At 39.7% G+C, this 72,089-nt stretch overlaps 1 long non-coding RNA gene and 1 other non-coding gene across 2 annotated transcripts; one reads left to right on the top strand and one right to left on the bottom strand.

Moving 5' to 3' along the window:
• Positions 1-30,925: 30,925 nt before the first annotated feature.
• Trnaa-cgc (transfer RNA alanine (anticodon CGC)) lies at positions 30,926-30,999 on the top strand. The gene has a single exon. It is a non-coding gene; the product is annotated as a tRNA-Ala (tRNA).
• A 7,207-nt stretch (positions 31,000-38,206) lies between these two features.
• On the bottom strand, positions 38,207-55,695 carry LOC120890521 (uncharacterized). Its single transcript, XR_005734758.2, has 2 exons — positions 55,636-55,695; positions 38,207-38,973 (listed from the first exon to the last, which is right to left on the bottom strand). It is a non-coding gene; the product is annotated as an uncharacterized LOC120890521 (long non-coding RNA).
• Between the last annotated feature and the right edge of the window lie 16,394 nt (positions 55,696-72,089).

A 72,089-nucleotide genomic window follows, 5' to 3' on the forward strand; every position in this document is an offset into this window, starting at 1 on the left:
GTAAACAAAAATGTCTGGGAATATAAATCATGTCTCAGTAATAAACCTGAATGTTAATGGCCTAAACTTACCAATTAAAAGACTAGCATATTGGATAAAAAAAAAAGACCCCAAAATATGCTGCCTCCAAGAGACTCATCTCATAGGAAAAGATACCCACAGACTGAAGGTGAAAGGTTGGGAAAAAGCATACCACTCATATGGACTGTAGAAGCAAGCAGGGGTTTCCATACTTGTATCAAATAAAGTAGACTTCAAGCGAAAGTTAATTAAAAGAGATAAAGAATGACATTTCATTCTGCTCAAGAGAACCATACACCAACAAGACATTACAATTATAAATATATATGACCCAAACAATGGAGCATCTATGTTCATCAAAGAAACTCTTCTCAAGTTCAAGAGTCAAGTTGACCACAGAACAATATCTAGGTGATTTTGACACACATCTCTCTCACCACTGGATAGATCCTCCAAACAAAAACTGAACAAAGAAACCATAGGACTCAATAATACTATCAATAATATAGACTTAACTGACATATATAGACTATTTTATCCTTCAATGAGGGAATACACTTTCTTCTCAGCAGCACACGGGTCCTTTTCTAAAATAGACCATATAATATGCCACAAAGCAACTCTTAGCAAATACAAAAGAGTAGAGATACCACTCTGCATTCTATCAGATCATAATGAAATGCAATTAGAAATCAATGATAAAATAAAAACTACTCCAACATCTGGAAACTAAATCATATTCTACTGAATGAGCAATGGGTTGCAAAAGCTATCAAAGAGAAGATTTAAAAATTCTTAGAGGTAAATGAGAACATAGACACAACATACCAAAATCTCTGGGACATTATGAAGGCAGTACTAAGAGGAAAGTTCATTGCATGGAGTTCATTTCTTAAAAGAAGAAAAAGTCAACAAATAAATATTCTAACATTACATCTTAAAATCCTAGAAAAAGAAGAACAAATCAACACCAAAGCAGTAGAAGACAGGAAATAATTAAAATCAGAGCTGAAATCAAAGAAATTGAAACAAAAGAAACAATTGACAAAATTGACAGAACAAAAAGTTGTTTCTTTCAAAAATAAATAAAATTGACAAACCGTTAGCTATGCTAACTCAAGAGAAGGAAAGAGAAAACTCAAATCACTAACATACAATGATGAAAAAGGAAATATCACAACAGACACTACAGAAATACAAACGTTAAAAATTATTTGAAAATTAGTACTCCAATAAAATAGAAAATATTGAAGTCATCAACAAATTTCTAGAGTCGTGTGATTTGCCCAAATTGAATCAGGATGATATACACAATTTTAACAGACCAATTTTAAGTAATGAAATAGGAAATGCCATCAGAAGCCTACCAATCAAGAAAAGCCCAGGACCAGATGGATACACAGCTGAGTTCTACAAGACCTTTAAGGAAGAACTATTACCAATACTCTTCAAATTATTTTGTGAAAGAGAAAAAGAGGAAGCACTTCCAAAATCATTCTATAAGGCCAATATCACCATGATTCCAAAACTAGGCAAAGACACATCAGAGAAAGAAAACTTCAGACCAATATCTCTCATGAACATAGATGCAAAAATTCTCAATAAAATTCTGGCAAGTTGAATGCAAAAACATATCAAAAAGATAGTGCACCACAATCAAGTGGGGTTCATCCCAGGGATACAAGGTTAGTTCAACATATGGAAATCAATAAATGTAATTCAGCACATCAATAGACTTAAAGATAAGAATCATATGATCATCTCAATAGATGCAGAAAAAGCACCTGACAAACTATAGCACCCCTTCATGTTCAAAACATTAGAAAAACCAGGGATAACAGGATCATATTGTAATATCATAAAAGTTATTTAGGCTAAGCCCCAAGCCAGCATCATTCTAAATGGAGAAAAATTAAAAGCATTCACTCTGAAAACTTGAACAAGACAGAGATGCCCTCTTTCACCACTTCTATGTAATATAGTTCTTATAATGATGGCCAGAGCAATTAGACAGATGAAAGAAATTAAAGGGATATGGATAGGAAAAGAACTTAAATTAGCACTGTCTGCCAATGATATGATTCTACACCTAGAAGACCCAAAAAATTCCACTAGAGAACTTCTAGAACTAGTAAATGAATTCAGCAAAGAAGCAGAACACAAAATCAAAACCCATAAATCAAAGGCATTTCTGTGTATCTGTGACAAATTCTCTGAAAGAGAAATGAGAAAAACTACCCCATTTACAATAGCCTCAAAAACAAAAAACAAACAAAAAACTTGGGAATCAACCTAATGAAAGAGGTAAAAAACATCTACAATGAAAACTACAGAACACTAAAGAAAGAAATTAAAGAAGACCTTAAAAGATGGAAATATCTTCCTTGTTCTTGAATAGGCAGAATTAATATTGTCAAAATGACCATATTACTAAAAGCACTATCCAGATTGAATGCAATCCCAATTAAAATCCCATTGACTTTCCTCATAGAAATAGAAAAAGCAGTCATGAAATTCATCTGGAAAAATAAGAGACTCAGAATAGCTAAAGCAATCATTAGTAGGAAGAGTGAAGCAGGTGGCATCACTATACCAGACTTTATACTATAGAGCAATAGTAACAAAAACAACATGGTATTGGCACCAAAATAGACATGTAGACCAATGGTACAGAATAGAGGACACAGAGTCTGACACACATAATTACAGTTATCTTATATTAGACAAAGGCACCAAAAACATACATTGGAGAAAAGATAGCCCTTCGCCAAATGGTGCTGGGAAAACCGGAAATCCATAAGCAACAAAAGGAAATCAAACCCCTATCTCTCACCATGCACAAAGCTCAACTCAAAGTGGATCAAGGACTTAGGAATTAAATCAGAGACACTGCATCTAATAGAAGAAAAAATAGGCCTAAATCTCCATCATGTTGAATTACACCATGACTTCCTTAATAAGACTCCTGTAGCACAAGAATTAAAATCAAGAATCAGTAAGTGGGAATGGATTCAAATTAAAAAGCTTCTTCTCAGCAAAAAAGAAACAATCAGTGAGGTGAAGAGACAGCCTACCTTTTGGAACAAATTTTTACCACACGCACATCAGATAGAGCACTAATCTCTAGGATATATAAAGAACTAAAAAAGTCTAAACACCAAAAAAAACACAAATAATCTAATCAATAAATAGGCCAAGGAACTGAACATACACTTCTCAGAAGATGATATAGAATCAATCAACAAATATGAGAAAAAATGTTCAACATCTCCTGTAATTAGAGAAATGCAAATCAAAAGTACTCTGATTTTATCTCACTCCAGTCAGAATGGCAGCTATTAAGAATACAAACAACAATGAGTGTTGGTGAGGATGTGGGGAAAAAGGCACACTCATACACTGCTGGTGGGACTGCAAATTGGTGCAGCCAGTATGGAAAGCAGTATGGAGATTCCTTGGAAAACTGGGAATAGAACCACCATTTGACCCAGCTATCCCTCTACTTGGTCTACACCCAAAGGACTTAAAAACAGCATACTACAGGGACACAGCCACATCAATGTTTATAGCAGCAAAATTCACAATAGCTAAACTGTGGAACCAACCTAGATGTTCTTTAGTTGTTAATGGATAATCAAAATGTGGTGTATATATACACAATGAAAAATATTCAGCATTAAAAGAGAATAAAATCATGGCATTTGCAGGTAAATGGATGGAGTTGGAGAAGATAATGCTAAGTGAAGTTAGACAATACCAATAAATCAAATGTCCAGTGTTTTCTCTGGTATAAGGAGGCTGATTTATAATGGGGTTGTGGGGGGACAACATGGGAGGATTAGACAAACTGTAGATAGGGTAAAGGGGTGGGAGGGGGAGGGAGAAGGCATGGGGGTACGAAAGATGGTGGAATGAGATGGACATCATTACTTTAAGTACATGTATGAAGACACGAATTGGTGTAACTCTACTTTGTGTACAATCAGAGATATGAAAAATGGGGCTCTCTATGTGTAATATAAATTGTAATGCATTCTACTGTCATACATAACAAATTAGAATTTTTTAAAAAAAGAGAGAGTTTGGAATGGGACTATTTATAAGACCTGGGAGGAATAGAGTGTTGGGGAGAAGAATAAGTGAGAGAGGATCCAAAGGGGATCAGTCTAGTTCAGATGATCGCCAAAGGCCAATAGTGGAGACAGAAAGATGACTATCCACCTGCCTGAGAGCCGTTGAGCATCAAGAGGCTAAGGCTGGGATGATTTGGCAGTTAAGCCTAAAAAGGGGCTGGTGAAAGCCATCCTCAGCCACCGGCACCTAGAGCCTTGTCCCCAAGGAGTCTGGTAGACATCAGGCTGTGACAGGCTGTGAACCACTCAGGAGAAGCCCTGTTCCTGGGACTAGCAAGCACATGTTCGTGAGTGGAGGCAGAGGGTGGAGGGAGACAGCATGAAGGCCACAGGCCCAGAGAAAGACAGCTTAAAGGAGGACCTAATGGGAAGGTGAGGGGCTCTGCAAACGAAGGAACTTCACTGACTCCCCCATTTTATCTAAAGTAAGAACTCCACAGGAAAAGCACAGGGCTGTGAGGTGTGGGGGTGAGAGGCATGATCAGAAATTCATCCCCAGTGAAAAGAACAGGCAGGTAGCTTGACAAGAAGAACTCGATGAAAAGTTCACAACATTCTGCTTTCTAGAAGGTAAGACATTCAAGCTCTTTTCTGTCTAGCAAATGAGGAACTTGCAGTTTGTGCTCCTGCTCTTTCTGAAGAAGGCAAAGACACTGGGCAGTGGGGGATCTCATCTGAGGCCATGATCCAGAGAATTCCACACAGATGCTCCATTCCAGGAGCAGCAATGAGCTTTGATTCGTGAAGATAAATGACTGGGCTCAAGCTCGACTTAATGTGATTTCACGGGCTTTGTAAGTAGTCATGGAATACTCCTTATGGACCCACCTTCCAAATGAATTCAATATTCGATTGAGTCTCAGTGTGTGGTCTAGAGTCGGCACGTGGTATTTTCCGAAGGGAAGGAATTGTTTAGGACAACTCTCCTTTCCTGAAGTCAGAGTGCTCCTGAGCCACGGGTACTTCTCTTGCTGGCTGACCTCCTGTCACTCCCCACCTTGGCAATTGCTGTCTGCATGAAGTGACCCTGGGGGTTCTCTGAGAAATTATCCTGACCAGGCACCACGTTAATGCCTTGTTAAACATTTCATCCATCTTCCTCTGGGTAACAGCAATCACCGAGTTCTCCCTGGTTGGAAAGGAGAAGTAGCACATTTCGTGCATTTGCTTTTATGAGTCCTTTGGCTCTTGCAGGCCTCTCCTGCTTTAGCCCAGCCCACAAACCAAAGTGAGTATCTGCTAATATTTCCCCAGGCCACTCTTCCAGAAGGAACCACTTGCTGTTCATCCTGACAGCAGAACTGCATGATTGGCAGTCCTCTGTTCAGAAATCCTGAAGCAAAGATGCCTGAGGCCCACTACTGTTCAAACTCTGCAAAACCAAAAAAACAAAAAAAAAAAACAGTCTGAAGAGTTTGTTGGTAGTTTTTAGCAAGTCAAATCCCTAAAGATTCTGACTCAGTGGGTCTGGAATGGGACCTATCTGCAGTGTGAACCTGCCAGCTGATTCTGGAGACAGTGATCTGGAAAACAAACTTCGAAAACCCTGAAATATAAGTCTTTTGATTCCACAGTACCTGGAGTGGATTCCTTCTTTCCTTTCTTGGAGCACTCAGCCAGGACTTAACTGTATACCTATCTTGATTTTCCACTCCTAGATATTTTTAATTTAAATTCCATTGTCAAGTTTCACTTTTCTTGGGAGAATCGCCAAGGGTGAGGCTCACAGGAGACAAAGGGAAATTGGCTGCAGCAGGAATGGACACTCCAGCTGCAGGCCAGGAGGTGGGAGGGATGACATCCAGGCACTTGGAAACCATCTGGTAGGAAGCACATCTGATGATTCCTTCACCTAAGGAACTTGACTGTTTGTCTAAGTCTCTAGAAGGAGTGATCCCTGGCCCCATAGTGTGCCAGAGCAATTACTAGTGCTATGAGAGAATGGAGACTTCCACATGTGTGCGGGGGAGCTGAAGGAGATCTTTGTCTCCTTGGCCGGCAGGCCTCCTTCTGCTTTCTTGACTGTGATGTGACTGACAATTGTTTGGTTTTGGGTGTGACTTGAAGATTGCCGTGATCCTTGTGAAACGACGTCTTGTAAATATTCCACGTGGATCCAGCTTCCACATACTCGGAACTCTTGAAGTATTTCTGGAGAATTCCAATTCCTCCGTTCAAACCACAATTTCCAATTTAGGGCTGAGCCCAAGGTAAAGAGTTGGATGTAGACTCCTTCAGAGAAGGCTCAGCCACCCCACGGATACAAGTCACACAGCCCTGAACTTTGGATGAGTTGCTTTCATTGTTTAGTTTTCATTTGGGTAGGGGAGGTTGGGAAAAGAAATGTTCCAGAAGGAAGAAGGATTTTAATCCCACATCACCTTCTGATCTTACTGACCCCAATTCCCACCTCCTTGAGCCTCACCCTACCACTTCAGTTACCAGTTAATCCCTATCCGGGGATTAATTCACTGGTTGTGTTAAGACTCTTACAATCCAATCATTTCTCCTCTGAACCTCCTTGCATTGTCTCACGTGTGAGATTTTGGGGGACACCTCACATCCAAACCATAACAAATACTGAGCAGAATCCAGCTCAGGGCTTGTCCTGGGGGTTGCAGAGAGAATTTTAGTTGGGGTATCTGTATGTGCAAAGCTTCTGGTGGATACAACATAACCCATTCAAGGAGGTGGCCAGAAGGATAGGGGAATGGGAATCATAAGCCTGAAGAAGATAGGGTTCATATCCTACAAGGCCTCTGAGGGCTTTGGCCTTTATCCTAGGATCAAGGGAAAACCATTGGTGAGTTTTAAGCAAAGTGAGTGACAGAATCCAGATCGGAGTTTAAGAAGATCATACTGAGTGTCGAGTGGGAAGTAGGCTGAAGAGAGCAAGCCCAGAGAGGGCAGCCTCGCAGTGGGCTACTTAGAGATCCAGAAGAGAAACAGCAGTGTTTGGGGGTGGTGATGGAGACAGAAAAAGTGTACAATTTAGTGGTTAGTATACTCACTAATTTAAGAGAGAATAAAGATGTAAGTTCACAGGAGTTGGATGTGATTGGATGGAAGAAGTGAGAAAATTTCCATGAATTTGAATTCAGGTCTGTTGGTAATCAATTCTGCATGTTTAACATGGCTCCTTAAGCATTTGATTATCCAAGATTATATTCAGCTGGTATAACCAGAAACTCCAAATGTCAGTAGTTTAAAAGGAGGTATAAATTTACTTTCCAATCATAAGGAAGTCTGGAGGGAGTTGTCTGTGATGAGTTTGGGGTTGTGTTAAAGATTCCAGGGATCTTCTTTTTCTTGCTGTGCCTTCCTAGTGCGTGGCTTCTTCTATCTGGTACAAAATGGCAGCTGGAGCTCAACCACTACATCTGCATTCCAGCCAGCAAGAGAGGGGAAGAAAAGAAGGGCCCATTTCCTCTCTTTAAGGGAATGTTTTGGAAAATCACATTCCAAACTTCTACTTGTACCTGATTTAGCATAACTTAGTCAATGACCATAATAACTGCATGGGAGACTGAGATATTCACCTTCATTTTGGGCAGGGAATTGCCCAACTCAAAATTAGGGGATCACTTAATAAGAAGGGAAGAATGGGTATCAGAATACACCTAGTGGGCTCAACTACAACCACTACACCTGAGCTTGCAATGTTAAGCCAAACACTAAATGATGAAAAGTAAAAGGCAGAGACTTAAATATAGTGAAGCAAATTTGGGGGTTCTGAATTCTCTGCATATTTTGAAGTTTCATTTTTGCCAAGTTGTTAGTAGACTGATTACCAAGCTACATTGTTCATCTTGAATGCAAAATGGTAGAGTCACTATGGAAAATAATTTGAAAGCTCCTCAGAACACTAAACCTAGAATGACCATGTAATGCAGCCATTCCACTCCTAGGTATATAGTTAAGAGAAAAGGAATCATAGGTGCATGCAAAAACATGTTCATAGCAGCCTCATTCATGGTAGTCAAAAAATAGAGGGAGCGCAAGTGCTCACCAACTGATGAATGAATGAGAAAGGCAAGGTCTGCCCACAGTGAAAAATGATTCAGCAGTAACAGACATGAAGAGGTGATACACACTAGGTCATGAACAGACCTTGAAAACATGCAGAACGAAAGAAGCCAGACGCAAGAAACCGCATACTGTATGATTCCACTGAGATGAAATGTCCAGCATAAGCAAATCTATACAGACAGAAAGTAAATTAGTGGTTGCCAGGGAATGGAGGGAGGGTGGAACAAGTATGGAGTTTCTTTTGGAGGAATTAAAATAAATGAGTGGTAATGGTTGCATAACATAGTGAGTATACTAACCACTAAACTGTACACTTCAAGATGTGTATTTCCTGTTATGTAAATTATATCTCAATTTTTAAAAAAAAAATCTTTGGGTCCAAGTGTACTTCTTTTTTTAAAAAAAAAGGTCAAAATCCAATAAATAAATAAATATATGTATGTGCACATACACATAAGTGCACGCTTGATGAAACTGATGTTAATAAACAACACATTGATTGTTCCTTTTGTTCCTTTTGATTCATATCCTCAGGATCATATTTCAGACACAAGTAGCCAAACACTTAAGTATGCTTTTGGCCTGAAATATTTTTTTTCCTAAGAATGATTATTATGGACATAATGCTTATATCCCCTCAAAACTCATGTTGAACTCCATTGCCCTAAAGGGATGATATCAGGAGGTGAGGTCTTTTGGAGATTATTAGCATTAGATGATCTTACAGGGGTTGTCTTAGTCTGTTTTCTGTTGCTGTAACAGACTATTTGAGACTGGAACATATATAAAGGAAAAAAAATTATTTTGGCTCACAGTTTTTGAAGTCCAAGAGCATGATGCCAGCTTCTGACAATGGCCACATGCTGCTCCACACATGGCAGAAAGCAGAATGTAAAGGAAGTGGGTGCATGAGGAAGCCAGGGAGGGGACAAAGGAGGCGACCGGCTTTATAGCCACCTACTTTCATGAGAACTAGTCCATCTGGTGAAAATAAATCCAGTCTCGTGAAAAAGACACTAATCCCCACCCCCCAAGGCCACCCCATTGGGAACATTGCATTGAGTTTGGTTTAGGACAAACCTCATCCAAACCATGCAAGGATTGAGTCCTCATAAATGGGATTAGTGTCCTTTAAGTATCCCAAGACAGCTGGCTTCCTCTCCCTGCTATGTGAGGATACAACAGAAAGACGGCCATGTATGAACCTGGGAATAGGCCCTCTTTGGACCCTGAATCTGCTTGCCTTTCTCTTGGACTTCCCAGCAGTCAGACCTATTTATTGAAGCTACCCCCAACGGTGGCATTTGGTGACAACAGATCAAACTGACTACAACGGTGCCCACCCCACCCCCAAACACTACGGCAGTGCCAGGGCTCTGAGCTTTCCCAAGGTGAGGCAGAAGATGGTGGTGGAGGGGCATGGCAGAGAAAGCTGTCCATCTCCTGACATCCAGGAAGCAGAAGGAGAAAGAGCAGGGCACCAGAGACAAAATATGAACCCCAAACATATGACCCCAATGGCCTACTTCCCTTAGCTGCACATACCTGCCAGTTTAGCCTTTTAAAATTATTATTCCATCAAATGGATTAATCCACTGATTAGACAACAGCCCTCATAACCTAATCATTTCACCTCTGAACATTCTTGCATTGTCTCATGAAGGACACCTCAGATCTCAGCCATAACATGCAATCAGACCCCCTGATGCTGTGAGAGCATATTAGTCATCTGTTGTTATGGAACAAATGACCCCAAAACTCAGCAGCTTAAAACAGCAAGCATTTCCTATCTCACCATTTCTGAAAGTCAGGGTTCTGAGAGTGGCTCAGCTGGATGGTACTGGCTCAGGGTCTCCCATGGGGTTTGGGTCCAGCTGTCCACTAGAGTTGCGGTCCTGAACATGTGACGGGGCTCTAGGTTACGCTTCTCAGCGCCCCAGTCTGGCTACTGAGAGTCGATTTCAACTCCTCATTCTGTGAGCGACTCCACGGGGCTGCTCACAACAAAACTTATTCACCAGAGGGAAGGCTCCAAGAGACACAGAGAAACCATGGTGCAAATTCCTCTATCTTTCACCTACTCTCAGAAGGGACATTCCACCCATCTACCATGTTCTGTTGGCCACACAGACCCACCGTGGTACAACCTTAGAGAGAACTGCACAGAGTAGGAGGACCAGGAAGCAGGATCACTGAAGGCTGTCTTGGAGGCTGGCACTCTAGGGACCTTGCAGAACTCAGGCTTGACACACCTGGAAACCCAAACTCACAGTGATGGTCCTCAACAGGATGCTCTCAGCTGGAGGTCTAGCTTGGGTCCTGCAAAGTGAAGGCCACATCTGCCCAGCTGGGTCAAACACCAGAGGTACAGCTGTCAGTGTTGCTCTGGAACAGAGGCCGAGGACGCACCCAGAGAGGGTCGCGAGGCATCCGTGGGCTATGTGTGGACTGCCGCGCATCACAGCCTAATTGAATAGGGAAACCTGGTGTCCAGTGGACATTTCCTCTGGCTGACTGCCCAGAGGCATCATGGGTCCTGTCCAAGCTCTGCCAGGTCCCACACTGCCCAGGAGATGGGTGACCTGCTATAGCCACACAGCCCTTCTGAGATGGGAGTGACCTGCCAAGATGCCAATCAATCTGTTGACTGCAAGACAGCGGGAAGGAAGACTCCACCCTTGAAACCTTACCCCTGCCTTTGATGTTCCCGTGAAATAAAACACCGGAGCCATTTTCTAATTGTCTAGCTCCTGTGTGGACTGGACCTATCAGGTGCTCCAATCCTTTAAAATTAATTCCGACTTTGTCTTTTGTTCTTCACTAATTATTCTAGACTTTAATTTCTCATGTGGCTGGCCGCCTCACCATAAGAGAGTCCAGGGTGGCAGAGCCAGAAGGAAGCCTCTCTGAGACCACTGTGACCCTAATCCTAACCCTTCATGAGCCTGGACTCGTCTCTTTCCCTTTTCACACCTCTGCCCCCTCATTTACAAAATGTGACCAGGCCAGTGTTTTTCAATCTGGGCTCTCTGAGATCCCAGGGATCTAGGGTGTGTGGCCAGGGGAAGCTGGTTTTGCTGGTTCTCCTTTTGAGAAATATATAAAAATAAAAGTGTGCCACTGATTAAAGACTGTAAAGGGGGCTGGAGATGTGGCTCAGTGGTACAGCACTTGCCCAGCATGTGCTAAGGCCCTGGGTTCAACCCCCAGCGCTGAAAATAAAGAGTAAGCTGAAAGGCCATTATACTCTGGTACTTCAGCTCCCTGTCAGTCTTCACTTTCGAATTCCCCGAGCTCAGTAAAGCAGGCGCTAGAGGATCACTCTCAGTCACAGCAAAGGAATGCAAAGAATCCGCAGTTATGTTCCATCCTGTGGTTGCCCAACCAGAGGGAAATTGCCTTGGATGAGATGCCGTGGTAATTGTCATCCAATCACTTTCTTGTTGCCTGGAAGGACAGTAATCATAACGGAAGGCTGGCGTTGGTATTGACACGGGGCCAGCATATCTGGATGGAAAGTGAGTTATCAGGCAGGCACCCCAGGCCCAGAGGCACCAAGGAAGAGCACGGGGTTGGGAGAGAGCGTGGGCTTAAGGAAGGGCTGTTCCAGGAGTCCTCTTGTTTCTACTTTTCTCACCTGTAATCACCTCCCATGGTGACTGACACAATCAAAGGAAATCAGGGCTCACTTGGAATAAGTGTAACAAGAGGCTGTGTGGGGGGCGGGGCACATGGTGCTTGGCACCTGAGAATCCAGGGAGGGAAAGTCCATGCAACCAGGGCTGCCTCTACCAAGCTCCCTCTGCCAAGTGCAGGTCCAGGATAGACACTGTGTTTTTGTTTGTTTGTGTGTGTGTTTTTAGTATAATCCAGAAATGCAGGTTTTAATTTGAAATTTTTCAATTTTCAAAAAGCTGTGCAGGCAGAACAAAACATATTCCTGGGCCAGACCTGATCCATGGACCAACAGTTTGCAGCCCTTGACTTCCCAATGAATGATTCCATTTTCATCCAAACGCTAAGAGAATTAGAAGAAAATTTCCACTCTCCTGAGTATTTTGGCCCCTGGAAGTAATTATTCATTGCACTATCAAGAGCCCACTGGGAGCCAGGTGCAGAGAGGGTTCTAGAGTGTTTTCTTATCTACTCTCTGATCACAGGGCTCCTTTTCTCTCGTTTCAAGCATTAGGGGTTCCACCTATGGGAAAATGGAGAAAGGAGAAATAGAAGTAAAGAAAGATATAGGCCTGGAATAGAAGATGGGCAAGTGCCTCATTTCACAAGTGGAGGAGAAAATTATAGCCCACCTCCCTGGGCAAGGTACCATCTCTGAACTCTCAGGGAGCAGCACAGAGCTCATTGCAATGGAAAAGAGCATGCATCCACTGATGACCCGTGACGTGCCAGCTCCAGCAATGTCGTTATATTACTGGGCTGTGCATTCTATTCCTCAAAACATTTGTATAACCCAGAAACTTCCTTTTATCACAGGAAGAAACGGAGGCCTAAAGAGCCCAAGTAACTTGCCCAAGTTCACAGAGCTCTTGAGTGTTGGGGCTAGGATACAAATCCGGATGCGTCTGACGTTTATATTCTTTGTAGATTTCCCAGAAGAACCTGGGGGCCACTACTCCTTTTGTGGCTCAAGGTGTTGCCATGGGCCCCGGGCGTCCAGGAGCCATCCATGTGCAGACACCTGCTCAGCTCCCGTCCTGTCAGGCTGATGCGCACTGCGTCATTTGCCTTTGACATGTGTTGAAGGAAGGAGGAAGATCCGAGAAAGGAGCCTGTTTTACGGGTTATTTGCCAGTGTGCTAGTTTCTGTTATTTTCCCCTGAACCCTAGTGTATAATCAGAGCTCATAAAAGTGCTACTGTGTGGGAGGTCTACATTTCCTCCCTATTAAGTGTCCCCAGATGTTCACAGAGCCTTGGACTTTGTGCTCCCCGCCTGCTTCCTTCACCGTGTAGCCTCACTGCTCCCCTTAGCCTTGGCTGAGGAGCTCGGCACGTCCCACCCTGTGGTTGGCTAATCAGTCATCATTCCCCCCACGTTACAACTCCACGTCAGCCCGAAAGTCTGTTTCCTCCTTGATGTGGTTGAGCGTCTGCTGTCTGCTGTGATTCAGAAATCCCTCTTTCATGAGAATCAACTCCCAGAGGCAGATGGATTTCCCTGATGCTCCTGGAAGTCACTGATAGCATCCCCTTGATGCAATCAGAGAAGTCCCTGGGTGGCGCATGCTGACCCAATGGCTAGACAGGACTTCATCAAATATTTGTAGGCATTGCAGATCGCAGACCTGCTATGATGAAAGCAGGAAACCCTGTGGTCCTGCAGGGAGATCCAATGATCCAGTTGTGTAAAATATCATTCCCAAAGGATACTCAGGAATGTCCAGGAAAGGCCCTCTTTGCTTTCCTCCCCCAACCTATCCAAGGACCAGCTCTCTCCCTGGGCTTATGGCTCTGGGCTGAAGGCTTTGACCTTTATTACCCAGAAAAGGACACTGCAGGGGTCCTAGAATGACCCGAGATGTAGAGTCTGCAGAACTGATTAGAATTCTCACAAAATTACACATAAGAGGTTGTGAGGGGAATGGGGAAAAAAACAAGGAGAGAAATGAATTACAGTAGATGGGGTAGAGAGAGAAGACGGGAGGGGAGGGGAGGGGGGATAGTAGGGGATAGGAAAGGCAGCAGAATACAACAGACACTAATATGGCATTATGTAAAAATGTGGATGTGTAACCGATGTGATTCTGCAATCTGTAATTGGGGTAAAAATGGGAGTTCATAACCCACTTGAATCTAATGTATGAAATATGATATGTCAAGAGCTTTGTAATGTTGTGAACAACCAATAAAAAAAAAAGAATTCTCACTTTGCCATGCACTAGTTCTGTGATCTAAAGAATCTGGAGGCTTCCTCTTCCCCACTCATAAAATGGGAATAATATGAACAAAAATGATCTCACAAAAATAATTGTCAGAATTAAATAAAATAGCATGGGCGAATGTGTTTGGAACAGAATAAGCTCTTGTCAAAGTTTAAATGAATTTCTGAAACAAAAGAATGAAGATGTTGCTTTTTGTTTCCCTGTACATCATTAAGATGAAAGAAATAGCATCATCTCAGATGAACCTGGGAAGAGTTTCTATTGGCATAAAGGTGGGTTCAGCCCATCTTATTCCTGGGGGCTTTTCTCTACCTGGCCACAAAGTCTAGCATCACTTCTTAACTCTCTTCTTGTTATGTTTATATTTTTATTACACAAAATTTTAAACATGTAGAATAGTAAAAGGAAGAGCAAGAATCACAACCTTCCAGCTAATGTCAAATGTTAGCACTCTGCCATATTGTATATGAACATATGTGATATGTCTATGTATATGTTCACATATTTGTGAAAATTAACACGCACACACATGCACACACACATTTATTATGCTATTACAAACATAGTGATTTTTTTCTGTAGTTTGGATCTGGGATGACCTCCAAAGGCCAATTTGTTAAAGATTTGGTCTACAGCTTAACACTATTGGGAGATGCTAGAAACTTTATGAGTTGGGACCTAATGGGAAATCTTCAGGTCATTGGGAGGTGTGCCCAGATTGTGGGACCCCATTGTTTTTTCATTTTCTGCTTCCTGGATACCAGGTAGGCAGTTTTTTTCCATCATGCACTTTCTAACATGACATGTTACCTCAACATAGTCCCAAAAGCAATATGGTCAATCAATCATGGACTGAAACCTCTAAAACTGTGAGCCAAAATAAACCTTTTGTCTTTATAAGTCGATTTTTCTCAGGTATTTATTATAGTGACAGAAAACTAACACATTCGGCATCCAAAATTTATTAGGCATCTACAAAGGATGTCATTCTTTTATACAACTATAAATAGTGTTATACACTAACCAAATTAACAATTCCCTAGTACGATCTGTTATGTAGTCCATGTCAATATTTTCCCAATTATTTTCAAACCATTATCTCATAAATTTGGGGAGAATAAGAATCCAATAAATATTGTATGTGATTATTATGGCTGTTAAGTCTTTCAAAATCTAGGACAAATATTTCCCCACCCAGCCCCATTCCCAGTCTACCTGCAACATACACACAGTTTTTGTTCCCTTTAATGCGTTGATCCTGGGACTAAGATGGGGATCCATCTTTTGACATTTGATCTGGCTCGTGAAGACTGGCTTGGACAGGTAGATGTGGAGGAGTGTATCCCAGCAAAGGGACAGCATGAGCAAAGACATAGAATCAGGAAAACCAGGGACACATACAAGGAACAGTGAGCCGTTCAGTCTAACTAGACAATGGGAACTCCCTGCTCACACAAGCTACAGTCATGCAAAAGGCATCCACAGTGGTCCGTTCCTCGGCAGGACCCAGCACACGCTCAACCATGGATACACTTGGGGTCCAGAAATCAAAACAGGCATTTCTTCACTGTTCCCCTTGGGTCACAACTAACTTTACCTAACAAAGGTGCCTGGGAGGGGCCCTTTGGTCTTCCTCCTTCCTGTTTCACTCCTTGGCCCCGAGCACCTTGCCTTCCACCTCCTTGACCCCTACTTCACTTCTGCTGCCCAAACCCAGGTCTCCCAGATCCAGGCTAGACAGACCCAATGGCTAGACAGGACTTCATCAAATATTTCATTCATTTCAGATCCATTCTTTAAAGAGCAGCTCCTGCAAGGTAACAACTAGTCTCTTCCTGCTAAATCGACTGCTTCTCGTAACTTTGATTCATTATCACACTAAAATGAACTAAAGATAAAGATGAGAAGCTGCCAGGTGGATGAAAGAACAAAGAAGTCTTCCCCGATTAGTGAGACTGGCTGCATCCCCAGGCTGAATCTGGTCTTCAAGGATTCCTGATGGGAACGATCTGATGGGAAGCCTTGGAATGCAGCAGGGTTGGAGGGGTGCAGGAAGCAGACCGGAGAGGAACAGCTGGTAGGTAACAGGTGACTCTGAAAGCATGAATGCCACTGTCCAAAGAGAGAATGTTGAGCTCAAGGACAACAGTGCCAAGGACAAGTCCTCAGGAGACACCCAAGGGCTGGGAAGTAAAAAGAAGTACCCGAGAAGAAGATGGAACAAAGTCATTCTGAGAGTCTGTTAGACCAGTCCTTCCCTGTATAACAAGCAAATGAAGAAATTCTCCACAAGGAAGAGTGTTAACTCTATCTGATGCTGAACCACTGTTGCACAGATAAGAACCCAATGAGAGACTGGGGATGGCTGTCCCGTTGGCACTCCTCCAGCCCACCACTTGCTCAAATGCATCCAACTTCCTCTCCCGTGGTCCTCCCTGTCATCCACAGTGTGCGCGTCTCTCCTCTGAACTCCGGATCCCATTCCCTCTGCTTCCTTTCTCTGTCCATCTCCCCTCCCCCTCTTCTTTAACCTCTCAGCCAATAAAGAGGCTCAAGACTCTTTTTTAATTACTATTTTTTTTTTTATTTTGAGACAGGGTCTCATTAAGTTGCTGAGCCTGGCCTTGAACTTGGGAATCTTCCTGCCTCAGCCTCCTGAGTCACTGGGATTACAGGCGTGCACTATTATACATGGTGAGGTTTAAGGCTTTTCTATCTTTAAAACATCAAAATAACCAGCCTCCCTCAATCCTACATCTACATCTAAATCTTGTCCTCATTCTCTATGGTGCCACATTCAAGCTCTTTGGGGAAGGGATCTGGGTCCATTTTGTCTCCTTTTACACATTTTTTTGCTGCTGCCCCCTCCTCCAAAGCTGTCCTCATTAAGATCGCCCATGAGCTCTATATGTTCAATCCACGGGCAATTTCCTTCACTGGGCTCTGCAAGTCATTTGATATAAATGCTTTCTTTTTCTTAAAAATCTCCTCTGGCCTTGCTTCTAAAACACCGTTTGCTCCTGTTCTTTCCCATTCCTCTCTGCCTCCTCTGCCTAGAGATCTGTCCTCATCCCTTTGCTTTTATGCTGTGCAGCTCCCTTGGGCACAATTTTTATGCATATGAGTCCCAGATCTATGTCCCTAGCCCCAGCCTTCCCTCTGAGTGTCTTCTACTGACAATTCAGCTTCTGTTCAACATGCACTTACTTACCTTGTGTCAGGTCCTGCTGAAGCACTAAATAAATCATCCACTTATTTACCATGCTGATTGTTATGGTTGGAATATTTGTCCCCTCCCAAACTGCTGTTGTAATTTCATTGCCATTGTAACCATATTCAAAGGTGGGACTTTAAAGAGGTGTCTAGTCCATAGGTGCTCTGTGCTCACAGACGGATTAATGTTATCAAGGAGGTGAGAGTTATTGCAGAAGTGGGCTCCTCTGAGAAGACTTGAGTTCAGCTTCCTCTTGCTCTCTAGCATGGTCTCTTTGTCCTTCTGCGATAGGATGATGCAGCAAGTCCCTTGTAATCTGCTGGCCTTGAACTTGGACTTCCCATGTCTGAACTGTGAACCAACACATTTCTATTCTCTGTCTATTACTCAGTCCTAGGTATTCTGTGGCGTCAGCACCACCAGACTGAAAAAGCCCAAAATGAAAAATCCATTGACTTAAATTAAACTCTTCTTCCTAATCATCAAGTTTTTTCTCATTTTTCTGTGAGGCGGGTCATATAAAAAGTTCTCTGGTCCTGCATGTTCCCGTCCTTTAGCCCTTCCACTCCGTATACAGCTATCCCAAGACCTGCTCATCCCCTGCTTCATAAGCCCCTCCTACCCACCCCCCACCGCCTCTGCCCGTCATCTTGTGTGACCTGGGTTCTCACAGAATCCTTCTGGAGTCTTCTACCTCTGGTGTGACCCCTCTCAAATCTGCCCTCCAGGATGCTTTCCAAGTACTTGCCTCTAATATACAGCCAGATCCTAGCCCCACCAGCCCTCTATACCCTTCTGCTTAAGGCCCTGTCATTTACCCCCCCCCCCCAAGATTTTAGGATGAGTAGGGAATTACATTGGAGGGTCCAGGTAGGCTCCAAGATGGCTAGCTGTCTCATTCTTCTAACATTCCACTAAGCCCTTCCCCTTTACTCTTTATAACTTCCACAAACTCCTCCCTAATTGAAGTTTTCTCTTAGAAGCCTTTTTCATTCTGATTTAATTCCCCCTACCTTGGTGTTCTCATTGCACAAAGTGTATACATCTACCATTGCTGGTTTATTTGCAGCTCATCCACTGGCTGTAAACTTAAGAGGAGGGCTAGGTGCTACTAAGCTCTGAGTTCTCAGTACTAAGTTTCTATTGAATGAATGGCAAGAACTTCCTTATCATTGAATAATTGTCTATTGAAGCTTATGGGAAGTAGTATCACAATTTTCAGCTCAAATTCCACTTTAATTGTCATCTACAAGATCTGTGACCCTGAACAATTTTCTTAATGCCCTGTGAATCAGTCTCCCTGTCTATATCATTAGGAATAATAAGAGAATCCCATGTGTTCAATGTGATAATTAAATAGTCTATACAAATCATAAACAAAGCATCTAGCACATAGTAAATGTTCAATGAATGTTTGGTAGCATTTTCATTTTTAAATTGGGAAATCAATTGCTTTGGGAAGTACTCCAAAAATGAAGATCAAGTAGTCTTCCAGAAAGATGTTATTAATTCCAGTATTTTTATGAATTGTTTTCATTGTTGTTAGTTTGCAAAGTCAAAACTTGATTTAGAGCTACGGAAAGTTCATTCCAGCTCCTGGCATAATTATCACAACTTCCAAAAAAGAAGGGACAGAAATAATGACATGATCTTCTCCTCTTGGAGGTCCCAGATTCAATGGCTGGAGGATATCATCTTTCATTCCAGGAACTAGGGGAGGAGATGGGAATGCTGCCACTTGCTTATGCTTAATGCCTTTTCCTGAATTAGAAGAAACTGGATGATTCTTCAAGGAAATTACCCACACCCCAGAGACTCACTAAATCTTTCCATCTCTGCTCCCCAGCACATTTCAGGGACAGAACTTTCTTTCATTAGTTGCAAAGGGCATAGAGATGCAAAGGTATTTTCATAGTTGTGCAAACACACCACAAATGCTTCAGACCTCTTAAACAAAGCAGAGTATGCTCTTAAGACTAAAGACAAATAATTTATGACTCGGCCACACATTCAGAATATTTAAATAAGGACCGCTTATCTTAGTCCATTTTATGTGGCTATGACAAAATATCTGAGGCTGAGTACTTTGTAAAGAGAAAAGGCTCATTTAGTTCTCAGTTTGGGAGGTAAAAAAAAGTCTAATATCATGCAGCCTCATCTGTTCAGTCTCTGAGAAGGACTCCCCTGGTTTCAACATAACCTGGCGGATGGCATCATGGTGGGAGAACATGAAGAGAGGGAGAGATCACACAGTGAGACTAGAAGCCAGGGTGATTCAAAAGAAGCAGGCTAGCTTATTCTTTTGTAACAAGCTGCTATCTTGAGAACTAGCTGTCTCCTTGAGACCAGCATTAGTCTCTTCCAGGGCAATGCCCACCGTGGCTTAGTTAGCTCACACTAGACCCCAGCTCAACATCACTACACTGGATACTGAGACACCAGCACATAATTCTCTGGAGGACAAACGTCATTTAAACCATGGCACTCTTCAGCCTGCAGGAAAACTGACTGGAGAATTCTGAAAGCCTGTCTTGGTCACTGAGAGCTCATTTCAACAGCTGATCAAACAGTAACACAAACTGTCTGACAAACCACTGATCATTTCAGATTCTATTAATACCCTCTTACCTGCACAAACATTTATGTTTGGACCCAATCCAGCTGTTGCTGCTACCAGATGGTTTATAGATGCATGCTAAGACACATCTGAGCGGTAACATCTGGAAATCTTAGAATCACATTCTTTTTGCTAAAATATGCCTGCAGGGGATGAGGGCCTCAAAAAGAGAAAAATCCAAACCTTTAATGGTTATTGTGAAGGATGTGAGATATTAAAGTTTTTTGGTCTTAATTAAAACTTCCAGAGAACAAAAGAGAAGTTGATCTTACATTCTAATTGAAAAAAATATTAATTCCATAAAGGAGTATCACCTTTTGAATTGTGTTATTTAGAAGTCATTCTTCATCTTTATGAAATTGAAGATTACATGGGCATCATCTTTAATAGAAGTTTATGAAAATCTCCAAGACTACTTACTTGTTAAATCTGCTTTCAAAAGCATCTATCTGCCCATCAGTGGTGACAGGTTAGCAAACATGCTTTGCTCCAAGGCACCTGCAACAACAATAACAACAAAAACCTCCCTAGGTTATTGCAATGTTTAATGAGATAATGTACATTAAAGAACTTTGGAAAATGTCATGAATGCTTTAGTTCCTGTTAAAGACAGACTGCGTGGCCAGAACTCACTTTACAGCAAATAGTCTTGAAGTAAAGCAAAGCAAAAAGGACTAGCTTAAGCCGGTACAATACACAATCATCATTTTCAGATCAGCACTCAGGGGTCAGCTTGCAGTACAGATCAAGGGAGGAGAAGAGACATGGTTATATATATTTTTTTCCAACTTGAAGTTACTCTATGTAGAATATTATCCTAATTTGAAACTTTCTTCCCTACATGTGGGTTTCAGACTTTCTGGAGTCACAGAGATATCACAAAGGGCCCATGGATCCTTATGCAGAGTCAACTCTGAGGGAAGAGTAGACAATGTGCATTTACTAAGCCTTGGAAAAAATGTTAATGAATGAATGAATGAATGAATGGTCCATTCATGTGCTCATTTTATGCTATACTTCAAGTCATGTAAATGCCATTGAATTTCAGTTATATTTGCTACATAACAAACAACCCCCAAAATTAATGGATTAAAATGATTCGTTATTTTCATGACTGTGCACTAGTTGTGTGGCACTGCTGGGTTTACCTGGGATCAATTCTGGGTTGCATTCACATGGTAGCTCAGCTGGTGATTAGGCTGATAGCTCAGCTGGTCCTTTCTCTCAGGATATGATCTTTCATCCTCAGGAAATGAGGCCATCTTTCTCCCATGATGGCAGCTGGGTCCCAAGAAGGCCAACCCTAGTACACAGGTACTTACCACCCTTTCAGCTCCACCTCTGAAAGTGGTCGCATCCATCTTGGAACACCCCCACTGCTATCTTGAGTCACCTCCGCTATTGCTACTACCACCTGTTACTATAAAGGCAGTGCCAAGAGGAAAGTTCATTGCACTAAGCTCATTCATTAAATGAAGAAAAAGTCAACAAATAAATGACCTTGTCTTGTATCTCAAAGCCCTAGAAAAAGAAGAACAAACCAACCCCAAAAGTAGGAGAAGACACGAAATAATTAAAATGAGTGGAATGAAAGTGAAACAAAAGAAACAATGCAAAATATTGACAAAACAAAAAAAAACTGGTTCTTTGAAAAACAATAAATTAAATGGACAAACCCTTAGCCACCCTAACGAAAAGAAGGAGGGAGCAAACTCAAATATCAAAAAATTGTTATGAAAAAGATAATATCATGACAGACACTATTGAAATACAAAAGATAATTAGAAACAATTTTGAAAACTTACACTCCAGTAAAATAGAAAACCTTGAAGACACCGACAAATATTTATAGGCATATGATCAACCTAAACCGAGTCAAGAGGACATACATAATTTAAACAGATCAATTTCAAGCAAGAAAATAGAAGATGCCATCAAAAGGCTACCAACCAAGAAAAGTCTGGGACCAGACAGATTTACAGCTGAGTTCTATAAGACTTTCAAAGAAGTCTAAATAAAGTAGGAGGTAGACTGTCCAGAAGAATTAATAATACTCCTCATATTATCCCATGAAACAGAAAAGGAAGGACCCTTCCAAACTCATTATTCAAAGCTAGTATCATCCAGATACCAAGAACAACAAGGAAAGAAAAGTTCAGACCAATATTCCTGATAAATATTGATGCAAAAAAGTCTCAATAAAATTCTGGCAAATCTCATACAAAAACGTTTTAAAAATAGTGTACCCTGATCAAGGGTGTTCATTTCAGGGATGCAAGGTTGGTTCAACATACAGATATCAATAAATATAATTCATCATATCAATAGACTTAAAGGATCATATGATTATATCAATTGGTGCAGAGAAAGCATTTGACAAAATACAGCACACCTTCATGTTCAAAACACTAGGGATAGTAGGAACATACCTCAACACTGTAAAAGCTATCTATGGTAAACCCCAGGCCAACATCATTCTAAATGGGGAAACATTGGAAGAAAAACTGGAACAAAACAGGGATGCCCTCTTTCACCACTTCTATTAAACATAGTCTTTGAAACTCTAGTCAGAACAATTAGATAGATGACAGAAGTTAAAGGGATATAAATTGGAAAAGAAGAACTTAAACTATTATTATTTGCTGACATGATTCTATATTTAGAGGATCCAAAAAACTCCACCTGAAAAATAATTAATTAATTAATTAAACTAATGAATAAATTGAGAAAAGTAGCAAGATATAAAATTAATGCTCATAAATCAGATGCATTTTTATACATCATGATGAATCCTCTGAAAGAGAAATTAGGAAAACTACTGCATTCACAATAGCCTCAAAAAAAAAAAAAACTTGGGAATCAACAAAAGAGGTGAAAGACCTTTACAATGAAACCTACAGCACACTAAAGAAAGAAATTGAAGAAGACTTTAGAAGATGGAAAGATCTCCCATGCTTTTAGATATGCAAAATTAATATTGTCAATATGGCCATACTACCCAAAGTTCTATACAGATTCACTGTGATTCCAATTAAAATCCCATTGACATTTCTTATAGAAAAGAAAATGCAATCATGAAATTCATTTGGAAAAAATAAGAGACCCAGAATAGCTAGAGTAATCCTTAGCAATAAGAGTGAAGCAGGAGGCATCACAATACCAGAACTTAAACTATTCTACAAAGCTTAGTAACAAAAATGGCATGGTGTTGGTACCAAAATAGACATGGTAGACCAATGGTACAGAATAGAAGATACAGAAGCAAACTCACATAAATACAGTTATCTCATACTAGACAAAGGTGCCAAAATCAGACATTGGAGAAAATATATCCTCTTCAATAAATGATGCTGGGAGAACTGGAAATCCATATGCAACAAAATGAAAATAAACCCCTATCTCTCACCATGCACAAAACTCAACTCAAAGTGGGTCAAGGACCTAGGAAGTAGAACAGAGACCCTGTGCCTAATAGAGGAGAAAGTAGGCCCACATCTTCATTACGTTGGATTAGGCCTCAACTTCCTTAACAAGATTCCTGAAGTGCAATAAATAAAATAAAAAATTAATAAATGGGATGGACTCAAACTAAAAAGCTTCTTCTCAGCAAAAGAAACAATCTATGAGGTGAAGAGAGCCTATGTTTTGGGAGCAAATTTTGCCACACACACACACAACAGATAGAGAACTAATTTCCAGGATATATAAAGAACTCAAAGGTCTTAACACTAAACAAACAAACCAATCAATAAATGGGCCAAGGAGTTGAACAGACATTTCTCAGAAGAAGATATATATTTGATCAATAAATATATGAAATAATGTTCAACATCTCTAGTAATTAAAGAAATGCAAATCAAAACTATTCTAAGATTTCATCTCATGCCAGTCAGAATAGCAGTTATCAAGAACACAGACAACAATAAATGTTAGCGAGGATGTGGGGGAAAAGGCACTCTCATTCATTGCTGGTGGGACTGCTAATTGGTGCAACCACTGTGGAAAGCAGTATGGAGATTCCTTAAAAATCTTGGAATGGATCCACCATCTGACCCAGCTATCCTACTCCTCAGTCTATGCCAAAAGGACTTAAATCAGCATACTATAGTAATACAGCCACATCAATGTTTTAGCAGCTCAATTCACAATGGCTAAACTGTGGAAGCAACCTAGATGCACTTCAATAGATGAATGGATAAAGAAACTGTGGTATAAATATACAACAGAATATTACTCAGCAATAAAAGAAAATAAAATATGGCATTTGCAGGTAAGTGGATGGAGTTGGAGAATATCATGCTAAGTGAAGTAAGTCAATCCCAAAAAACCAATTGTTCTCTCTGATAAGTGGATGCTAATTCATAATGGGGATGAGGGGACATGAGAAAAATGAAGGAACTTTTGCAACTTTGATGGGGCAAAGTGTAGGGAGCCGTAGGGAGGAAAGATGGTGGAATTAAATGGACATCATTACCCTAGATACATGTAAGACTACACATATGGTGCGATGCTACATTGTGTACAACCATGTAAAATGTAAAATTGTGCTGGGATTGTGTGCAATAAATCAAAATGCATTCTTCTGTCATATATACCTAATTAAAATTTAAAAAAATATATTTTTAGTTGTAGATGGATTCAATGCCTTTATTTATTTGTTTGTTTGTTTATTTTTTATGTGGTGCTGAGGATCAAACCCAGTGCCTCAAATGTGCTAGAAAAGCACTCTACCACTGAGCTACAGATCCATGTCAATATATTTCTAATAAACAGACCAGTTTTTTCAGTTCCTTCTCTGTGAATTAGCAATTCTCCTTGCTGTCCTTTTGATTCATAGTTCTTTTCATTAATTTACTGAACATGTATCATATGGCAATGGTGTTCCAGGTCCTATTAGAGATATGCAGTGGAAATGGTGTTGGTTAAGGGGAAGAGATCACCAAATAGTCTCTCCTCAAATTAGCAATCGATAGGTATAGAAGGATAAATCCCTGAATGGCCTTGTCCATCCTAGATCCTCTCCTTCATGCTTGTAGCTCTAAGGATAAATGTAGAATGTACCAAGAATGAAGTGTCCTGAGATAAGAATTGTTTGAAATGATCCAGGCTACATGTTCTTTCCTCCTAGAACAGGATGCTCCACAAAATGTGTACTCAGTGATCCCAGTTCATCCAAGGTATAAATCCATGTTAGAGTGATTTCAGTTTCCCTCTGCTGTGTTGTGACATGGAGTACACACAGACGAGTCTCCTGGGCCACCTTCCTTGGCCTTAATGGACCAGTTTATCATACATTCTAGACTTCAGTGTGTCTTACTGCCTCTGTGAGTAATACATTTGCTTCACATGACTTATTGTGCAAGTGTTCTGTCTCACCGGACTAGAACTAATAACTTTTGCAATAATAAAGATCAAGAGTGGTAGAAATGTCAAAGGTGACCAGAGGAAGGAACTCTTCTACTATTTTTCCATGTTCCATGACCACAGATTTCCAACTTCCTTGATGGCTGCATTTTCCTTTTTGCTAGGACTCACTTTTCAATCTATTCTCTTTTCGCTCACAAGACAATGCATTAATTCCTTAGCGTTGATATTTCGTGCAGTTATAACCTTCTTCTTAATTTCCAACCTTCTTTTGACCAGTTACCTATTAATGTTGAAGGCACCTAGACCTTTTCTCATGCAGCTTCTCTAAACTGAACTAATTCTTATGGAACCTACTGACCCTTCTGTATTCCTGGACTCCAACAATGGCTAAAAGCTAGAAATCTTAGATGATCTTTTATGGTCCCTATCTGGAATCCTGAATCTAATCCCTTCCCCAAAATTAATTGGTTTACCTTGTTTGTTTGTTTCCTTTTTTACTAATACCTTGGTTTTGCCCTGAAATATCTCGTCTTCTGGCTCTTTAATGATCCACTTATTCTTTCCCAAGACTATTACACAAATATTTTAACTGGACTCCCCTCCACCATCTTTTTATTCTCTAAGCTATCTGCTGACAACAGAGTAATTTTTTAAACATACAGTGATCATGTCAGTTCCCCCTGCTTTGGACCCTTCTTATTTTAAAGTCTAGATTTGTAAGCCTGGTGTAGAAGGCTTTCATAAACTTGTCTCACTGTGTTCGTTCTCTCTCTGTCTCTCTCTCTCTCTGTCTCTCTCTCTCTCTCTCTCTCTCTCTTTCTCACACACACACACACATACACACACACACACATACACACACACACACACACACACACACTTCAACTCCACCCAAAACTCTTGTTTCTCAGAAGAAAAAAAAACAGCTGAAGAGTTGAAAATGAAGAAAAAGGATTACTAAGAGTTCCTTCCATGAAATATTGGCTTTAGCTAATAAAACTTTCAGGAATAATTTGACTTTATAGGTTGGCTGTGTGCTTATCATTGCCTTTGATTGATGAGGCCATTTTACAACTCTGTAGAATCAGAGGTTAAGTTTTTGAAAATTGATAGTAGTGAAAATGTTTTCTTCCACAGCAATGCAAATGACTTCTATCTATACCTATGCAAATAATTTTTTCCATGACTATAAATCACTACAAGTCAAATCCTGATTAAGCTGATTTTAACATCTTACCAATTTCCTCATCATTTAAGGAGTTACATAAAATCTTTGATATATACTCATTATGAATTTCTATGACAGTCATGAACTAGCCATTTTGAAAAACGATATTTTAGCAGTTTGGAGGTCATCCACCAAGATGCTCCAGTGGGCTCTCCTGAGGGGTTGGGGTAACTAGCATTGCATGAGATGTGAGTCTCCTGGGATGCTTAAGTCCAAGAGCATCTTTTCTTAGTTTTTAGAGTGACTTACATGTCAAAAAAATGCTAACTTCTTTGGCCAACAAACTTTTTATATCATCAGAAACTTTTGCATGTGTCAGCTTAAACATAATTGTGAAGAGGTTAAACTTGAAACTTAGAACTAATATTAAAGTGAGCCAAATGAAAGGAAAGAAAAAAAATCAGATATAAACATTGATTACTAAAACTAATATTAATTGATTTAATTTTACATTTATTTTTATGTGCTATAGAATGGCTATGTCTTTGAGGTTGTTGCTGCCACTTTAAGAAGCTATAAAAATATTAGGTAGGTGTAGAAAATTATTTGTTGTGTGTTCAAAATCTTTGGTGATCTGCTAAAATGCTTTTATTTGACAGAGTCAATCACCTATATCCCCCTTTTCTCTGTAAACCAGAAATTAATTACTTTGATTAAAAGTAACACTACTGGGTATAAAAGATTTTAGCAACAAAGAAAACTTCTCAAGGGAAAAAAATTGTTTTCCTAAACAACAATAATAAAAAATTTTAAAAAAAAGAAAGGCCTAGGCAATGCCTTGGCCCCATCTCTCAGCTGCAGCCATTAATTCAGGAAAGATTGGCAAGGGATGATGGGGGATTGAGAAAAGACAGACACACATGGAAAGAAAAACCTGGAGCCAGGTGGGACATCACCTCTGATAGAGGATGAATGACCCAGAGCTAGTACCAGAATATTTATTATATATGCTTCATCCAAAGGTTATTTGTGGGAGAGTTTAGCAAAGCAGGCAATCTGAAGGATGCAGGAATGGTGAGACATTAGGGTCATCTTGTTATGTTCAGAAATCTCTATCCCCAGGAGCTGGTGCCTGAGCTCAGCGTCCTGACCTATATAGCTCCATGCCATTGCACAGAGCCTCCTAGGGTTGGCGTCACCGTAGCAATTGGGCCATCTTGATTACACCTTTGCACAGGAAGTTCCCAGCACAATGCAGCCACAAGGCAGTCAGAGAGACCATGATTCAAATCACTGCTCTCCATGTCTCCTCCTTTGTTAAGTGTAATAAATGTATGTCCACTTTCAAGTGCTGGAAATGGGATCAGATAAGATTGCCATGGACTGTCCTTTGTTTTCCCTCTAAGTAAGGGAACCCTTAGTGCTGTAAGGGGAAATGGGCAATGACTGCTCTGGCTTCTTCAGGCTGAGAGGGGGCAATATATGGCAAGCAGTTTGTGTTTCTCCTTTAGAAAAGTTTTGGTCAGTTAAGGGGTCCATGGCAAAGTTCTGGTTTGGAAAGAACAGGTTGTAAAGTTATCTGGGAAGTGGGTGCTTCTATGAAAGAAACAAGAAGACACGAGTACTGAGATTAATAAAAAACAAGCAGAAATCCTCAAACTTAAAGAATCAGTAAACTAAATTATAAATTTAATACAAACCATCACCAACAGACTAGACCTCTTGGAAGACAGAATCTCAAACTATGAAGACAAAATATATAATCTTGAAAGTAGAATTGACCATGCAGAAAATATGGTAAGAAACCATTAATAGAACATCTAAGAATTATGGGATAACGTGAAAATACCAAATTAAGAGTCACTGGAATAGATGAAGGAGCAGAGATACAAAACAAAGGAATGCATAATCTGTTCGATGATATAGTAGCAGAAAACTTCTCAAACCTAAATAATGGAATAGAAAATCAAATGCAAGAGGCTTACAGGACCCCAAATGTACAAAATTACAGCAGACTCACACCAAGACACATTATAATGAGAATGACTAACACAGAGAATAAAGATAAAATTTTAAAGTCTGTGAGAAAAAAAATTAAATTACATATATGGGGGAACCAATTCAAATCTCAATTGATTTCTCAACCCAAACCATCAAAGGAGGTCCTAGAATAATATATTTCAAGTTCTGAAAGAAAACAAATGCCAACCAAAAATTTATATTCAGGAAAATTAAGTTTCAGATTTGAAGATGAAATTAAAACCTTTCATGATAAAAAATTAAAAGAATTCACAACTAGAAAGTCTATACTACAGAACATTCCCAACAAAATATTCCATGAGGATGAAGTAAAAAAAAGTGAAAACCAGCAAAGGGAGGATATATACTAGAGTAACATTTAACCAAATGAGAAACTAAGACAAATCAAAAACCAGAAATAAATCAAAATGACAGTGAATACAAATCATATCTCAATAATAACCCTGAATGTTAATGGCCTAAACTCATTAATCAAAAGACATAGATTGGCAGAGAGGATTAAAAAGCAAGACCCAACAATATGCTGTCTTCAAGAGACTCACCACATGGGCAAAGACATCCACAGGCGGAAGGTGAAAGGATGGGAAAACACTCATCACTCATATGGATTGTGTAAACAAGCAGGGGTCTTCATTCTCATCTCAGATAAAATAGACTTCAAACCAAAGTTAATCAGAAGAGACAAAGAAAGACATTTCACACTTCTTAAGGGAAGTATATATAAGCAGGACATAACAGTTATACATATTTATGCCCCAAACGATGAACCATCTAGGAACATGAAACAAATCCTTCTCAATTTCAAGAGTTAAATAGACCATAATACAATAATGCTGTGTGACTTTAACACAACTCTCTCACTACTGGACAGTTCTTCCAAACAAAAACTAAATAAGGAAACTACAGAACTAAATAATATAATCAATAATTTAGATTTAACAGACATATATAGAATATTTTATCCATCAATGAGCAAATATACTTTCTTCTCAGCAGTACATGGCTCCTTCTCTAAAATAGACCATATCTTATGCCACAAAGCAACTCTTAGTAAATACAGAAAGACAGAATTAATACCCTACATTCTATCAGACCACAATGGAATGAAATTAGAAATCAATAATAAAATAAAAAGTACAAGCCACTGTAAAAAATGGAGACCAAATAATACACTATTGAATGATGAATGAATAGTTGAAGAAAGCAAGGATGAAATTGAAAAATTCTTAGAGGTAAATGAGAACACTGATACAATACATCAAAATCTCTGGGATGCTATAAAGGCAGTACTAAGAGGAAAGTTTATTTCATTGAACACATTCATTAAAGAATAAAAGTCAATAAATAAATGACCTAACACTACATCTCAAAGCCCTAGAAAAAGAAGAACAAACCAACAACAAAAGCAGTAGAAAACAGAAAATAATTAAAATCAGAGCTGAAATCAAAACAATTGAAAAAGTTGACAAACAAAAAGTTGGTTCTTTGAAAAAATTAATAAAATAGATAAACCCCTGACCATCCTAATGAAGAAAAAACTCAAATTACCAAAATATAAGATGAAGAAGGAAATATCACAATGGACATGCCTGAAATACAGAAGATAATTAGAAACTACTACCAAAATTTATATTCAAATAAAATAGAAAATATAGAAGATATCTACAAATTTCTAGAGACATATAACCTACCCAAACTGAATGAGGAGGTCATATACAATTTCAACAGATCAATTTCAAGTAATGAAATAGAAAATGCCGTCAAAAGCCTAGCAACCAAGAAAAGCCCAGGACCAGATGGAATCTCAGCCAAGTTCTACAAGATTTTCAAAGAAGTATTAACACCAATACTCCTCAAAGTATTCCAAGAAATAGAAAAGAAGGAAACCTGTTAGAGTCTGTAAACAAGTCAAGATGGCGCCTGGCAAAATGCCAGAGGGAGTGGTTTGTGAAGTAACGCCAGAGAGCCATTAAGTGTGGAGATTCCTTATTGGTTGACTGCTGTATTGAGGTTATGTTAATTAAGATAAGCTGTGTGGAATGTATAAATACCTCTGTTGTCCTACAATAAACAGCTCCCACTCCTGCTGTATCAATCTACACAAGTTCCTCGTCAACCCCCGGTTATTTTGCTGCAGCCGGACTGTGGCAGAAACCATTCCAAACTCATTCTATGAGGCTAATATCACCCTGATACCAAAATCAGATAAAGATGCATCAAGAAAAATTTAGATCAATATCCCTGATGAACATATATGCAAAATTTCTCAATAAAATTCTGGCAAATCGTATACAAAAACATATTTAAAAGATAGTGCACCATGATCAAATGGGGTTCATCCCAGGAATGTAGGGTTGGTTCAACATATGGAAATCAATAAATGTAATTCATCATATTAACTAATAGATTTAAAAACAAGAATCATATGATCAGGGGCTGGGGATATAGCTCAGTTGGTAGAGTGCTTGCCTCGCATGCACAAAGCCCTGGGTTCAATCCCCAGTACCACAAAAAAAAAAAGAATCATTTGATTATATTAATAGATGCAGAAAAAGTATTTGACAAAATACACATAGCTTCATGTTCAAAACACTAGAAAAACTAGGAATAGTAGGAACATACCTCAACATTGTAAAAGCTACCTATGCTAAACCAAAGGCCAGCATCATTGTAAATGGAGAAAATTTGAAAGCATTCCCTCTAAAAACTGTAACAAGACAAGGATGTTCTTTTTCACCACTTCTATTCAACATGGTCCTTGAAACTCTAGGCAGAGCAATTAGACAAAAGAAAGAATTAAAGGGATAGGTAAAGAAAAACTCAAACTATCACTATTTGTTGATGACATGATTCTATATCTAGAAGATTCAAAAAATTCCACCAGAAAACTTCTAGAACTAATAAATGAATTTAGTGAAGTAGCAGGAAACAAAATCAACACCCATAAATCAAATGCATTCTTATACATCAGCGATTAACCCACTGAAAGACAAATTAGGAAAATACCCCATTCACAATAGCCTCAAAAATAAAATAAGTAAATAAATAAAATACCTGGGAATCAATCTAATAAAACTCTACATGGAAACTATAGAACACTAAAGAAAGAAACTAAAGAAAACTTCAGAAGATGGAAAGATCTGCCATGCTCCTTGATAGGCAGAATTAATATTGTCAAAATGGCCATATTACCAAAAGTGTTATGCTGATTTAATGCAATTCCTATTAAAATCCCAATGACATTCTTCACAGAAATAGAAAAAGCAATCATAAAATTTATTTGAAAAATAAGAGACCCAGAATAGCTAAATCACTCGTTAGCAAGAAAAATGAAGCAGGAGGCATCACAATACCAGACCTTAAACCATACTACAGAGCTATAGTAACAAAAATGGCATGGTATTGATACCAAAATAGACTGTAAACCAATGGTACAGAATAGAAGACACAGAGACAAACCCACTTAAATATGGTTATGTCGAACTAAACAAAGGTGCCAAAAACTTTCACTGGGAAGAGATAGCCTATTCAACAAATGGTGCTGGCAAAACTGGAAATCCATATGTAGCAAAATGAAATTAAACCTCTATCTCTCACCCTGCATAAAAAAATCTATTCAAAGTGGATTAAATACTTAGGCACTAGAACAGAGACCCTGTGCCTAATAGAAGAAAAAACAGGCCCTAATCTTCACCACGTTGGCCTGACTTCCTTAACAAGTCTCCTAAAGCACAAGAAGTAAAATCAAGAATCAATAAATGGGATGGATTCAAATTTAAAAGCTTCTTCTCAGCAAAAGAAACAATAAAAGGAGAGAGCCTATAGATTGGGAAAACATCTTTACCACATGCACCTCCAATAGAGCATTAATCTCTAGGATATATAAAGAATTCAAAAAACTTAACACCAAAAAACAAATAACTCAATCAATAAATGGGCTAAGGAACTGAACAGACACTTCACAGAAGAAATGCAATCAATCAACAAATATATGAAAAAGTGTTCAACATCTCTAGCAACTAGAGAAATGCAAATCAAAACTACTCTTAAGATTTCATCTCACTCCTGTCAGAAAGGCAATCAAGAATATAGGCAACAATAAATGTTGGCGAGGATGTGGGGGAAAAGGTACACTTGTACATTGCTGGTGAGACTGCAAATTGGTGCAACCACTATGGAAAGCAGTATAGAGATTCCTCAGAGAACTTGGAGTGGAACCAAGTTAACCTAGCTATCCCACTCCTCCATCTATACCCAAAGGACTTAAAATCAGCATACTACAGTAATGCAGCCACGTCAATGTTTATAGCAGCTCAATTCACAATAGCTAAACTATAGAACCAACCTAGGTGTCCTTTAATAGATGAATGGATAAAGAAAATATGTTATATATACTCAATGGAATATTACCCAGCTTTAAGGAAGAGTGAAATTATGGAATAAGCCAGTGAATGGATGGAGTTGAAGAATATCATGTTAAGTGAAATAAGCCAATTCCCCAAAACCAAAGTCTGAATGTTTTCTCTAATATGTAGATGCTAATTCACAATAAGGCAGGGGGCACTAGAGAAGAATAGCATTACCTTAGATTAGGTAGAGGGAAGTGAAGGGAGGGGAGGAGAGGGGATGGGGATAGGAAAGATAGTAGAATAAAACAGACATTATTACTTTATGGATATATGTGACTGCATGTCCAATATGATTCTACAACATGTACACTCAGAAAAATGAGAAATTATATCCCATCTATGTATGATATATCAAAGTATAAATGCATTCTACTGTCATTTATAACTAACTAAAACAAATTAAGAATTAATTGAAAAAAAGAATTAGCAACTGGACAGTATTTCATACAATAACATACAAGACTGATCTACAGTTGTTTCCATGTATTTCATAAAAATATTAATATGTATTTGCCACAAATACTATATCTGCTATAAAATATATGTTAAGACTATGAATTTGAAGAAAAAATCCTTATTACTTTAACACATAGGGTATTAAACTTTTAATATTTGATCTTTAAAAAAGCCTTGAATAACTTTAACTGTGCTAATTATGTACAACTAGGCTGGGGTCATAGCTCAGTGGTTGAGTGCCTCTGGGTTTGATTCCTGGTACCAAATATACAGATATATATAAATTATCATATATATGTGAAAATAATCACATGTATATATATGAAAAAACCTTATTCTAAATGCTTGAGAAAATGAGGAATTCATTGGATTGAAATTCAAGCTGGATGGAAATTTTGAAATATTAATACCTGAAATATATAGTGTAAGCTGTCCTGTAGAAAGTAGGAATAAGTTGAAATACATATTGTAGATGAATTAAAACATTGTTAGGAATTCTTATGTTGTCAGGTTATCATGAGCTACCATCTATAAGAAACTGCTGAAAGTCATTTATGAAATGATGAAGACTTGGGTATATCTATTATCAAAAATGCATTGCTCAACCTGGGTGTGGTGGTTCATGCCTATAATCCCAGCTATTCAGGAGGCTGAGGCAAGAGGATTTAAGTTCAAGACCAGCCTCAACAACTTATTGAGACCTTGTCTCAAAATAAAAAGTAAAAAGGCCTGGAAATATAACTCGGTGGTAGAGTGTCCCTGGGTTCAAACCCACGTACAAAACAAACAAACAAAATGTTAAGAAATCATTTTCAGGAGTGAAATAGTATCAAAATAGCATACAGTCTTTGCAACAATAATGAAATAATGAATGGCAAGAGAATATTGAAGATAAATGTTTTAAAATGTATCCTCTATAAATATAATTTGAAAGTCATTTATGAAGAGTGTTTGACAGTGGATGAAATTATTATCATATATCAATTCACTGAAACAATTTTTAGAAAGTAAGCCCATAAGACTTGTGCATCAGTTATGAGCACTCTGTAGAATATCAAGATATCACTATAATTTTGACTTATATCACAGAAAAAGTGTTTGAGAGGGATGCACAATGATCTTTTGCTTGAGTGTAAGGTAATTCTAAAAAGTTCTTGAAGAAGTAGAGAATCCATAGTCACACTCTGGTTTTTGACTATTAACGGATTATAACTTGCTGATACACCTGTAAAGTACTAGGTCCAACCTACAGGCACTATGAGGGAAAACAGAATAAAGAAATGTCCTCCAAAACCTGCAACACTGATGAAAAATCAAGCAAGAAGGTTGTGTGACTACAGACTTGATACAAACAGTGAATTTTCACCGTCAGATGATTAGATGATAAGTATGTCATTTTTCAAATATAGTGGAACTACTTGGCAAAGTTCCCCTACGGAAAAAAAAAAAGTAGAGCCAATGTACCTCAACCAAAGGTAGTGGGTAACTACTAATTTTAAGGGTAGTATGGGCATATTTGGTTGGTTTCCAAATGTACGACTTCTATTAGAGGCCAGAAAAACAACAACAACAACAACAAAAAAAGGTATTGGCCTTTGTTTACTCAAGTAATTGATATGTATATCATAATTACATGGACTGTTAACAAATTTGTGAAGACAAGAAAGGTCTCCTAGGTTTGTTGGATTTCAAAAGACAGCTGCTTAGCCCACCTAAAAGGATGCAATGAGAAACCAACAGGAGGAAGAAAGCATAATGATTGAGGACCTTCCACAGTCCAAGATGGTATTAGATTTGATATGAGAAGCTATATTATTCTCAAATGGTAAGAAAAATGATGATGTCAAAACAAGCCATATGGAGCAAAATCAACAACATATTTGATAACGTAAAATACTTTGAAGTATTTTTCTCCTTTCTACCAAAATTAATTGTTGAACAGGTCATGAAAATCACTTCTTTGATGTTGTGTTAATGTATGAAAGAATATCATATTTGCCCAATGTCCTATTTATACAATGGCTTACATATATAAAACCTACTCTAGTTTCCTAGTGTTCTATTTATAGGACAATATGCACTTTCATTTTTAAAATACAGTAAATATAAGTTATAGATTATTATTTCTAATCAATTTTAATGTACCTGTGTCAATTTTGTTGAATTATTCACAGAATTGAAAATTTGATTTTAATGGATTTTTTCATCTATAATGTGAAAGGTTATATAGGTGGATTAATGTTTTCATCTCTGTACTCTATCTAGAGAGTAAAGATTTCATGCCTAAAGAGAATAATTTTCTGTGCTTTGTTTTGATTTCAAGATTATTTTTTATTATTGAAAAGATTTCTTCACTTATGCAAACACTGTTTCTGTATAATTATATTATTTTTTCTATGTGGACATAAAAAATTCATTAGAATTAGATTAAGCAGGCAAGACTTGTTTCTCAGTCATCCAAGACCTTCCTAAATCAAGTGATCAAATCACCTCTGACAACCTTTTGAATGTTTTTCCTTCCCAAGTTCAGGCCTTACATTTAGAAAAACTAAAATAATATTTCTAGAATATTATTTGCACCTAAAACTATTTGAGATAACCCAAAGAGCATAGGAAAAACATTGAAAATTTGTTATTTTACCTTATAAATGTAAAGATGCTAGAAATATATATGCATATATTATTCATGCTCTATGTTTTTTATCTAGCTAGCTCAACATTTATTGTAGGACCTGCATAGAAAGATTTATCAAATCATAAAAATCACTTAGCCTTCTACAGATTAAATTTAAATAGATAAAACATTATTAACCATCATACTGGGCTCACAATCCATAATATGTTTTTACTCTCAGGGGAAAACTGTGATCAAACACATATGATATAGTTGATGTATTGAACCCTAGGAGAGACTTTGTGTGTGTGTGTGGTACTGGGGATTTGAACCCAGAACCTTGGTGCATGCAAGGCAAGCATTCTACCAACTGAGCTATATTCCCAGCCTGAGATTTTCTTATGTTTCTACATTCTGATATTATTGGTTACTATTACAATTGACCTCAGCCTTTGGTGTTTGTTATCTACAAGTGATGTTTGACTCTGAAGCATGCCTCAAGCTCTCTGATAAACTCCAAGGGGATTAGCAAGAGTTTTATGGGAAGGATTGCATCAGGGACTTTCAACAGGCTTCCAAGCTGACACTGCTCAAGCAACTTCTGGCCACATCAATGTGCTGAGTGGGATTTCCACAACACATTTTAGTCTGAAAGTAACAACTTCTTATAGGCAAATTATTGATGGAAACCTCAGCAATAAAAATAAGTTGATTGCATTATTCCGTTAGTCTGAATAAATTAGATGAGTTTAATAGAAACTGTTTGCATAAAAAATATCCAGAGTTTTTTTAAATGGATATATCTGGAAGCCCATACTTCTTTTCCTTAAGCTAACTCAAACCCTTAGTTTAGTGGACCCTGCCTTTTTGTCTGAACCAAAACAAAGGCATCTAACTCTCACTGATACTCCTCTTCCTCTGCACCACCATCAGAAATTCTTACGGAGTTTCTTAACCTTTCTTGAACAACACAGCTATTTGAATAGGTTCAATAAAATCTGCCTTCTGTTTTTGCCAAGAAATAATTGAAAATATTGATTGTCCAAGCAAGGCTAGGCACAGGAAAGATTCTTATTTAATCAGACACAAGAAAAGGAACACACATGGAGCCTACATACATGCATGCCCACAAAGCCCTCTGTCAGGGAAACCGTGCAAGACTTTGACAGAGGCAAGAAAGCTTAGGTGGGGTCCTCTCTAGCAAACTCTTCCTCTGGGTTACCTCTACCTTAGATTGGTTTTTTAGCTCTTTAACAGAGTTGTACATTGTACAAATTAATACAGTAGATATGATTCTTATCTGTGTAAATGCAGGTTGTGTTTGGTGAAGATATAATTATCATCCTGTGGATGTAGATTAGTCTCATGTAATTAAGCAAATGCACTTTGACATTCCTTAAGTTACACACACACACACACACACACACACACACACACACACACACACACTGTTGCTATTTCTCACTTAAAATGAATTAAATAAAATTTTTGTCATATGTTTATTGTGTTTATGTGTTTATTTTACATTTGTGTGAATCACTTTTGTACTTTTTGCTTAAAAACATATTTTTTAATCATTTAGAGGTCATCTGAGTTACCCAATGAATTCTTCCAACAGAACCAAGTAAACCTCTTTGTGCATTGTCAGAGGAGTGAATTCATGGGGACAAGTTTGTCTTCCCTTGGATCTTAGAGGTGAGTTCCAAGCAGGATTAATTGAAATTTAGCATTGCTAACTCCCCATTTCTTTAGTGTTTTTTATTTCCCCTTGGAAGTAAAGTTTTTGTTTTTTTACTTTTGTTTTGTTTTGCTTGTGCTGAATTATTCCACACTGGTGACAGCAATACCTGAGAACTGCTTTACTCCCTCACAGTTTGGTTCATTTCTCTAGAGGGATGACAGAGAGCTCTTCTCTGTGGGGAGAGATGTCAGACAATCCAGTTTGCCATTCTTACTTGTTTATCTGCCCACCTTTATCTCAAAGCTATTTAGTATATACTGGAAGAATAGCTCTTTGATGTTTGCAATGATGAATTTTTTGCTACTTTGCTTCTTCTTGACTGGTTGAAGTTGGAAACCTGAAACTGTAAGCTCTCTATAGGTCTGTGTATAAATTTTCCTCTAATTCAGAAAGGACTTTATCTCTCTTTGTAAGAGTGTGAAATTATTTCTTATCTTTGGAAATGTTTTAGTTTGCTTTGTCATCACTGTGGCTGAAAGACCCGACAAAAACAACACAGAGGAGGAAAAATTTATTTGGGCTCATGTTCAGGTTTAGTCCATGGTCAGCCAACTCCATGGCCCTGGGTCCAGGTGAGTCAGAACACCATGGTGGAAGAAAGTAGCTCAGAACATGGCAATAGGAAGGAAGGGGGGAAAAAGAGAGAGAGAGAGAGAGAGAGAGAGAGAGAGAGAGAGAGAGAGAGAGAGAGAGAGAGATCGAGAGAGAGATCTGCTCATCAGGGACAAGATATAAGCTTCAATGGTATTCTCCCACTGCCCAGCCTTCAGTTATAACCAGTGAATCCACAGCAGTGGATTAATCCACTGATTAGGTTACAACCCTCATAATCCAATCATTTCATCATAAATGTTCTTGTATTGTCTTGCACATGAGCTTTTGGGGGACACCATATACTAAACCATAATAGGAAGGCTCAACATCTCTTATAACATTGTAGTCAATTTGTTGACCAGCGCTGGAGTCTCACATGAAATTTCAGCAGGAGAAAAATTTGCTTCCAAGCTGACTCACGTGGTTGTCTGAAGGATGAAGTTCATCATGGACTGGTAGGCATGGGTCTTTGGTTTCTCACTGGCTGTTGGCCAAATTCTCCCTCAGTTTCTTGTTACCTGGGCCTCTCGCAGGGTAGTTCATAACATGGCAGTTGACTTCCCTCAGAGTAAATGAGCCGGGGAGTCAGAGGGAGCTCTGAGAAAAGAGGTCTTAGTCTTCATAAAACCAAGTATCTCAAGTGATATTCGTTTCTTCTGCCATATTTGTTTCTGTAGAAGCAAGTCAGTAAGGAGAATAGGTTATGCAAAGGTATGAATAATAGGAGGCAGGATCATTGCTGATCCTGCATATCCTAGACCTTAAGGATGATTTTGTGTGCATGAGTTATAACTGACAATATTACCTATATTATAAATGATATTGAGAAATGTTTAATATTCTTATTGATTAACTCATTAAAGATAGGAATGATAAATGCATTTCATATTAACATAAGTAATATCTCAGTATTATTATGAAAACAATTTTGATCTTATAGATCCCCAATAGAGAATTCCTGTCCTTAAATATCAGTTTGCTTCAGAATATGAAAGAGCAAATGAAGGACAAAACTTGGAAAGCAAAATATCTGCCTTGGTTTAACATATCTGTGTTTGAAAATAAAATTATAGAATACATTAAAATTATAGCAAAGATCATGCAATGTTGATGAGCTGATTGATCTCTTAATGCATTTATTTGACTATAATATGAAAGACAATTCTTTATCCTCTTGTAATCTACTCACATACTAGAAATTCTGGGTCTTATCAGAATAAGTCTCTAAACTGGATATTGACGTTATCAAGTTTTTATTGTTTAAGAGAAAGTAAAACAAAGTTTCTTTACTTACAAAACAACTAACGCTCTTCCCAATCCATGTCAACTACTATGTTTACTTTTAAATGTTTTATTGTCACTTTTATTAAATAAGTAACCATGAAGTGTTTCTCAATCACCCAGGATCCTGTCTTATTAGTGTCCTCTTACAACTTTTTTCTTTTCCACTCAAAATTGGATATCAATACATCAAAAATAAATAAATTAGGGCTGGGGATGTGGCTCAAGCGGTAGCGCGCTCGCCTGGCATGCGTGCGGCCCGGGTTCGATCCTCAGCACCACATACCAACAACGATGTTGTGTCCGCCGAGAACTAAAAAATAAATATTAAAAAAATTCTCTCTCTCTCTCTCTCTCTCTCTCTCTCCCTCTATCACTCTCTCTAAAAAAAAAATAAATAAATTAATTAATTAATTAATATTTTTTAAAAAAGCTTTTAAAGTTTCTCTGCACCAAAAACTGTCTTTCCAGTCCCCTGGAAAACCACAACTCTTTGTTCTTTTATCTGTAAAAAGAGAAGTATTAGAAATAATTAAATCTATTTGATGTGCTTCTACTGTAACAGCTACATGGGGAAAGCTGTCAAGTCAGGAAAGATGCTCAACCCGCCCTAGGTGAGATTTGCAGAAGAAAAAAAATGATATTAATATAAATACTTTGGGAATTGTATGCTTCCTTGGAAGTTTCTGAATATTTCTCAATGCTCTTGCTGCTATAATATATTGGGTTTTTTAGAGGGAAAAACACTGAAAAACAAATCTGATGATATAGTTCTGCTTCATTTTCCTATATTTATCAGAATTTTAAGGTACTTTGATATTGGGCAATAGCGGTTTAATGTTATCAGTAAGAATTTTACACATTATTGAGATGTTTAAGTTGCCATGTTTTACTATAATTTACATAAAGCATCTTCTTAGTCAATGGGTCTTAGATTGGAATGCACATCAGACTTATTGTTGGAGTTCTATAAAAATACAAATATCTAGGCATTGCTCTATATTTACTGAATTTGTTTACTTCATATTATTAAGAAAAAGAACTTCTATGTCAGGATTGCTAAATGTTAAATTTAAGAATTTCCTCATCTTTATTTTGTGGGTCAAACATCCCAATTTCCTCCATAGCTGTATTTTTTCATTTTATGAATTTTCATCAAACCTTTTACATTTGAAAATTATCAATTATAAAAGAATTACAGCCACTAGGCCTCTGCTGTGCCAGTAAGTGAAGACAAATACAAACAAGCAAAGGTTATATATTCTGAGCTTTCTCTAGCAAAGGAGGCAGAATTCATTACTTTGTGTTTGGTGGAGAATCACTGACAGGCAGAGGAAAGGGAATTTAGCATCAAAAGAGTGGGTAAGAGGAGAGCACCCCCCACTCTTCCTACCCACCACCCACCCCACCTCTGCAGGTCATTGCCATGGGGAAGCTGTATGTGGCTAACCAGAAGCAGGGCATCCTCTATGATTAGTTAGAGGACCACATTTGGCTTTCTCAGGTTGGTCCTAAAATCAGTGGTAGTATTAGGACAAACTAGAGAAGTTGTCTTTCATTAATTAAGTCCTGGCCTTTTGGGACCCGTTGCTGCCAGGGTCACAGTTGGGCTTTCTTGAGCTGGTTGCTACAGTGTGGGTCCCTTCATTTGTACACACTGACTGCTGTCTGTCTCACCGCTGTTTACCAATCATTTTTGTTTCACTCAGATGCTGGCTTGAAGTCTCTGCTGTAAGATACAGACCAGCATCTGTCTTCACCAAAGGACAGTCACAGTGACTGGCTTGAGAGAAGGGACAGCACCAGGTACTACAAACTACTGACACTTCAAAGGGTAATCTTTCAGTCCACATTTCTGTGCTGATATTGCTTAGAAAATATTCAGACTACAACAGTGGTCTGAATTTATAGGTTAGGATTTCCAGAGCTCATTTTTAGTCTAGAGACAAATAGCTTCATGAAGGCAAACTTCTTACTCAAGATCTGGCAGAACAAGAATTTGCTGTCTGGCTGTGATGGTGTATGCTTGTAATCCTAGCAACTCAAGAGGTTGAGGCAGTAGGATTGCAAGTTCAAGGCCAGCCTCAGTAATTTAGTGAGGCCCTAAGCAATTTAACAAGACCCTCTCTCAAAATATAGACTAAAAAAATGCAGACTTAATGAACTGGCAAAGGGATATGTTTTAGAGGGTAATAGAGTAATTAGCTTTGATGGTGTTGATATTGTTTTACTGGTCTATCTTCCCTGCAAATATACAGGTGTTCCTCAATAGGATTCTGCCCTAACAAATCCTTTGTAAGCTGAAAACACTATAAGTCGAAAATGCATTTAATACACCTAGCCTACTGCACATCATAGCTTAGCAAAACAGCACACTACACAGTATTGGTTGCTTCCCCTCAGGATTACGTGTGCTGTGGCTGGCTACCACCACCCAGGATCACAGCAGAGCATTGTACCACATCATCTAGCCCAGAGAAAGATCAAAATTCCAAATTCCAACTATGGTTTCTACTGAATGCCTATTGCTTTCGAACCATCATAAAGTAGAAAAATTGTAAGATGGACCATCATAAATAGGAGATTGTCTCTGTTCCTAAGATTTCTGTAATGTAAAATAATTTAGTAAACTCTGCATTTGTAAATTCAAATGAGACATGTAAGAGTGATATCTGATTATCCCTGAACCCCAAATCAGATATTCTGAATTCTGGATCTCCTTTTTTTCTGTGCAATATAATTATTTGCTCAGGTCTTAACTGGACAAATGGATTGTGCAACTGGGGCCTTAGGTAGAGTGTCTCATTTGAAAATGATCCTCATGTGGGCTGGGATTGTGGCTCAGCAGTAGAGCGCTCGCCTAGCATGGGAAGGACCCGGGTTTGATCCTCAGCACCACATAAAAATAAAGGCATTGTGTTGTGTCCCTCTACAAAAAAAAAAAAAAAAAAAATCTCTCCCTCTCTTAAAAAGAAAATGATCTTCATGTAATCCAGTATGGCCAGCCACTCTCAAGGAATGAGGGTTGATTTTACTTATGGAGCTTATGCCTCACTGGGAATATGATACTGTCTTACAGGAGTCCTATTCTTGAAACAGCAATTTAAAAAGATCACTTCCCGGAAAAACCAGGGTTCTTAGCAAATTTAGAGGGATCTTCAGAAGAGAGGGATTCACTGAAATGTACAGGGACTGCAAGTGAAGTCCTACAACGTCTATCTTCCAGGTTTTGTGCAAATTCAAATATGTGGTGTGTCGGCACGTACTAAGTAAAGATTGCTGCTATCTGACTGTTTTTGATCTACAAAGACACCATTTTCATATAGTCCATAAGAAGTATTCAATTCACATTAGATACCGCACCTTTCTTTCCTGTCCCAATTCCCCTGCCTGTTTCTGTAACTTAGATGAAGGTAGGGAGTCTGGGAGACCAGAAGGCTAGGCCTCTATCCTTATACCCATTGACTTCATGTCTTGCTGCTCTAAGGGAACAAGCAGGTGTGTCTCGTCCCTCAGCCTCTCCAGGGAGATAGCAGAGTCTTCTCAGAACCATCTTCAGGAGGTACTCACCAACCATTTGATAATGACTTCCTAAATACGCCTCTGGTGTTGCAGTACTCCTCCTGGCCATGAGGACAGATGTGTGCTCTGGCAAAGGGTCCCTCTCCTCGTCCTTCTCTCACTATGTGCCTGGGGATCCAGAGGGTCTGCCCCCAGAGACTTTGCTGTTGTTATTACAAGTACTACTGAAACATTTATAAATTGCCCTTTTTCTGGTTCCAATATAACATTTATCCATTTCTTTAAATGGAGCAGAAACTTCAAGAAACAGTGCACTGGGCCTTTCTCAGTTGGGAAAGACCCCACCCTAGAGGGTTGCAGTGTATCTAAGAGGAAGTAGGCGCTTGGTGTAGAAGTAGGCTTGCTCCCAGTCCTGCCCACCCTCCCCCTCTTCTCAAAAGGAGTGCCTCTTAGGAAAAGCCCACAAAATGAATTCTAAGCTGACCAGAGACCTGGGGCTGCCCAGCCTTCCCTCCGCTTCCTCTAGGTGGGTGGGCCATCTCCTCTCCAGCACAGGGCTGAGCCTGAGGTCCACCCAGGAGGGGCCAGCCCTCCAGCCTAGCTTCTCCGGCCTTAGCGGCCAAAAATCACACAGGGGGAATACACAGGAGACGCTGCCGAGATTTTCTCCAGGAACAAACTCCTAGCCTGGGTGCAGTCACCTGGGGCACCCAGAGCCTCCGAATCTCAGAAACACCCACATTCAGCTTGGGAAAGATCACCAGTTGGGGCCCTGGCCTCTGGAGGCAACAGCCTTGGCCTGTAGATGCAGCCACCAAAGATTAAAAATGTGTGGAGGGGGAACAATTAGGTCAGCCAGCTTATTAACTTGCTAATATAATACAGGGAGAATCCTGAGGGAGGAAGAGGATAATCGTACAATAGCTACCATTTACCTTGTGCCAGTAAATGGGCTAAATGTTTTACAGACATTATCTGCTTGAATCCTAGCAGTTATCCTAGAATATAGATATTGTTTGTTTCACTCTGTAGAGAAGGAAATTTGAGAGCAAAGAAAGGTTTAGTAACTCTGAGTAAGGGAGGGAAGATGCCAGGCCGGATCTGCCTCCCAAGCACTTTTTTGGGGGGGGGCCTTTATGTGACTTTATTTTATTTTATGAATATTTTTTTAATCATTCATGCTAGTGAGGTGAACAGCAGGGATTCACATCGTTGCTTCTGGAATGGACTGGGACAGTCCCCACTGGCAGCACATCCCCAGAGTGCCAATGTGGCAAAGAGGTCATGAGGCAGGAGATGGATTATCGAAAGGCAGATGGAAATGGGGACCTCAGAGAATGGGATCCCGCAACCCCAGAGCACAACCCTAGGCTAAATTTTGGGGGATCTTTCTGTTTGTTGGTTGTTTGGTTGGTGGGTGGGTGGATTTGGGGCTACCTGGCAGGAAGGCCCCACTCATGCTCTGATACCTGTGAAATCTGTTTGTTACCCAGGCTACCTTGAGTACCCTAACATTAATCAACCCCAAAGAGTTGTTTTGAATCCAAACCATTCTTTAGTTTTAGGGAATAACTACAGGACGATCTCAGGCTAACAGAAACATTAAACCATCCCATTATAGCAATAAGAAATCCCAATTGTACCCTCTTGGTTGAGCCAAAAGAAGAAGAAAATCAAGGGAGACTCCCCAATGCAAGGTTAGTTCCTCATCAAAACAGTATAAAGATCCCCAGACAAAGAGCCACTGACAGACCATCTTTGGGACCCCTTCCATGGGTAGGAGCTTTCCTTGTTTGCTTCTAATAAATCTGCTACTGAATTCTCTCCCTTGGTCATCTGCGGACTTCATTCTTCAGGTGCATAGGACATGAACTCTCCAGCGCTCACACAATCCTGTGTGACAGTGGGGGCATGTACTCCTACCATACACTCCTTCAGGCCCAGCTGTCTCCTACAGCTATGGCTTTCCCACCGAATCCCAGTGGCTGCCCTTTCCACTTGACCTGCAGCTTAGGAATGGTACTACAGTGTGGATATGGTTCGAGTGCCACCCCCAAAGCTTCAAGTGCTGGTAGCATGGTCCCCAGTATGGTGATGTCCAGGGGTGTTAGAACCTGTAGGAGGTAGGGTCTAGTGGGAGGTAATTAGTTCATGGGGCCAGCACCCTTGGGAGGGATCAATGCTGGTCCAAGGAGTGGATTAGTGGCTGTTATAAAACAAGCTCAGCTGCCTTTCCTCTCTCTCCCTCTCTCACACCTTCAACCATGATGCCATCTGCCATATGGTGATATAGCCAGAAGGTCCTCAGGAGAGCCAAGCAGATGCTGGCATCAAGCTCTCGGACCTCACTAACTGTGAATTAAATAAATCTCTTTTCTATACCAAGTACCCAGCCTCCATTATTTTATTGTAGCCAAATAAAATGGACTCAAATAGACACAACTATGAATCATTATCTCTTGTTTTTTCTGATCCTGTTCATTCCCTTGTCTCTTGTTCTGCCATGAAACTTGTCTCAGTCGCCCTGTGTGGGAGTCCCCAGGGGTTTCTTGGCCTGATACACTGCCTAGTTCCTCCCTTTCTTCAGCTTGGGATATGTCTGCCTTCTTGGTCCAGGGACCCAGTGGCTCCCATACCTCCTCTTTACTTCCCAGTCCCCTTCCACCAATGCTGCTCTGACCTGAGATGTTCCGACTCTTTAACACCAAATATACACGTTCTGAGTGCCAGGCTTATGGGTGAGACTGTGGAACGATTGTGCTTTAAGACGGAACAGCTGGATATGCAGGCAGGGAGGAGGTCAAGGAGATTGGGGTGGGGTGCAAGTCAATGCTATGGAAATGGCCCAAGAGTGAGGCACAGGGGTGAGGGTGAAGTTAGGGGGTAGGGGGAAGGGGAGTTCCTAGTTTGTGAGAGGCTGAAGGTGGAGATGTGAGGGGCCCTGATGTTGGAGGAGGAGGAGGAACGTTGACTTGGAGCTGACTATAGCATCATCAGAGCTCCTAGAAAAGGCAGAGGGCTGAAGTGGGCACTGCTTCTGAGGAGGAGCATGCAGGAGTGCCTAGTTCACAGGACGTGAAGGGGCGAGCCAGGACTATGCCTGACCCTGTTGGGAGTACACAGACAAACAGACCAGGAGCATGGGTGGTAGGGGAAGGGAGCTGACCCTTAGGCTCTCCCCCATGCTCTTGGGAGGGTCCCTCCATTACTATCCAGGATTGCCAGCTGGATCCAAGGGTAGTTAAGGTAGTTGATCAGCAGAGAATTCTCACCTGTTCTCTGCTAATCATTTCAGTCTCTTCCAGACAGACTTTTCTTAGGGTGACTGATAAGTATCGGTGTCTACATTTTAGCCAGCCTGTTATCTTTGTCTTTCCTTCCCTGTCAGGAGTGGTGGACAGAAAGCCCTTTACCATTATGTCAAAGGAAGCTGCAAAACTGGAGGATTAGAATGCATGTGGCGCCATCTAGTGGTCAGAGTTCCAACTGCACCTCAGCAGACAGCTACCATCTGCAGGCCGTTTTAGCTCCTTACTTGGCAACCTTTCTTTCTCAGATTGAGCGTACATGAAAATCACCTGAGATGCTTCTTAAAAATGAATGCTCCTGTCTCCAGAGTCAAGAGTGGAATACAAGAATGTCTTTTTCTAACTAGAATCTCAGGTGTTTGTGAGGCAGCTTTCTGGACCACACTTTGAGAACCAGTCTCATGGACTGTGTCTCCTAAGTATCCTGTTCTGCCTGTGTTATTATATAAACTTGCCTGGCTTTGAGGACCTACTAGCTATTTTTATCCTGTATCTTCAGGCAGAATCAGAATTTAGTTACTATTTTGAAACTCCAAAAATTGCTGCACTGATTAACACGGTTGCCTGTGTCCTTAATCTCAGTACCGCATCCCCAATTCCCAAATGACCCTTCTCATAGTTCAAGAATCAACAGAATGTATCTAGATACCGAAATAACTTTATTATAGGGAATCAACTTATGCAATTTTGGAGACTGAGAAGCCCCCCAAGGTTTGTCATTAGTAAGCTAAGGACTCGGGAGAATCGATGGTGTTAAGTTCTAGTCCAAAGGCTGGTAGGCTCAAGACCCAGGGAAAGCTGATATTTCCATTAGGATCTGAAGACAGGAAAAGTTCAGTGTCCAGTTCAAGCAACTCCAGCAGGAGGAGTTTCCTCTTACTTGTGGGAGGAACAGGGGTTTGCTCTATTCAGGCCTTCAACTGATCAGATAAAATCCACCCACATTAGGGAAGACAACCTGCTTTAACTCAGTCTTCCAATGACTCAAATGTGACTCTTCACCCAAAATACCACAATATCACTCTTCTTGATATTCCTAAATATGACCTAAATACTATGATTAGAAAATCAATACTTAAATACTTCCTTATAAAATCAATACATCTTATGCTATATGATAGATGAAAAAAGAGATTGGAAAATAACAATATTCCATATATACACACAGTTGTGTTCCTGTATTTCTCTCACAGCCCTCCTTCACTACCCACATTCCCTTTGTTTTTAGCAAGCACCTCGTCTGACCATGGCTCTTCACCTTATTCCTCCCATAAGACATCTTTCTGAATTGGGCCATTTGGCTTCTCCTTGATTTAATCACAAGGCATGGCAATACCATAAGAGAGCCTGAGAAATCCCCTGCTCTCCAGATGTGCCCTTCCTGACCTCCACTGTGGGGAGCAGTAGCTCAGTCCCCCCTCAGTAGTCCAGATTGGTCACCCCACCAACACCCTAACTCCCTTCTTGTTGACTCAGAGGCATGAGGAGCCCAACAGAGTAGAGTGGCAGTCTCCACTTGCAGTTCAGTGGAATTACTGTGTCTCCTAGTGGAAGCTTTCCTTCCTCTGGAGTTGAGACCCCCTGAACATAAGGTCACAAGAACAGGGAGCAAAAATGTTGCTAGTTGGGGTCACTAGAGGGCCCCATTTCCACCTCTTGATTCCAAGTCTGTGAATCTTGGGAAAACAGCACCACATACTGGATACCGATGCAGAGCACACACAGCCTTTTGGAGAGACTGCCCCAGCCCTGAGAGGCATTGCCCGCCAGCTAGCGCTGTAACTGAATCGCTGTGACTCAATCTCTGCAAAAGGCAGTAGTATGTCAATCAATGGAAGGGTAACTGATGGGATACAGCAATCTGTATACGGGGTAAAGTTGGGAGTTCATAACCCGCTTGAATCAAACTGTGAAATATGATGTATTAAGAACTATGTAATGTTTTGAATGACCAACAATTAAAAAAAAAAGAAAAAAAAAAAGCCTTTATCAAACCAGCTGCTTCAGGGTGGTGGGGAACATGGTGAGGCCAGTGAATTCCATGTCCAGGGGCCCTGGCCCTATTTCCTCCTTCCTGATTGCCTCTGAACTTGAACACCTGTGTTTTACTGACTTCAGATTCTGACATGCGGACTCTTCCTGACTCTCAAGCCTGCCAGTCTTTGGACTAGAAGTATACCACAACTCTCCTGATTCTCCAGCTGGCTCTCTGCAGGTCTTGGGGTATGACAATTTCTGTAATTTCAAGAATCATATAAATAAATGAATGAATAAACTCCTAACGGTTCTGTTTCTGAGAGAACTCAGACTAATGTAGATCTGGGTACTGGGTAACATTTGACTAAATATCTGGGAAAACCATGGCCCAATCAAGTTGACACATAAAATTAACCATACAATCCTTTTTCCTTCTTTTAGGTACCAGCATATTTCCCATTACCAAACCAGAAAGCTGGTAATTATCCTTGAGTCTGTCTTCTTCCTTACTCCCTCATAGCTATTAAACGACGGTTTTATGATGAGTTTGTCTCATAAACTTATATCTTTGATCTGGGTGCGGTGGCTCATGTCTGTTATTCCAGCTCTTTGGGAGGCTGAGGCAGGAGGATTGCAAGTTCTATGCCCACCCCAGCAACGCAGTTAGATCCTATTTCAAAATAAGAATTTTAAAAAGGCCAGAGACATAGCTCAGTGGTAGAGCACCCCTAGATTCAATCCCAAGTACTGCAAATGAATGAACAAATAAATGCTTTAACTAATTAATTAATTAAAAATAAACATTTGTCCTCTCCTCTCTATCTCTGCTACTATTCAAGTTCAGACCCTTATACACTCTTTCTCAATAACCTCCTAACACAGTAAACATCTTATGCTTTGCAAGCCATATGGTCTCAGTCACAACTACTCAGAACTATCAAAAGCAAGGTCCAAAATAGAAAAGCTCCCTGGATGGATTTAATAGAAAAATGGAGATGTCAGGGGAAAGAAACAGGAGACTTGAAGAAATGATCTACTCTTAAGAATAGAGAGGAAAAATATTTTTTAAAGTAAATAGAGCCCTGTGAGTCACCAATATAAAAGTTCTAATATTTATTTCACTGGAGTGGAAGGATGTAAGGAATATGAAATTCAGTGCGGAAGATCTCTCTCTCTCTCTCTCTCTCTCTCTCTCTCTCTCTCTCTCTCTCTCTCTCTCACACACACACACACACACACACACACACACACACACACACACACACACATCCCAATTTGATGAAAGGCAAAACAAACTGGATAAACTCAAAGAAAACCATGTCGAGACACATTAGCAACTGCTGAAAACCAAATATATATATATATATATCAGCCAGAAAAACACAACACATCATACAGAGAAAAAAAATGATTCTGGTTATGGATTTTTCATCAAAAATCATGGAGGCCAAAAGGCAGTGGTATAGCATCTGTATATTGAGAGAAGGGGATGACAATCCAGAATGCTATGTCCAGGAAAATACCCTTGAGGGTATGTCTGCATAGACAGCCATTCTCAAGTGAAGGAAAACTAAAGTAATTTGTCACAAATCAACCTGCTCTTTTATAGGAAATGCTCAAAGAAGTTCTATGTGCTAAAGAGCAATGATACCAGAGTTAATGTGGAACTCTGGAATGAAGAAGGAAGAAAATAGTAAGTCTCTGGGTAAACACAATGAACTATTTTCTCTCTCTTAATTTCTTTTTTTAAAAATATTTTATTTTAGTTGTAGTTGAACACAATACCTTTATTTTATTTTTATGCAGTGCTAAGGATCGAACCCAGGGCCTCGCCCTGGTAGACAAGCACTCTACCGCTGAGCCACAACCCCAGCCCCTTAATTTCTTTAACATGTACATTACTCTTGAAAGCAAAAGTCTAACATTGTCTGGTGGGTTTCCAATATATGTGGATGAAATATATTTGAAAATTAAAGAGTGGGAACAAAGACTTAAATGGTTGCAAGACTTGTACATTTTCCTTGAAGGGATAAAATATTCATTTTATATAGACTGTAGAAAGAGGAAAGGAAAAACAAAAGACTAAAATAAGAGGTCTAAATAAAACACAAATGATAAAATGGTAAATCCAAACAAAATACGATGTTCCATATAAATGGTCTAAATATATCAATGTTAAAACGAACATTTCCAGATTGGATTTTAAAAAATCGAGACCTAATTATTTCTGTCTTAAAAAGACCCACTTTAAATATAAAAGCACAGACAGATTAAAGGCTGAAGGATGTAAAAAGGCATACCAAGCAAAAAAACAAATGAACAAAGTAATCATCAGAACAAGGAATATTACCAGGGATAATGAAAGTGATCACAATTGATTAAGGGGTTCATTAAGCAAAAATTCATAACAATCCTACATGTATATGCACCTAATGACTGAATTTTTTTAAAAAAGGAAAAAAAACTAATAGAGCTGAAAGGAGAAATCAATAGACCTATAATTGTAACTACAGATTTCAACACTCCCTTCTCAGTGATGACAAAGGAGAAGGAAAATCAGCAATGGATAGAAAACTGAGGAACACTTTTGAAACAATTTGACCTAATTGACAAATATAGAACACCCCACTCAATAACAGCATCATACACATTTTTCTCAAGTACACATGAAACTTGGACAGAGATCATTTTCTGGGCCTTAGTGAAATAAAAAAAAAATTGAAATTATACAAAGTATATTCTCTGACAACAGTGTAGTCAAACTAGAAATTGACAACACAAAAATAATGGGAAAATCTTCAAGGATTTGTAAATTAATTTTTAAAATTCTACATAATTCATGCATGAACAAGGAAGTCAAAAGTAAAACTAGAAAATATTTTTAACTTAGTGAAAATAAAATTATAACATATTAAGATGTAAATAGTGCTCAGAAAGAAATTTATTGCATTCTTGAGTACATAATCTCAACTATCACCTCCAAAAATTAGAAAAAGACATGGTATAGGGATGCCACCTGCTTCACTTTTCCTGCTAAGGATTACTTTAGCTATTCTGGGTCTCTTATTTTTCCAGATGAATTTCATGATTGCTTTTTCTATTTCTATGAGAAATGTCATTGGAATTTTGATTGGAATTTCATTAAATCTGTATAGTGCTTTTAATGGTCATTTTGATAATATTAATTTTTTCTATCCAAGAACAAGGTAGATCTTTCCATCTTCTAAAGTCTTCTTTGATTTCTTTAGGACTCTGTAATTTTCATTATACAGATCTTTCTCCTCTTTTGTTAAGTTGATTCCCAAATTTATTATTTATTTTATTTTATTTCTATTGAAAAATGGGGTAGTTTTCCTTGTTTTCTTTTCTGAGAATTTGCCACTGATATACAGAAATGCTTTTGATTTATGGGTGTTGATTTTATATCCTGCTACTTTGCTGAATTCATTTATTAGTTCTAGAAATTTTCTGGTGGAACTTTTAGGGTCTTCCAGGTATAGAATCATATCATCAGCAAATAGTGCCAATTTGAGTTCTTGTTTTCCTATGTGTATCCCTTTAATTTCTTTCGTCTAATTGCTCTGGCCAGTGTTTTAAGAACTATGTTAAATAGAAGTGGTAAAAGAGAGCATCCCTGTCTTGTTGCAGTTTTTAGAGGGAATGCCTTCAATTTTTCTCCATTTAGAATGATGTTGGGGGCTGGGGATGTGGCTCAAGCGGTAGCGCGCTCGCCTAGCATGCGTGCGGCCCGGGTTCGATCCTCAGCAGCACCACATACCAACAAAGATGTTGTGTCCGCCGAGAACTAAGAAAAAAATAAATAAATGTTAAAATTCTCTCTCTCTCTCTGTCCCCCTCTCTCACTCTCTCTTTAAAAAAAAAAAAAAAAAAAAAAAAAAAAAAAAAAAAAAAAAAAAAAAAAAATAGAATGATGTTGGCCTGGGGCTTAGCATAGATAGCCTTTATGATGTTGAGACATGGATTTTAAAACAGCATACTACAGGGTCACAGCTACATAATGTTTATAGCAGCACAATTCACAATAGCTAAACTGTGGAACCAACCTAGATGCCCTTCAACAGATAAATGGATAAAAAAAAATTGTGGCATTTTTACACAATGGAATATTACTCAGCAATAAAAGAGAATAAAATCATGGCATTTGCAGGTAAATGGATGGAGTTAGAGAAGATAATGATAAGTGAAGTTAGCCAATTCCAAAAAACCAAAGGCCGAATGTTTTCTTTGATATAAGGAAGCTGATTCATAGTGGGATAGGGAACGGGAGCATGGGAGGAATAGACAAACTCTAGATAGGGGAGAAGGGTTGGAGAGAAAGGGAGGGAACATGAGGTTATTAATGATGGTGGAATATGATGATCATTATTATTCAAAGTGAAGACACGAATTGGTGTGAATTTACTGTGTATACAACCAGAGATAGGAAAAATTGTGCTCTATATGTGTAATAAGAATTGTAATGCATTTCACTGTCATATATAAATAAAAAAATAAAAATAAAAAAATAGAAAAAGAACAAATTAAACTCAAAGCAAGCAAAGAAAATAAAAAGCAGAAGATGCCAATTATGGATAATAGGCATGAAAGAGAAGGTATCACTATAGATCCAACTTAAATTTAAAAGGATAACAAAGGAATATTACAAAAGACTTTAGGTCAATACATTCCATGAAACTTAGATAAACTGAATAAATTTCTTGATAGACATATTACCAAAGTGCACTCAAGAAACTGAAAAACCTGAACATTCCTATATTTATAAAGAAAACGTCAGGTCCAGACTTCCTTGACAGAAATCACAACTCTGTCACTTACTAGCTGTGTAACTATGAAGAAGTGACTGGATATTTCTGGGCTTCAGTTTTCTCCTATGTGAAGATACTTAATAATACCTCATAAGGTTGTATAAAGATTTAAATAAATTAAAATATGCCCAGTGCTTAGACTCAACTGACACTTAGTAAAGAGCTAAGTGTTTACTAACTAAACTAAATAAAAATAAATCCACAAGAAGACTACAGAACACCAAAGGAAACATCGAAGCAAAGACAGATTAACCAAAACAAATGAACAAACAAACAAAAAACTAAAATTAAGTAAGAAAAATATCCTTTAAATAAAAAGATGAAATGAATCTACTGGGGATGTAGCTCAATGGTAACATATTTGCCTCGCATGCTTGAGGCCCGTGTTCTATCCCTGTGGTAGTAGGAGCAAATGTGACTCCATTTTGTTTTGTGACTCCATTCCGTGAAACAACCATGCCAAGTACAAGGGTCACGACTGGAGCAAGATGTTCTTTTCCTTTTGCTATAGAAACCTTTAAGAACACGGAACTACCTAATGGGGCATTGTTTCTGTAACTAGGGTAACGGGGCTCTGTTTCTGTAACTGGGGTGACTGGGCTAACTGTGATTGGTTAGGCTTCCCTCCGCTTGACTGCACTGTCCCGCTTCTGTAACCTGGCTTGCTTGCATTGGCTAGACCCCAGAACATCCCTTTTGCTGTTTTCAGGCTTATAAGGGGCACCCTTGCAATTGTTCGGGGCTGATCAGGGGAACAGCTTTATGTTCTGGTCAGCCGCCACCAGTGTGCTTCAATAAAGGCTTGATTCGATTATACGTGAGTGGTCTGGAAGTCAGTTGATGAAACCCTGGGACAAAGCTTTAACTATAACATCCCCAGACTGCAGAAGAAAAAGAAAAATTATCTTTGGATAACAAAAGCTGGAAGGTGGATCACAGAGGACTATCACTAAAAGGAATTCAAAAGGATATTCTGTAAAAAAAAGAACAAAAATTGTTCCAGAAGACAGAGCTGGGACATAAAAAAAGAATAAGAAAATAAAACAGCAAAGATGTGAATAAATCTAACTAGTGTTGAAGGAGTATTAACTTTATGATACAACAGTCAGAGTGATGCCTTTTGAAATTTAAAAAGAGATAAACAGCATGACCACATCAGAATCTAAGACGGGAGGGGATGATCAGAGTTAGGGTTCTGAGCTTTTTGGGAAGACAGTGAATAAGACGGATGGCCTGGGATCAGTGTGTGTGTTACCATTTCTAGATAAACACTACGAGAAAAAGTGTGAATAGCTTCTAAACTAGAAAAGTGGGAAAATGGAATAAGAAAATGTATTTAAATTAATTTAAAAAGAAAAAAATATATATCCAAAGGTGAAAAAATTAGAATGTAGAAAAAAATAAAATGTTAGAAATGAATCCATAGATCATGGTAATTATGGCACATAGGATTGGCTTAAAATTTCAAGTTAAAAACACAAGGATTGTTACAAATGAGATTTTTTAAAAATATGTTCATCTATGTTCTGTTTAAAAGATACAAATAAAAAGTAGGGATACGGAAATACTGAATGCAAAAGCATGAAAAAGGATATTCCAGGAAAGGTTAACCAGTAGCAAGTAACACAGCTAGACATTAAAACAAGCAAATTGGATTTTAAGGCATTATATATAGGATTAAATAGGATTAAAGAGATTAACTAAACATTGAACTAAAACATGTATTCTATCTGGAAAAAATATATATATACATAGAAATTATGATGTACTCTGTGGCCCTATGAGAAGCAAAATTGACAGACCTGCAGAGAAAAATATCATTCTATCATGATGGATTTCTTTATAACTTCTCAGCAACCATAAGAATCAGTCCTGATGAAAAATCAGTAAGAATACCAAAGATCTGAACAATGCAATTACCTAATGGACATATGGGGAACTTTGCATCTAACAACCAGAGAGAATACACATTTTTCCTCAAGCATGTACAAAATCAATTTTAAAAAACAATGGCCTTCACAGTCCATATATTTGAAAATTGAGAAACATATTTCTTAATCATTCCTGAGTCAAAAGATCTATACTGGAAAGAAAAGGTGTTTGGGGAAACAACCCTGGGTGGCCCTTCAGTCTCTTGAGTACCTCCTTCTTCCTCCATGTGTATTAGTCAGTTTTTTTTTTCTTTTTTTTTTCTTTTTTCTTTTTTTTTTTTTCCTGCTGTAACTGAAAGTCCTGACCAGAACAACTGTAGAGGAGAAAGTTCATTTAAGGGCTCACGATTTTAGAAGTCTCAGCCAATTCCATTCCCCATGGGCTCCAAGTGAGGCAGAACATCAGGGTGGAGGGGTGTGGCAAAGGGAAGTGGCTCACATGATGATCAGAAAGCACAGTCTCCACTCTCCAGATATAAAATACATACCCTGAAAGAACCATCAAAGCTTGCCACCGGAGAAAATGCCCGTTTATTGAGGAACAGCTCTGCATATTTATAGAGCCAGGGGCGGTTTGACAGTTGGCATGAGGTGCTTTTTGATTGGTGGGTAAGGATCAGGTGAGCCAGCAGGGCTAGTCTGATTGGTAGGTAAGGATCAGGTGAGCCAGCAGGGCTAGTCTGATTGGTGGGTAAGGATCAGGTGAGCCAGCAGGGCTAGTCTGATTGGTGGGTAAGGATCAGGTGAGCCAGCAGGGCTCACCATTGGACAGCAGGATCATGTGAGCCAGCAGGGCTCACCATTGGACGGCTCTTCTTGAGGGATGGGGAAGTTAGTCTTTGGAGCCTGTTGACTCCCAGCATACCCCATAGCCACGCCCCCAATGAGCTACTTCCTCCAGCCACACCCCACCTGCCTCCAGTTACTACTCATTTAATTCCATCAGGGATTAATTCCTTGGTTAGTTTAAGGCTATAGCCCAATCATTTCTCCTCCAAACCTTGCATTGTCTCACACGAGCCTCTGCAGGACACTTTGCATCTAAACCATAACAACCTCCATTAGAAGTCTCCCCACTGGCTGCTCTGTGCTTGAGCTTCAGTGAAAGACCAGACTGTGGGATGTGGGATCCTACACAGCCACTGAAGGAGGACTGATGAGCCGTCCTGGAAGTAGAGGATAATGAATTTCCTATGGCCTGAATATCAAATAATGGGAAGTGGGAGATGAAAGGCACCTGAGAAAATAAAAGTCCCCCCCCCTTTCTTCCTCCTGCATTTAGCTCTGAGGGGAGGGCCCTCCTTGCAACTTCTCTGGAGAAATTCAACCCACTGAGTGAATACAACTGCTGAGATTCAGCGGCCTTTTCACGGCTCCTTGTGAATAGCATGGAGCACAGTTAGGCACTGCGTCACATTCCATCCTGTGGTCCCTTAGCCTCACTTCTTTTATTCTCACCTTGGCTGCCCTGGGATTGTACATTCCAGACACGATGATAACATCTTAATTACTGCTCCAGGCTGTGCCTGCTAAAGGAGCAACTTACAAAGCAAAAAGAAATCACAGACACATAAAAACTTTAGAATGCACCTAGAACTATCTGAGAAGAAGCTTATGCTTTAAATATTTATTTTTAAAAAGAAGATGGAAAGTGAGGGCATTGACTATCCAATTAGGAAGTTAGAGAAGGAACAATAGGAGAAATCCAGAGAAAACAGAGAAAAGTAAGCGATAAAGTGCTATGTTTAGATAGGAGATGCCCCCAAAAGCCATGTGTAAAACAATACAAGAATTTTTAGAGGTGAAATGATTAGATTATGAGAAGTGTAACCTAATCGGTGGATTAATCCACTTATGTGGATTAACTGGGCAGTAACTTTAGGCAAGTAGGGTATGGCTGGAGGAAGCAGGTCACCAGAGGTGTACCTTAGGGGTTTACATTTTGTCCATGGTGAGCAGAACTCTCCTCTGCTTCCTGGTTGGTTAGCATGTTCTGATCTGCTTTCCACTGCCATGCCCTTCCACCACGATGTTCCACTTCACCTTGGACCCAGAGTTTCAGAATGGGTCTCCATGGACTGACCCTCTGAGACCATGTGCAAAAATAAACTTGCCCTCCTCTATCTTGTTCTTGTTGGCCGTTTTGGTTGCAGCATCAAAAAAACTAACTAAAACAAAATTATGAGAAGGAGTTAATAAAATGAAAAGCAAAGATATAGATCAGTAAACCCAAACATAAGTTCTTTCAAAATATAAATACTTTAGCAAAAAAAAAAACTGTGATAGAATGATCAAGAAAAATTAGAAAAGGCACACATAACCAGACTCATAATGAAAAGTGGAACTCTATGATAGTTTAGATTTAAAATATAGTAATCAAATATTTTAAGTCAATTTTATCAATAAATTTGAAAGCCTCAGGAAAAAGGACTATTTTCTAGTTATTTGTTCAAAACTGACTTGGGAAGAAATAGGAAACTAGAATAAAGTTGAATCAGGACTCCCCCCCCCCAATTTTCTTTTAGTTGTAGATGGACACAAAACCTTTATTTTATGTATTTATTTTTATGCGGTGCTGAGGATAAACCCAGTGCCTCACGTGCTAGGCAAGCGCTGTGCCACTGAGCTACAACCCCAGCTCTGAATGAGGACTTTGGATTTCCACAGGATAAGTGGCAGCCACCTAAAAGAAGTGCTGCAGACATCCTCTTAAACCTGTGCAGGACAATAAGAAGAGCAAGTAAGATTTCTTTTAAGCCACACCTGTACGAAAGGCAATTCACACATAAGTGCAGAGTAAATCTCTACAAGGAGCACAGCCAGCTTTACAACACTTTCTGGAGTGGAGAAACAAGCAAGGATTTTGTGCAAGAGAAGGGCAGCAAGGTCCACCCTGTAGTAGCAGAAAATAAATAACCTCCCACAGAGAGCTGCATTCCAGATGGAAGGAGAACATTCCATCCTGGATGGAGAGATACTGATGATAAATTTGAGACTAAGTGGATCTGAGCAAAATAAAGTGACTTAGAAAGTGTGTGAACCTTAAGGACATGGGAGTGGGGTGGGGTGGAGATGACTTGGAAGAAGGAGCCATGCTGTAGAGGCTTGACATTAAAAAAAAGAATAAGAAATAAACGTTTGAATTAAAATTGAAATCAGAAACAGTTTCACAAAATCAGACTCATGCTATTTATAATACAGAAACGCAAGCCAGAGCGGGCAAGGATACGCACCATCCATCAAAGAAACTGAACTTCATTATGCTAACAGAAGAGGGCACTGTTGAATTAAGAAACCCAATGGCTGGGAGCCGGGTTGCTCGCCTGGAATCCCAGGCACTTAGGAGGCTGAGGCTGGAGATAACACAGCTCAAAGCAAAGGCTTGTATGCAGCTCAGGCTCTCTGCAAACCTACTGTGGAGCCCTGGAGAAGGCAGCGCTGTCTGCCTTAGAGATACAAGAGGGGAGTATTCAACAGTACTAGTTCCCTCCCCCATTGGTGCAGGTGCAGGCCTGAAATTGTTCTGCTGGGATCTCCCTTCAAGAAAGAAGGGTGTGACAGTTAGCTGCAAGGAGTGCCCTTAGCCTAATGCCTCCAGTCCCAGTGCCTTCAAGATCTGCCTCTGCTTTTGAGCCTAAATTATGCTTTTCTGGGGCAGCACCTATTAATGGATGAGCAGGCAATGAGGCCTTGCCATTTCTGATCAATATGGACAGTTTTTGTTTCAGAGTTCCATGTTGAGCTAAGACTTTGTAGATCTCCTTCATCATTTGGAGATCTCCCTGACCAACCCTTCTTCCTTTTCCCGGGTGTCTGACCTGCAGGGCAGTCAGAGCTTTTCCTGTCTCTTTCTGCTTTTCCCATACACACCCTTTTAATGGTCGTTAAAAGGGAGTTAAAATCTAAACAATTTGCACTTCTAGTTTCATCTCAGGATCTGCTTTCTGGTAGACTCAGCTGATATAATCGAGGATTTCCCCGGCGGGGGGGGGGGGGGGGGGGTAAACTTCCTCAAACTTCCAGGTTTGCATCTACTTCAGAATGGCTGAGTGGACTCATGTAGGCATATCACATGGCAAAGCCACAGAAACCCCAGGGGAGAGATTTCGCAAGCTGGGCATTCAAAGCTAGGCATGTGCAATGCAGCTGTAGCCAGGTGCTGTCCATTTAGACCTATGCCCAGCTGGTTGCCTTAACAATGAGTAGGTGAGCTGAAAGGATGTGAAGTTAGACACGAGAGGTCGGGTACAACCCAACCAGCTTTTGCACCACTCAGATTCAAGCCTAACACAAGTCCAGGCTATTTCAGAGCCTTTCGTGTGTGGTCTGACTTCACATAGGATGCAGTGTGGGCTGCTGCACCTGGTGGCAAAGCTGTGCTTCCTATTCCTCATGCTTCTCCGCTACTCCTGTGTTTCCCCTGGGCTCTGCCTGTGCTTCATTTGGCCCAGGTTGCCTGGTGTGGTGCTTCAGAGCTTCTTCTCAGCAGGATCAGGGCACCTGATGGTCCATGAAAAGGACATCTCCTGGTTCCAGATGTGCTTCCAATGTGTCCCAGAAACCCTCTCCCTTTGTGGTAACTAGGGCCAATCACCCATCAATATTGCAGCTCTTTTCTTTGCCTGCTGCCCCACTGGCATGAGGAGCCTGAAATGACCAAGTAGGAGTTCTGGCCACACTTTAAGTAAAGCCCTTACCATGTCCCCTAAGGAAGCGCCTGTAACCCTCCCAGTCCCAGGACCTTCTCAATGAAAAAAAATATCAGTCGCTCCTCTTTACATGTAAAGTACTTGCCACTCATTTTCTAAGAATGACCTTCTTTGGGTTCTTCATATATGACTTTACAGTAAGTTATGGCCCCATGGAGGGAAGAGGAGGAGGAGGAACTGTGGCATTTCCCACTCCTGTTGGTTCACTTGTAGGATCGCCTTCCTTCTTCACTGATCCACTGCTTTTTTTTTTTTTCCTTTCTTTTTTGTAGACCCAAAGTGGATGGGAACCTCTGAACCAGTTTGGCCACCTGTTAGTGCCAGGATGGATTCAATCTTTTATTTAGAATGAGCTAGTATTTTTTCATCTACTGTTTTTTTTTTTTTTAGTTCTGAGCCTTCAGCAGAAATCCTGAGATGACAAGAAATGTTCAGTTCAAAATGAGAATATTCAACCTCTAGTAATCATAGAAACAATAAAATATCACTTTTGACCTACAGGATTGGAAGAAATTAATAAGAGCAATAACAATCCATACCTGGAGCAATTCTGCCAGGGGCTCATGAGAATATAAATGTAATTGTTTTGTCATATGGGAAACGGTGGCTTTCATACCTGTCAGGTATCAATTTACTCGTTATTTTTCAAATCTAATACACAATATATAAAAGTTTTAATTTTTTATTGGTTGTTCAAAACATTACAAAGCTCTTGACATATCATATTTCATACATTAGATTCAAGTGGGTTATGAACTCCCATTTTTACCCCAAATACAGATTGCAGAATCACATCGGTTACACATCCACATTTTTACATAATGCTCTATTAGTAACTGTTGTATTCTGCTACCTTTCCTATCCTCTACTATCCCCACTCCCGTCCCATCTTCTCTCTCTACCCCATCTACTGTAATTCATTTCTCTCCTTGTTTATTTTCCCATTCCCCTCACAACCTCTTATATGTAATTTTGTATAACAATGAGGGTCTCCCTCCATTTCCATGCAATTTCCCTTTTCTCTCCCTTTCCCTCCCACCTCATGTCTCTGTTTAATGTTAATCTTTTCTTCCTGCTCTTCCTCCCTGCTCTGTTCTTAGTTGCTCTCAGTATATCAAAGAAGACATTTGGTATTTGTTTTTTAGGGATTGGCTAGCTTCACTAAGCATAATCTGCTCTAGTGCCATCCATTTCCCTGCAAATTCCATGATTTTGTCATTTTTTAGTGCTTCGTAATACTCCATGGTGTATAAATGCCACATTTTTTTTTTATCCATTCATCTATTGAAGGGCATCTGGTTGTTGTCCTCAGAGGAGGACATACAATCAATCAACAAGTACATGAAAAAATGCTCACCATCTCTAGCAGTCAGAGAAATGCAAATCAAAACCACCCTAAGATACCATCTCACTCCAGTAAGATTGGCAACCATTATGAAGTCAAACAACAACAAGTGCTGGCAAGGATGTGGGGAAAAGGGTACTCTTGTACATTGCTGGTGGGACTGCAAATTGGTGGCGCGGCCAATTTGGAAAGCAGTATGGAGATTCCTGGGAAAGCTGGGAATGGAACCACCATTTGACCCAGCTATTGCCCTTCTCGGACTATTCCCTGAAGACCTTAAAAGAGCGTACTACAGGGACACTGCCACATCGATGTTCATAGCAGCACAATTCACAAAAGTTTTAATTTTTAAAACCTTTCTTAAGCCTTTTTTCTTAAGCCTTTATATCCAAACTACAAATCATCTTGTTCTACTTAAAAAGATAGCAATTAAAAAAGATTCTAAAAATTATTTCTACTCATTCTTTGATCAATGATCAGATAACTTAAGTTTAACATACTAAATCCTTCCTAAATGTTTACTCCACTTATTTTTTAATTAATCATATTTCCTGAGACATTTGAAACTATAGTAAAAATTTAATATATCAGATTCTTCCATACAATTGAAATTTCTGTTACAGTAAGGTTAAAAAGCAAAATTATTCTCAGCAGTTCTGCACTTTGGTTAATTAATAAATTGATCTTGAAAATGTGGTAAATCAAAGTCTCTTATTTCAGACATTTTAAAAACAGAAAAGCAAACAAAGCATATACAAAGTCACAAAATGATTTAATAGTTTTAAGGCTTGTTACCAATCCCATGTAGTACAACCCAAAGGAAAGAATTCTGAATCCATTTTCTTTCATTATTTCTATACTTATTTATATACATACCCGAGGTTATAAATTGCTCTCACAACCAAAGGGAAAACCCACAATCTCATCAGAATGAACCTATGCTACATGGAGGTTGGAAGGGTGCCAACTCTGTCTGAGGCAGGTTTGCATCTTCTCTCCACATTTCCTGCTTACTTTGTCTTCTCCACAGTACTGTGTTGACATAGGTTGGGGTGACAAGGCCACATGGAGTAATCATATGAGCTAGCCAGGCCTCCTTCATAACCATGGTCTGGTGGATTACACATCTTAAATTCAGAGTTAGAGTCTAACCCTCTTCAACACCAAAGACGTAAGGAAAAATGATATGCTAGCCTATGCTCCAAAGCACATCTGCTCACATACAGGAACGTACTTCCCGTGACAGGCTTTCTTCTTCATACAATTTCACTTGTGGCTCCAAAACAATGATTTTATACCCAGCCAGAGAGTACCAGGGTAATGATTAATATTAGATAGTCGTTAGTAATGAGCAATGAAATGAAAACCAGTAGCATGGTAAGGATCACGGGTTTTCTGCAAATTGCTTTTAAGGCAAATAAATAATTGAGTAACTTATAGAAAAATAACAGTGCATGAACCCTGAGAATAAACAGGGAGAGACAAAGGGCGCCAATTAAGAAAGATCAATGGGGCTAACTCCTGACAGGGTCTACCGACGACGTATTGTAAAGTTAGAGTTTACGGCCATAGGTTTCTCAATGTATTTTAAAACAGAAATTTCTTTAGTAGTGCGCATACATTAAGGTAAAATTTGTCCAGCCACTGACCCCCGTATCTACATTAACATAGGACTGACTTGTAGATAAAGCCCCCCTGGAATAGGATGGCCATCCTGAGAGTTCTGGAGGGGACCCAATAGGTTTGAAAACTCACTCTCCTGATGTGAAGGAAGTATTAAGATCTGACTGGTGAAGAATGCAGAAAAGGGAGACCCCAGCCCTCAAGGCAATCATAAAATAGCAATAAGTTTAGAGACAGCACTGTTTTCTTTGTTGGTCTCTGTTTGGAGATGACCCATTCTCTCTCTTGACAGTGCTCTCTGCTTGATCCTTACTATTCTCTTGCTTGATTTTTTTGTGTCTGACTTTAAAATTTCTTTTTTGTTGTTGTTTTTTTGTTTTTAAATTTACTTGCATTGGAATACAAGAAGTTAGCTTTGGACAGTAACACTCCTGTTAATGAATCCTCTGGAGACAAAGCCCTTTTGTGTCAGTTAGCCATGGGTGAAATGTGCACACACTTCACAAATTATGTTGACACATCATATAACTTAGGGTGTTACCTTATCATATAGTTTAGAAGTAGAATTCTCTGCTTCTGCTGCCCCGTTCATCCTAAATGGAGTCCTAGATATCCTCCTTCTGCCTCTACCTCCTCTAGTTCCTCCAATGTCCTGTCTGCCCGTTGGAAGCCCTTGATTGCATTTTATAGGACCCAATACTTGGACCTTAGGGGTGAGTCTACACAGACTCGGTTAGCAACCTGATCCTTCTGCTGCCCTGGCTGGCCTGACTGAAGTTCTAGGCTTTAGTGTCTGCTGTCAGTAAAGCACTTTCCTAGAATTAAAACCTTCCCCAAACCCCCAGCTTCCTTGACTGAGACCTTTCCCTCTTAATACCAGTGTTTCTTCAAGGTGGTCTATGATCACTCAAAACAGAATCACCTGAGGTGCTTGGTAAAATGCAGAATCGCAGGTCACATCCTAGACATGCTGAATCTGGGGGTGAATATAGCAATCTGTAGTTTTAAAAGGTGATTCTTACACAAACAAGAGTCTGAGAACCATATCCTTAATAATTCTTATTTTACCTTCCCTTAGAGCAACACAGGTGACACACAATTTCTTGCTGTAAATGAATTTTTAGAATTCATTTTGGGTATCACCTATTTCTTGTGTAACTCACAGTGAGCAACCTATTGGGTATAATTCTTAACCGTTTTTACTGAAATCCCAGCGTGCCCTGTATCCACGGCTTGCTTTAGATTCTTGTTTAGTTTGATTTGCCTGCATTTAGTTATTCTTTAGGTGTTCCCTTTTGACAATTTGAAATTCTAGTGGCATTCTTTTCTTTCTTTCTGGGCCAAATGAAGTTGATACCTCATTGGAAAACTGAATTGCTCAGGGTTCTCAGAAGAAAACCAGAATCAATGATATATACATAGAGGTTTAAGAGATTTATTATGAGAATTTCTTCCTGTAAATACAGAAGTTAAGAAAGTCCTGTCATGCACTATCTGCATACTGGAGAAACAGAAAAGCCAGAGATGTGCTTCAAACTAAATCTGAAGGCCTGAGGTCTGGGGGGAAATGTGGTAAGTGGGATAGAGAAGAAGGAATGGAAAAAGGCGGATGGATGGGAATGGGTAGGGGTTAAATTCTGGAATCTGAATGCTAACATGACAATACCTCTAACGTCCAAGGGCAGGAGATGGATGCCTCAGCTAAAAAAGAGAGAATTTTGCCTTCCTCTTCCTTTTTGTTCAATTGATGCTCTCAAGGAATTGGATGAGGGTGAACTTTATTCAGTCTACTGATTCAAAAGCTAATATTTTCTGGAAATACTCTCAAAGGAAAATAAAAACAGAAATAATGTCTTACTAGCTATCTGGGCATCTCTTAGCCCAATCAAGTTGATAGACAAAGGTAACCATATTATGGTTACTGTCTAAGGGGCTTCCAACCAGATTGCTGGGTTTCTGGCCAAAGAGCTATTTTCCTCAATTAGTCACAGAAATGCATGCCTATACTGAATCCTGAAATTTTGGATGTGATGGACATCCATGTTGGGATATAGCTCCCATTAGGAAGGCAGTAAATTCTCATAGAAATATAGAGCTCTTAGCTTTGAGCTGATAAATTAATTAGCTCCACATCTGGGATGACCAAACTCTCACAGAGCCAGGCTGGGAAGCTGCTTCTCAGAGCAGTCCTGGGAAACCCATCGTTTGCCCTCTTCCATTCAGAAGAGTATGTCCCACATCCTTCCAGATAGGCCCTCACCCACCCCACTTTACCCTTGTGACTTCTAACTCTCAGGGTCTTCCCCATGCTTCTCCAAGTGGGACAACTGATTAACAAATCCACAGAAGTTATTGCTAGTTTGATGTGTTGCCTCTTCTTCAAAGTGCATCTGAATCTTCATGAGATTCCCACAGAACTATTGTATGTCTGACCTTAGATAATCTTGTCCAACCCCTTCTTTGTGGAAAAAGAAATGAACCCAAAGTAGGGGAGTCACCAAATAGAGCTTGATGTGAAAAACAGAGTTCACAGCCCTGCCCCTCATTTCTGACAGCCTTCTGTGCACTCCCTAAAATTAGATGTAAATGGGAGAATATATAGTTCCTCAAATACTGTTCTACCTGACCTACCCATTTTTAGTTGCAATCTCTCCCTCTACCCTGCATGGGGGACTCATCCATCTGTCTACATGGTGGTTCCTTTTGGGTGTCAATCAAGCCTAAGAACCAAAATGAACAAGAATCTCAACCCTTCCCAAACTGGCTCCTCTCAAAGTCTTCTTCACTGAAGCAGAGGACAAATTAGTCCAGCTAGTTGCTCAAGCCAAATGTCCTAGAGTCATCCTTTTTCTTTCCCACATACACCGCGTTCTGCCCATCAGCATCTCTGTTAGCTCCACTTTCTATCCTGAATCTGATCTCTTGTCATTGCCTGATAACCATCGTTTCCTTTATTGCTATCACTTCCTAAGTGGTTTCCCTGCTTTTATACCAAACACGCCCTCCCTGCCCTTGTCCTCTGTCTCTGCAGCCTGGCCCCTTGCATGCTCCTCCTCACACAGTTATCTCCTAAGAACATTCCTCCCCTGTGCATCAGATGCATTCTGAGGCAATGAGAAGAGCACCGGATTTGCATTCAGAACACCTGAATTCAAGCTCTTGTCTACAGCGTACACACAGAGACAAGATATGACACTCCTTTGAGCCCAACCTTGCTTGGTCCATTTCATAGGATAGTGATGAGGCTCAAATGAGCACACCTGGGCAAATACCTTGCCAAATGTTATCCCAGTGTGTGTTGTCACCCTTTCCCTGCTGTGATAATTCTGTCTGGCTGATAGCGAGACACTTGCATCTTACCTGAAACATCAGTGCTGACGGATGAGATGCCTCTCTCCAGGGCTGCTCTAACATTGCAGTAAAATTAGCAGTTCAGTTGTGTTTGGCTCTCCTCTCCTTTGAGTGACCTCTAACCCTGCTACTCACACCTCTCCAATTCTTTCACTTCATACACATAATGCACACAAATGAGTGCGTGCACACACACACACACACACACACACACACACACAATTTTTCCTCCATTCTTAGCTTTGGGAAGGCAGAGCGACTTCATTGAGAAAATACCTCAAAGAAAGTCATCCAAGGCAGGAAAGAGAGGCATATGTTCAGAGAATGGCTAGGAGCCCAGGGTGTGTGCATTGTGGATGGTGGGGTAAAGCAGGTCCAGGAAGTGCTGGGCACACACCGCTGTGTAGGTAGGGAGGGCAGCTAGTAGCCATCCTTGATCCTAAAAGCCCTGGAGTTGTGTGGCTGATCTCTGCAGTCATCCTGCAATTGTCCTTCCCCACCCTGTCTGCGGCAATTCCTGATTAGTGATGTCTTAAAAAACCTCCCAGGCAGGCTCTTTGTTCTTGGTGGTTTCTGCATTAGTACTCTGAGAGAGGTGTGAATTCTTGTGATCCCCACCCCACCCCAAGTCTCTGTCTTCCCCTCCTACACCCCAGCGAAGGCCTCACAGATCCTTAGGAGCCCAGCTTCACCACCTCACCACAGTCAAGGAAAGTAACTTCTCAGAGAGCTTAGTTTTTCCTGCATGTAAAATGGGAAACCTAGTCTCTTCCAGTCATTGAGAAAAAAAGAATCCAGTGTTAAGAAAATGAGTCCTCCTCTCAGGGTAAAGAAAGTTGGAAAGAGTGTTGTTCCCACCCTAAAAAATGAGGAAAACTGGACACATTACAAAATTCTACATTTTGTAGAGCCCCTGGGAGAGCTGAGGTCACAAGGCTACCATGTGAACTAAACTGTAAGGAGGGACAGTGCCCTCAAAGGCTGGATTGGACACATGCAATGTGTCTCCTCTGGCAGGGCATGGGAGAAAGACAGGGCCACCAAATAAGCGAGGAGAGTGAAGTGAGCTAATCTGTTAACAAATCCTAGAGGCTGAGGGCAGACGAGCATGTCAGTTTGGAGTAACTGAGGGCCCCAGACAAGGCACGATAATGACTTCTTCAGACAAACAAAATGTCAGAAAATTAATTTTTGGTAGAACTGTTTTATAAGAAATGTTCAAATTTAAGTTTTTTTCATGTAAAAGGAGTATAATACCAAATAGAAACTTGAATATAATCAAGGAATAGAAAAGCACATAAAAGCGAAATATTAAGACATAGTACATAAAAAGCTAAATATTAAACACAGTATTCTACTTATTCTGAATTATGTGACTAAAAGAAAAAATTTAGCATGCACTTTGTAAAATATATTAAAGTAAAATATATAACAAAATTTTTTAAAAGATTGGAGGAAGAGAGTATAAGTATATTCTAAGTTCCTTATGCTGTGTATGAACTGGTATAATACAATTCTAAGATGAATATAAGATAAAGATCTGTATTGCTGAAAAAATTAAGGGGTATAATTAAAGAACTAATCATAGGTTAAAAAATAAATTGCAAAGGAATAATTAATATAATTTCTTTAGAGAAAGAGAGAGAAAGAGAAAGAGAGAGAGAATTTTTTAATATTTATTTTTCAGTTTTCGGCGGACACAACATCTTTGTTTGTATGTGGTGCTGAGGATTGAACCCGGGCCTCATGCATGTCAGGCGAGCGCGCTACCGCTTGAGCCACATCCCCAGCCCAGAATAATTAATATAAATGAAGGCAAAAAAGAACAGTCAAACAGAAAATAATAGCAACATGACAGATATAAAGCAAATCACCTCAACAATTAAATTAAATGTAAATGCTTTAGAACTTCTGCTTTTAACCAAGAGGGAATAATAGGGACCAGATTTACCTTTCTGCCTAAAACCAAGAAACTGGACAAAATACACAGTGTGATGGTTTTCATGATGCTGAGTACGAGGCCCCAGAGGAGAGTGATTCCTGAGAGATAAGGGAAAGACATGGTGAGACTTAGGAATGATTGCCCAGGCTTACAGGTTTGGGAAAGTAAATCTAGGAAAACCTTAAAAGACATCTGCTGAGTAGACACAGCTCAGGGCCCAGGGAAACTAAGAGAGCCAGAGTTTCAGTAGAAAACCTCATAATCCATGGCCCACTGGGTAGAGCACTCAGAAAATCACCATCGGTGTCTAGAAGTAATTAGTCCTAGACTAAATACTACTCACGTCTCTTTTAACATGTCTTAAAAAACAATCCCTATAAGGATCAAATTGTTGCCAAGTAACTTAACCCTATCCCAAAACAAAGCCCAGGAATATTTAGAGAAATAATAATAATAATAATAATAATAATAATAATAATAATAATAATAATAATCCAGCATCTAACAAGGTAAAATTCACAATGTTTAGCATGCAATAAAAATCACCATGCAAAAACACAGGAAAACCTGATCTACAACAAGAGAAAATTTTTGTTTGAAAATGACACAGAATTGATGCAGATGTTTGATTTAGCAGACAAGGACATTAAAATAGTAATTATGACTGCAACCAGTGTTTTCAAATATCTAAGTAGAAAAATGGATGATACAAAAGAGACCCAAATAAAACTTCAAGGATGGAAAATACAATGTAAGAAATGGAAAAAATGCACTGAAAGGGATTAACAACCAATTAGTCATTGCAAAAGAGAAGATTAGTGAACCTGCTCGTGACTAATTCTTTCATATTGGGAAGGTCTGAAAACTTATATTTCATCTTCATTTTTTAAAGATATTTTTATTTGATATAAAAGTATATCATTGTATCAAATTACAAGCTAACATTTTTTTTCTTTTAGTAACTAAGTTTGAAGATGTTCTTCCATTGTTTTCACTGTCTCTGATGATAAATTTGCTGTTATTCTTATCTTCCTTCTTCTGTGGGTAATGTATGTCTTTTTTCCTTGTCTGACTTTTTCCTTTGTTTACTGGTCTTGAGCAGTTTGATTTTGATGGGTCTCAGCATCACTTTCTTTGTGTTTCTTGTAGTTTATTAAACTCCATGGATCTGCTAGTGCATGGTTTTCACCATATTGGGGATTTTAGAAGCTATTATTTCTTCATTTATTTCCGTGTCCCTCTCCTGTGGTAACTGCCAATACATGGATCTTACACCACTGCAAGTTGTCCATGACTTACTGAAGTCTGTTTACTTTTTATTTTGATTCTTTTTTCTCTTTTGTGTTTCATTTTGCATAAGTCTCGTTGCTAAACCTTCAAACCTCACTAATCTTTTTTGGGGGGAGGAGGAAGGGTCTTGTTTGTTCAATCTGGTGTGACTTTTATTTCAGAAATTGTAACTTTCACCTTTAGGAGCTCAATTTCCTTTTATATCTCCCATTTCTCCACTTATCATGTTTAATATTTCCTCTGGCATCTTGAACATCTGAAACACAATTAAAATGATCAGTTTAATGTGTTTTTCTACTAATTCTATCACCTGTGTCAGTTCTGGTGAGTTGCAACTGATATATTTTCCTCTTCCTGACGGGTCACGTTCTTCTGCTTCTTTACATGCTTGGTAATTTTTTTTCCATAAGATTCCATTCGGTGTACATTTACTTTGTTGAATGCTGTATTCCATAAATACTCTGAAATATTGTTCTGTAATACAAAGTACTTGGAAAACTTTTGCCACTTTCAGGTCTTGCTTCTAGCTGCATTTGGCACAATCAGAGCAGCACTTAATCTGGGGCTTTTTTGCCCCACTACTGAGACAAGACCTTTCTGATTACATCACTCAATGCTCCATGGATTATGAGGTTTTTCAACCTGGCTGATTATCGTCACTAGGTATTATTTAATTTCCTGTATGAGTTTCAAGGTATTTTTCTCTCTTGTCCATTCAGGGGATACTTTCCTCTCACTAGTAGTGCTTAGTTGAATTCTTGAGGGGAGCTCTGTAGGTTTCTAGAGTTCTCATCCCCTGTAGCTTTCTTCCCTGTCATCCAGCCTGCAGACTCTAGTGTCCAAGGCCTCCTTGGAGCCCTCACCCCACCTCTTCAATGCAGGGGGACCACCAGGCTCTGCTTGGGTGGGTGTGCCCTCCCTGTGCCTCAGCCTGGAAACCTCAGGAGCAAGTTTTAAAGGCTTTTATAATCAAAAGAAGCAATTTTGTTATTTCTTGGAATTTACGGTTTATATTTATTTGTATTTCAGATCCCTCCTCCCTCCCGGAGGGGCACACATAGCTTTGCAAAAGGATGATATTTTTTTGAAGAAAGAAAGGTAGAAGGAAAGAAAGAAGAGGTGGTGGGGCGGGGTAGGATAGGCAGTGATTCCTGATTAGGAAAGAAAGAAGAAATACACAACAAAAACTAACTGATCTGTGTTAGTTATCTATAACCTGGGTGGCAGGAAAGTTCTGGGCTGGGAATCAGAAGACCTGAGAGTAACCCTAGGAAAGTCGTGACCTATTCAAGATTTTGTAAAATAATTTCTTGATAGTGTTATTATCAAAATGGATAATAGATAAAAGATGGTCATCACACTGCCTGAAATATTGGAAGAACAACAACAACAACAACAACAAAAAAAACATTCACCTCTTCTCTCTGGCCAATGGTAGAGTCCACAAACCAGCAAAGATCTGATAGAAATCCCATTTTAAAATGTACATGTTTTAATTTCCTGAAATGGGGAAGCCAACAGATCAGGAGACAATGCCATTGAACAGATAATTCCCAAGAAGAGAAGACTTGCCACACCATGAGGGCCACGCAGGTGAAGCCCCAGAATGTGGGCAAGCAGCTGTCCTGTGGTATCTGTGGGAAGGGTGGGGTTACGCAGTGTAGGACCTGCTAGTTGGAATAATTTTTGCAGGCTCTGGGGGAAGATACTGTTTCTACTTGTCTGGCACCTGGCCCTGGGGTGATTAAGACAGGGGGATAGTGTGGTCTAGAGTGCATGAGCCCCATAAGAGCCCAGTCAAGGAGGTAGTTGTGGTGTGGGTTCAGGACGGCACATGGGAATTATGCTCACATGGGAGTGTTTAATATCTGCAGGAATTAGCTAGCCCTGGGAGGGGCAGTGCCTCTGGGTCAGCACGGTCCTGATGTCAAAGCATCAGAAATATGGAAAATAAAAAGGCAGGATGAATACCAACCCTCATTGCTAAGATGAGCTAATAGTGTTGGCCTACCATGCCCAGACTCAGCTGTCTCCTCCTGCAGCTCCCACAGAGACCATCTGTGACTCAGGCAAGAGACTGGACCTGCTTGTGGGCAGGGGCCCAGGCCTTCCTTCCATGCCTGCTTCTGCTCCCCAGCTAGGAGTCTGAACCCGGGCCAGCAGCTCCAGAGGCTGATTCACCCTTGGAAAACGATGCCACCTGGTGTTAGTCCAAATAGTTAGTTTAGCACCATATGTGGTATGCTATTCAAGTGTTTCTCATAAATAGTTAATGAATTACTGGTGATGATGCCACAGACTAAAAAACAACATTAAAGGAGAAACATCCAGGTCCCCAAAGATATCATTAGCCTAGTCCAGCTCTGCCCACTATTAGCTCTGAGTACTCTCCTTTGCACTCCCAGGTAAATGGAATCATTTTGGGATTCCCTAGCAGCCTCAGGTCATGTGCACTGACTGGTGTCTTTATTGGGCCCTCTGCCTGGCAGCTTAGCTTATATTCCTTTCACTGATAACAAGGCTGCCCAAGTGCAGGGCTTGATTGGAGGTTTGGCACGATCCTGAGATCTGAGTTCTCTACCTGCCTGCCTGCCTGCCTGTCCCGGCCTGCAGAAAATTGCGGGGGAACCCTAGGGACTGGCCCGTCCTGAGAATTAATGCACTTGGTCCATAGTCTATGAC

This window comes from Ictidomys tridecemlineatus, chromosome 11 (genome assembly GCF_052094955.1).
Source record: "Ictidomys tridecemlineatus isolate mIctTri1 chromosome 11, mIctTri1.hap1, whole genome shotgun sequence".
NCBI lineage: Eukaryota > Metazoa > Chordata > Mammalia > Rodentia > Sciuridae > Ictidomys > Ictidomys tridecemlineatus.